The following is a 72,089-nucleotide window of genomic DNA, read 5'->3' on the forward strand; positions in this document are numbered from 1 at the left end:
AAAGCCAACAATCCATGCCAACAACTTTAAACTTAAACCACAGCTCATCACCCTTGTTCAGAACAACTGTTCGTTTGGAGGAGGTGTTCAAGAAGACCCCAATCAACATTTGACCACCTTTCTGAGAATATGTGACACAGTGAAGTCTAATGGTGTTCACCCTGACGCCTATAGACTTATCCTATTTCCATTCTCACTTAGGAATAAAGCAGCCAAGTGGCTAGAATCCTTCCCAAGGGAAAGCTTGACAACTTGGGAAGACGTGGTAAACAAATTTTTAGTAAGATTTTACCCTCCTCAATGAATCAATAGGCTGAGAGCTGAGGTCCAAACTTTCAAGCAACAAGATGGTGAGACTCTATATGAAGCATGGGAGAGGTTCAAGGACTTAACAAGGAGGTGTCCACCTGACATGTTCAACGAATGGGTGCAGCTGCACATTTTCTATGAAGGACTCTCTTATGAGTCAAAGAAGGCCGTAGACCATTCATCCGGAGGATCTTTGAACAAGAAGAAGACTATTGAGGAAGTCATAGATGTTATTGAAACAGTAGCAGAGAAAGACTACTTCTATGCTTCCGAAAGAGGGAACACAAGAGGAGTAATGGAGCTAAACAATGTAGATGCTCTGTTGGCCCAAAACAAGCTCATTACCCAGTAGCTGGCTAACCTCACCAAGAAGATGGAGATGAACCAAGTAGCAGCAATCTCCACTTCATCAACAACCCAAGAAGGAGTGAATGAAGAAGCAGAGGGGAGTCAGGAGCAAGCTAACTACATTGGGAATTCATCAAGGAAAAACTATGATCCATACTCCAAGACCTACAACCCTGGATGGAGAAACCACCCAAACTTTGGGTGGGGAAGTGAGCAAGATCAAAACCAAGACCAGAGACGTTACAACTCCAACGACAACACTTCTCCACACACCTATCAAAACCAAAATAGCATATCTGCTCTGAATCACCCATCAATTGATGACAAGCTTTCTAAGATCGAAACCTTAATTGAAGGAGTATGCAAAGATATTCGAAATAGTAAAGCATTCAGAGAGGAAGTGCAGTCAAACATGCAGAATTAAAATGCTGCCATCAAGAAACTGGAGACACAAATCAGCTATCTGTTTAAGCAGCTTCCTAACCACAACTTTTGCTATGATGACCATTCAAGCAAAAGGGAGGAGTGTCAAGCTATCATACTTAGGAGTGGGAAGGAACTGAAGGAACGTCCCCAAAAACCACAAGAAGAAGGCTCAAATAAAAAGGGAGAAGAGCAAGATGGAGTTCAACCTCCCACGCCAAGTCTACAGAAAGAAAAAGGGATACCACAACTGAACATCTCAAGAGCTCCATATCCCTAGCTATTGAAGAAAAGAGAAGATGACAACCAGTTCTTGATATTTTTTGAAATCTTCAAGAAGCTACAAATCAACATACCCTTTGCTGAAGCCATAGAACAAATGCCACTCTATGCCAAGTTTTTGAAGGAGCTAATGACTAAGAAGAGAAGCTGGAAGAACAATGAGACTGTGATACTAACCGAAGAGTGTAGTGCTATCATTCAACATAAATTACCGCAGAAACTGAAGGATCCTGGGAGTTTTCAGATCCCTTGTATTATAGGAGAAATCACAGTGGAGAAGGCTCTTTGTGACTTAGGGGCCAGCATCAATTTGATGTCAGTAGCTATGATGAGAAAGATGAAAATTGAGGAGGCTAAACTAACAAAAATGGCCCTACAACTGGCAGACCGATCGTTCAAACTCCCTCATGGGATAGTAGAGGATTTGCTGGTAAAAGTGGAAGATTTCATATTTCCAACAGATTTTGTGGTGCTGGACATGCAGGAGGACGCCAAGACCTCCATCATCTTGGGAAGGCCATTCTTGGCCACTGCTGGAGCTGTCATTGATGTTCAGAAGGGTGACCTCACCCTGAGATTACACAATAAAAAGATGACATTCAATGTGTTCAAGGCCATGAGTTACCTACCCGAACAATTGGGGGAATGCATGAGGTTAGATGCACTTGAGGATGAAGTGCAGGAGAATTTTGAAGAAGAAGAACCTGAAGAGGACGAGAGATTGGTGGAGGAAGAATCTGAATCAAGTGAAGAGGTGGCCACAGCAGAAATACCTATACCAGATGCACCAAAAGAAGGGAACGAAAAGTCAGAAGCACCCAAACTTGAACTCAAAGCATTGCCACCCACTCTCAAATATGCATATCTAGGAGAAAATAAAAACTACCCAGTGAACATAAATTCATCCCTCAGTCAAGATCAAGAGGACGAGCTACTCAAGGTGCTGCGGGAGCATAAGGATGCCATTGGATGGACCCTTGCTGACTTGAAGGGAATCAGTTCAGCCATATGCATGCATAAAATACTGTTGGAAGATGATGCCAAGCCATCCATTCAATCCCAAAGAAGGCTGAACCCAATCATGAAGGAAGTTGTACAAAAAGCGGTTATGAAGCTTTGGCAAGGAGGGGTCATATACCCAATTTCGGACAGCCCTTGGGTTAGCCCCATACATGTTATGCCTAAGAAGGGAGAAATCACTGTGGTTACCAATGAGAAGAACGAGCTCATACCTACAAGGACTGTCACAGGATGGCGGATGTGCATAGACTACAGAAAACTCAATGAGGCTACACGAAAGGACCATTTTCCCCTTCCATTCATGGATCAGATGTTGGAAAGACTTGCAGGACACGCATATTATTGTTTTCTCGATGGTTATTCAGGATATAACCAAATAGTGGTTGATCATAGAGACCAAGAGAAAACCTCATTTACTTGTCCGTATGGAGTGTTTGCCTATAGGCGCATGCCATTTGGATTATGTAATGCTCCTGCAACTTTCCAACGCTGCATGCTTTCTATCTTTTCAGATATGATAGAAAAATTCATTGAAGTTTTTATGGATGATTTCTCGATATTCGGAGATTCCTTTCCTAGTTGCCTACATCACCTCGCCTTGGTATTGAAAAGATGCCAAGAGACCAATTTGGTCTTGAACTGGGAAAAATGCCACTTCATGGTGACAGGAGGAATATTCCTTGGTCACAAGGTCTCTCACCAAGGCATTGAGGTTGATAGAGCTAAAGTAGAACTTATTGAAAAATTACCCCCACCCAGTGATGTCAAGGCAATTAGGAGTTTTTTAGGGCATGCTGGTTTTTACAGAAGGTTCATTAAAGATTTTTCAAAGATAGCCAAGCCCTTAAGCAATCTCCTTGTATCTGATACACCATTTATCTTTGATGAAACATGCATGCTAGCATTTGCACATTTGAAAATGAGGTTATCCTCTGCTCCTATCATCTCCCCACCTGATTGGAACTTACCATTTGAATTGATGTGTGATGCATCTGATTTTGCAGTTGGGGCAGTGTTAGGACAAAGGAAAGATAACTTAGTTCGTGTGATATACTATGCTAGCAAAGTCCTTAATGAAACTCAAAGAAATTATACCACAACTGAAAAGGAGTTGCTAGCAATAGTTTTTGCATTTGACAAATTTAGATCATACCTCATTGGTGCTAAAGTGATTGTCTTTACAGATCACACAGAACTTAAATATTTGTTTGCCAAGCAAGAATCAAAGCCAAGACTAATAAGGTGGATCTTACTGTTGCAGGAATTTCATATTGAAATCAGAGACAAAAAGGAGTGGAGAACAAGGTGGCAGATCACCTATCCAGAATCCCTCATGATCAAGGTGGAGGAAATGATACAAATGTGAACGAGCTCTTCCCAGATGAGCAGTTGATGACAGTTCAAAAAGCACCATGGTTTGCAGATATTGCAAATTTCAAGGCAACTAGGGCATTACCTCCAGGGATCAATAAACATCAAAAAAGGAAGCTCATGAATGATGCAAAATACTTTGTCTGGGACGAGCCATATCTCTTCAAGAAATGTTCAGATGGAATCCTTAGAAGATGTGTTTCAGAAGAAGAAGGAAGAGAAGTCCTATGGAATTGCCACGGTTCATGTTATGGCGGGCACTTTGGAGGGGACAGAACTGCCGCAAAGGTGTTACAAAGCGGATTCTTTTGGCCCACCCTTTTCAAGGATGCCAAAGAACTAGTAAAAAGCTGCAATGAATGCCAAAGATCTGGAAACCTGCCCAAAAAAATGCCATGCCACAAAATTTCATCTTGGAACTGGAACTGTTTGATGTGTGGGGAATAGATTTCATGGGACCATTCCCAACCTCATATGCAAACAAGTACATCCTGGTAGCAGTGGATTATGTTTCCAAGTGGGTAGAGGCTATTGCAACCCCAACTAATGATAACAAGGTAGTCATGAACTTCCTCAGGAAAAATATCTTTAGCTGGTTTGGAGTCCCAAGATGCCTCATCAGTGACGGAGGGAGCCACTTTTGTAACAAACCACTAGAAGCTCTCCTCCTACAATATGGGGTAAAACACAAAGTAGGCACACCTTACCATCCTCAAACAAGTGGGCAAACTGAGATATCCAACAGAGAGCTGAAGAGGATCCTGGAAAAGACTGTGGGTGCATCTAGAAAGGATTGGTCGAAGAAGTTGGATGATGCTCTTTGGGCATACAGAACAGCATTCAAAACTCCACTTGGAATGTCTCCATATCAACTGGTCTATGGGAAGGCTTGTCATTTACCACTGGAGCTGGAGCACAAAGCTCTCTGGGCTATCAAGATACTAAATTTTGACAGCATTGCTGCTGGTGCAAAAAGGATCTTGCAGCTACAAGAGATGGAGGAATTCAGGTCACAAGCCTATGAAAACACTAAGATGTATAAAGAAAAGGCAAAGAGAAAACATGACATGCATCTTGCGCCCAGAAGTTTTGAAAAGGGGCAGCGAGTACTCCTTTACAATTCTAAATTAAGGCTGTTCCCAGGAAAACTCAAGTCAAGGTGGTCCAGACCTTTCATGGTTACGAAAGTATCACCATATGGCCACATCGAAATCACGGATGAAGGTTCCGAGAGGACTTTTACAGTGAATGGACAAAGACTCAAGCATTATCTGGGCAATATGGGGGAAAACCCCAGAGTAAAGTACCATCTCAAGTAATTAAGGACTCGTCGAGCTAGCGACGATAAAAAAAGTGCTCTGTTGGGAGGCAACCCAACCTCAGGTAGTTTCACTTTCATCTTTATTTCAATAAAAAATTTCACAAGTCGTTTCTCTTGTATTGTAAGGAGCTAAGTTTGGTGTTCCACACCAGAACAATCCAAGAGTGATGGTGTAATTCTAAGTTTGGTGTTCCACCAAAGGACATTGGTTAGAATTACACTGCACTCCAGAGGAACATTGCTAGCTCCATCCAATCAAGAGAAACCACTTAGATGTAGTTAGACTATAGGTTATCATTGCTTTGTTGACAACAAGATATGGGGTTCTCTGCATATGTGCAATGTTTGGACTGGGCAAGGAACTAAGTTTGGTGTTCACACACCAAATTGAGTTCAAAAAAGCACCAGCATACATGCAAGCTAACTATGTCTCAAGTGCTTTGGGAACAAGCAACTTCCAGTAACCTTGCAGGAACCTTATGAGGAAATGGTGCACCTCAACCCAAAGAAGCTAGGCAGCAAAAACTAGGATGATTACAAAGGGAGAGGGCAACCAGAAATCATCACCGAAAGGTTGTATTGTTACTTAATTCTATTGTACTCAGAATTGTTGAAAGTTGGAAGTCCGAATGCACTTTTGATTTGTAGTTACTCGTAGTTGAACCCTTTTTAAATTCTGTCTTTTAAGTTCTGAATAGGTCTATGTGTGCTAGTCTTTATGTCATTGCATCCTCCTTAACTTACTTGTATGCTTGTCCTTTCTTTTTAAATCAAATGAAGAAGAAAATGTTTATGTTTTTAAAAGACCAGAGTAGAGTTCATAATGTGGAAGTGCATTCATGAATCTTTGGGGTAGTCATAAGTTAGCTAAGTTGGTTCAACCACAAGGCTAGGAGGACAACTATCTATCCTGAATACTTTACTTTGGATATACCCATGAGACTAAGTTAATAACAAGATCCTAATAAGAAAAAAAGGAAAGAACAATGGAAGTGAAAAATAAAAGAAAAAGAGTAAGCAATAAGGCTAGGCACCAATGGTTTGGACCTTGAGACAAGTGTCTGTGGTGCTCCTGTGTGAGGGATCTACTTGGATGAATAAGCTCTCAGGGGTACTTTATCACTTGGCAACTTGGGTTAACTAACCCAGGATTATCAGCTGAAAATCCACTATCAAGAGTAACCCTCACTACAGAGCATTTAGTAACCCAAAGAGGTGCTGGATACCAAGGTCTCAAGAAAAGAAAATAAATAAACTATATGCCTGTGGTGTGTATGTATGGGGGAGAGACTTGAGGTAGTAAGTCCTTAGGGGTGCTTCAACACCTAGCACCTTGAACCAACTGGTTCGGGAGTGTTGGCTGAAAACTTATCTTAAATAGTTGCCCCCTTACAGAGCACTTAGCCTAAATAACATAAATAACCCTTGAAATAATAATAAAAGGATCAATGAATAAAAGTCTCATGGGATATAAACAAAGTAAGTGTTTGGGGACATGATAAAAGTCTGAAAGCCAGTAATGGAATGAACCTAAGTTGCTATGTATGAAACCACCATAAAATCAGTAACATGACTTCCACAAGAATGACTCATTCCTCTGGATATTCCATTCATCATTCTCTTGTTCCAGTACTTGCTTAGGGACAAGCAAGCTTTAAGTTTGGTGTTGTGATGCCAGGGCATCTTGGCCAGTTTCACTGACCTTTTCTTTACTGTTTTTAGGGTAGTTTCATACATTTCTTTAGGAAATAAGCTAGTTTTGGGTAGATATTTACCTACACCTTGATTCAAGCATACATTGTGCATTTTACATTATTTCATGAGGATTTTGCATGAATTTAGTGACAAATTGTATGCTGCATTACCCATGACTTGGACTAGAACTTTGATGCACTCTGTTGCTTGATTTCAGGACCAAAGGAAGCAAGGAAAGGGAGGTAACTTGCAAGGTTAATGAGAAAAGTGATTGCCAATAACACTCTCAAAGCCATCATTGCCCACGTTAAGAGTCACGTTAACTAAGTTAACGTGCACTCTAACGTGGAGAAGGGAAGTTGAGCCAACGTTAGTGACACTTAACATTGTCACTAAAGTTGGCAAACACTCATGACTGGCCACGTTAGAGCCCACGTTAACCTAGTTAACGTGGCCTCTAACGTTAAAGGGGGAAGAGAAGCCAACGTTAGTGACATTCAACATTGTCACTAACGATGGCCTAAGGATGCAACACACCACATTAACTCCCACGTTAACTTGGTTAACGTGGGAGCTAACGTAAGAAGTGAGAGTTGTCGACAACGTTAGTGACACTCAACATTGTCACTAACGTTGGAAGCAACCACACAAACCCCCAAGGAGCCACGTTAACTTCCACGTTAACTTAGTTAACGTGGAAGCTAACGATGAGGAATGAATGATGAGCCAACGTTAGTGACAATTAACATTGTCACTAACGTTGGGATGGCTAAGAATGGCCACGTTAGAAGCCACATTAACCTAGTTAACGTGGACTCTAACGTGAGATCTAGGGGCACATTGGAACGTTAGTGACAATGTTGAGTGTCACTAACGTTCTCAAATTTTGGCAAAGCCACGTTAGAAGTCACGTTAACCTAGTTAACGTGGGCTTTAACGTGAAGCACAAAGGGGCACACTGGAACGTTAGTGACAATGTTGAGTGTCACTAACGTTCTCGAAGGTTGGAAAAGCCACATTAGAAGCCACGTTAACCTAGTTAACGTGGGCTCTAACATGAGGCAAAGGGGTATATTGGAACGTTAGTGAAAATGTTAAGTGTCACTAACGTTCTCGAACTTATACTTTCACTAAATGTTAACACCTTAACGCCCTGAGCTAAAGTCTCTGCCCACTTAGCACTTTCTCTCTGCAAGTAAAGCCAAGCCCAAATAAAGAAAAGAACTGCTTCAAACTCAAGATCCAAAGAGCCCAAGACTTTAAGAGCAAACTAGAAGCTGAGAAGAGTAGTATATATAGGAGTAGCTTTGAATTGTTAAAAGGGTACTGGAGGATGGAAAAAGAGAACTACTCTCTGTATTTTATCTTCTCTGCATTTTCTAGTTTTATGATGTATTCTCCATCTTTGTTTTCATTTTCAAGAGCTATGAACAACTAAACCCCTTTCATTGGGTTAGGGAGCTTTGTTGTAATTTGATGGATCAATACTAATTTTCATTATTCTTCTTCTATCTTTTCTCTTTATTTTACTTGAAAGCTTTCGATCTTCATCCCATTGAGTAGTTATCTTGGAAGAGAATCTATTCAAACTTGGATCTCTTTTGAACCTTGAAAGAGGAATGAAGAGATCAAGCTAGAAATGCTTTCTCATGCTGGACCAAATTGGGTTTGGATGGGTATGTGACTATAACCCTCTCAATAATTAATTTGGGAAATGCATGTGGTATAATCAGTGACCATACTTCATCTCTTCTCATGAGCAATTGACCAAGGAATTGGCTATTGATCAAGATTTGAGAGATTGAATTGCAAGAAATTGTAATTCAATCACTTAAGATTGCCAAGGAGATCAATGAATGCATTGATTGAGGAAGAGATGAAAATGAACTTGATCCGGAAAATTGCAACATCTCCTAAGCCCAATGAACTCCCCATCTCTGATCTTACCCATTCTCTTTAATTTCTGCCATTTACTTTTATGAGCAAATCCCCCATTCCCATTCACAATTCTGCAATTTATTTTCAGTCATTTACTTCCATTCCTTTAATTCTAGTATTTACTTTTCTGTTATTTACATTCCCGCCATTTTATTTTCTGCAACTCTCAACCCAAATTCTGGATTCGCTCAACTAGAACATTCTTCTAATTAAAGTTGCTTGATCAATCAATACCTGTGGGATTCGACCTCACTCTATTGTGAGTTTTTACTTGACGACGAATTCGGTACACTTGCCGAAGGGAGATTTGTTGAGAGACAAGTTTTCCCCGCATAAAGTTTATGGCACCATTGCCGGGGATTGATTGTGCATCAACAATGATTAAATTGGAAGATCACTAGATTGAGCATTTTTATTTTATGAATTTCATCTTCTGTTTGAGTGATTTACTTTTTGTTTTAGTTAAACTTCTTCCCTTCCCCCTCTACTCTTTTGTTTTTCTTTGTTATTTTGAATTCTGTTTGCTAACCCACTAACTGTTTGATATATTGCATCACCCACAACTAACAGTAATTCTGACACAAATACTTTCTGCACCTATCTTTTCTTGCTTGCACTTGATGGTTGTATGACAGGGAGAAGAAGCGGGGCTTCAACTTCCTTCGATTCTGAACCTGAGAGGACCTTCCTTAGATTAAGGAGGGAGGCAAGAGGAAAGAAAGTGGTTGGTGCTGAGGAAGAAGAGGAATTCTTTGAAACAAACATAGAAGACAACATGGAAAACCATCATGAAGAAGAGGATCACAACCATGGGGGAGGAGGTAGAGCAAATCATGCTGGGGAGGATAGAAGAGTTTTGGGCTCTTACATCAATCCAAACCCAGGCAATTGTGGAAGTAGTATCCAAAAGCCAACAATCCATGCCAACAACTTTAAACTTAAACCACAGCTCATCACCCTTGTTCAGAACAACTGTTCGTTTGGAGGAGGTGTTCAAGAAGACTCCAATCAACATTTGACCACCTTCCTGAGAATATGTGACACAGTGAAGTCTAATGGTGTTCACCCTGACGCCTATAGACTGCTCCTATTTCCATTCTCACTTAGGGATAAAGCAGCCAAGTGGCTAGAATCCTTCCCAAGGGAAAGCTTGACAACTTGGGAAGACGTGGTGAACAAATTTTTAGCAAGATTTTACCCTCCTCAACGAATCAATAGGCTGAGAGCTGAGGTCCAAACTTTCAGGCAACAAGATGGTGAGACTCTATATGAGCAAATCCCCCATTCCCATTTACAATTCTGCAATTTATTTTCAGTCATTTACTTCCAGTCCTTTAATTCTAGCATTTACTTTTCTGTTATTTACATTCCCGCCATTTTATTTTCTGCAACTCTCAACCCAAATTCTAGATTCGCTCAACTAGAACATTCTTCTAATTAAAGTTGCTTAATCAATCAATCCCTGTGGGATTTGACCTCACTCTATTATGAGTTTTTAATTGACGACAAATTCGGTACACTTGCCGAAGGGAGATTTGTTGAGAGACAAGTTTTCCCCACATCAAACAGTCTCAATTTGGAATTGTAAAGGAGTACTCGCTGCCCCTTTTCGAAACTCCTGGGTGCAAGATGCAGGTCATGTCTTCTCTTTGCCTTCTCTTTATACATCTTGGTATTTTCATAGGCTTGTGACCTGAATTCCTCCATCTCTTGCAGCTGTAAGATCCTCTTTGCACCAGTAGCAATGCTGTCAAAATTTAGTATCTTGATAGCCTAGAGAGCTTTGTGTTCCAGCTCCAGTGGTAAATGACAAGCTTTCCCATACACTAGTTGATATGGGGACATTCTGAGTGGTGTTTTGAATGCTGTTCTGTATGCCCAAAGAGCATCATCCAGCTTCTTCGATCAATCCTTTCTTGATGCACCCACAGTCTTTTCCAGAATCCTCTTTAGCTCTCTCTTGGATATCTCAGTTTGTCCACTTGTTTGGGGATGGTAAGACGTGGCTACCTTGTGTTTTACCCCATGTCGTAGGAGAAGAGCTTCTAGTGGTCTGTTACAAAAATGGCTCCCTCCATCACTGATGAGTGCTCGTGGGACTGTTGAGCGGATAATTTATACGCTTTTTGACATTGTTTTTAGTATATTTTTAGTAGCATCTAGTTACTTTTAGGGATGTTTTCATTAGTTTTTATGTTAAATTCACATTTCTGGACTTTACTATGAGTTTGTGTGTTTTTCTGTGATTTCAGGTATTTTCTGGCTGAAATTGAGGGACTTGAGTAAAAATCAGATTCAGAGGTTAAAGAAGGACTGCTGATGCTGTTGGATTCTGACCTCCCTGCACTCAAAGTGGATTTTCTGGAGCTACAGAACTCGACATGGCGCTCTTCTAATTGCGTTGGAAAGTAGACATCCAGGGCTTTCCAGCAATGTATAATAGTCCATACTTTGCCCAAGTTTAGATGACACAAACTGGCGTTCAACGCCAGCTCTATGCTCAATTCTGGCGTCCAGCGCCAGAAACAAGTTGCAAAGTGGAGTTCAACGCCCAAAATGGCACAAAAGCTGGCATTCAACTCCAGAAAGAGCCTTTGCACGTGTAACATTCAAGCTCAGCCCAAGCACACACCAAGTGGGCCCCGGATGTGGATTTATGCATCAATTACTTACTTCTGTAAACCCTAGTGGCTAGTTTATTATAAATAGGACTTTTTACTATTGTATTAGACATCTTTGGATCTTTGGAACCATCTTTTGATCATTTTTAGATCTCTAGACTTCCATGGGAGGCTGGCCATTCGGCCATGCTTACCCTCTATTCACTTATGTATTTTCAACGGTAGAGTTTCTACACTCCATAGATTAAGGTGTGGAGCTCTACTGTTCCTCAAAGATTAATGCAAAGTACTACTGTTTTCTATTCAATTCACTTGTTCCACTTCTAAGATATTCATTCGCACTTCAACCTGAATGTGATGAACGTGACAATCATCATCATTCCCTATGAACGCGTGCCTGACAACCACGTCCGTTCTACATTAGATTGAATGAGTATCTCTTAGATCTCTTAATCAGAATCTTCGTGGCATAAGCTAGATTGATGGCGGCATTCATGAGAGTCCGGAAAGTCTAAACCTTGTCCGTGGTATTCCGAGTAGGACCCTGGGATTGAATGACTGTGATGCACTCAAAACTCGTGAGTGCTGGGCGTAGTGACAGACGCAAAAGGATAGTAAATTCTATTCCAGTACGATCGAGAACCTCCAAGATGATTAGCCATGCAGTGACAGCGCATCGGACCATTTTCACAGAGAGGAATAGGATGCAACCAACGACAAGGGTGATGCCTCCAGACGATTAGCCGTGCTGTGACAAAGCATTTGGACCATTTTCCCGAGAGAGATCGAAAGTAGCGATTGGCACCGGTGACATCCTTACATAAAGCCAGCCATAGAAAGGAGTAAGATTGATTGGATGAAGACAGCAGGAAAGCAGAGGTTTAGAGGAACGAATGCATCTCCATACGCTTATCTGAAATTCTCACCAATGAGTTACATAAGTATTTCCATCCTTATTTTATTAATTAATTTCGAAAACCCCATTACTATTTTATATCCGCCTGACTGAGATTTACAAGGTGACCATAGCTTGCTTCATACCAACAATCTCCGTGGGATTCGACCCTTACTCACGTAAGGTATTACTTGGACGACCCAGTGCACTTGCTGGTTAGTTGTGCGAAGTTGTGAACCATGGTATTGGCATCGTGTTTTTGGTGCCATTGCTAGGGAAAGAAAGAGCAATGAATTTTACATAATCAAAGTGTAATCACAATTTCGTCCACCAAGTTTTTGGCGCCGTTACCGGGGATTGTTCGAGTTTGGACAACTGACGGTTCATCTTGTTGCTCAGATTAGGTAACTTTCTTTTCATTTTCTTTTCAAAAGGTTTTCAAAAAAAAAATTATTCAAAAAAATCTTTCAAAAAAAATTTTCTCCTTTGTTTTCAAAAAAAAAAATTTAAAAAAAAAAAATAAAAACGTTTTCAAAAAAATATATTTTTCTTCAGAATTTTTAAGAATGAATTCTAGTGTTTCATGAAGCATGTAAAGCCATGTCTAAATTCATTTGGACTGAGGCTTCCAATTTGTTATCAAGAGCAAGCTAGTTGTTGCTAATCCACCTGCTGCTCTTCCTGATTTACATACTAAAGCTTGGCTGGCTATTAAGCCATGCCTGACCCTTTGATTGGAGCTTTAGACTAAAAAGCATAAGATTCCTGGAATTCATATTAAAAATTTTGGAATCCTTATTTTTCTTTTTCACACTAATTTTCGAAGAAAAAAATACAAAAAAAAATTAGAAAATCATAAAAAAATCAAATAAAATATTTATGTGTTTCTTGTTTGAGTCATGTGTCATGTTATAAGTTTGGTGTCAATTGCATACTCATCTTGCATTTTTTTTCAAAAATTCTCATGCATTCATAGTGTTCTTCATGATCTTCAAGTTGTTCTTGGTAAGTCTTCTTGTTTGATCTTTGCATTTGCATGGTTTGTGTCTTTTCTTGTTTTTCATATGCATTCTTGGATTCTTAGTGTCTAAGCATTAAAGAATTCTAAGTTTGGTGTCTTGCATGTTTTCTTTGCATTAAAAATTTTTCAAAAATATGTTCTTGATGTTCATCATGATCTTCATAGTGTTCTTGGTGTTCATCTTGACATTCATAGCATTCTTGCATGCATCACATGTTTTGATCTAAAATTCTCATGCATTGCATAATTTTCATGTTTTTCCCTCTCATCATTAAAATTCAAAAATCAAAAAAAATATCTTTCCCTTTTTCTCTCTTAAAAGTTTCGAAAATTAGATTTGACTTTTCCAAAAAATTTTAAAATCTAGTTGTTTCTTATGAGTCAAATCAAATTTTCAATTTAAAAATCTCATCTTTTTCAAAATCTTTTTCAAAAATCAAATCTTTTTCATTTTTCTTAGTTATTTTCGAAAATTGTAAAAATGTTTTTTCAAAAATCTTTTTCTTAATTTTACATCATATTTTCGAAAATAACATCATCAATTAATGTTTTGATTCAAAAATTTCAAGTTTGTTACTTACTTGTTAAGAAAGATTCAAACTTTAAGTTCTAGAATCATATCTTGTGATTTCTTGTGAATCAAGTCATTAATTGTGATTTTAAAAATCAAATCTTTTTTCAAAAAAAAAAAAACTAATTTTTATCATATCTATTCAAAAATATCGTCTCATCTTATCTTTTTCAAAAATTTGATTTCAAAATATCTTTTCTAACTTCCTAACTTCTTATCTTTTCAAAATTTGTTTTAACTAACTAACTAACTTTTTGTTTGTTTCTTATCTTTTTTCAAAACCACCTAACTAACTCTCTCTCTCTAATTTTCGAAAATATCTTCCCTCTTTTTCAAAATTTCTTTTTAATTAACTAATTATTTCAATTTTTAAGATTTTAATTTTCGAAAACTACTAACCTTTTTCAAAAAACTATTTTCGAAAATCACTAACCCTTTTTCAAAAAAATTATTTTCGAAAATTCACTTCCCTCTCTCATCTTATTCTATTTATTTATTCATCTACTAAACTCACCAAATTTGAACCCCCTCTTCTATCTGTGTTCGAATTTTTTTCTTCTTTTCTTCTTCTACTAACAATAAGGAACCTCTTTACTGTGACATAGAGAATTCCTCTTCTTTTCTTTTTCTCTTCTCTTTCTTATGAGCAGGGACAAAGAAAAAGGCATTCTTGTTGAAGCTGATCCAAACCCTGAAAGGACTCTGAAAAAAAAACTAAGAGAAGCTAAATTACAACAATCCAGAGACAACCTTATTGAAAATTTCGAACAAGTAAAGGAGATGGCAGCCGAACCCAACAACAATAATGCAAGGAGAATGCTTGGTGACTTTACTGCACCTAATTCCAATTTACATGGAAGAAGCATCTCCATTCCTACCATTGGAGCAAACAATTTTGAGCTGAAACCTCAGCTAGTTTCTCTGATGCAGCAAAACTGCAAGTTTCATGGACTTCCATCTGAAGATCCTTTTCAGTTCTTAACTGAATTCTTGTAGATCTGTGATACTGTTAAGACTAATGGAGTAGATCCTGAAGTCTATAGGCTCATGTTTTTCCCTTTTGCTGTAAGAGACAGAGCTAGAGTGTGGTTGGACTCTCAACCCAAAGACAGCCTGAACTCTTGGGATAAGCTGGTCACGGCTTTCTTAGCCAAGTTCTTTCCTCCTCAAAAGCTGAGCAAGCTTAGAGCTGATGTTCAAACCTTCAGACAGAAAGAAGGTGAATCCCTCTATGAAGCTTGGGAAAGATACAAGCAGTTGACAAAAAAGTGTCCTTCTGACATGCTTTCAGAATGGACCATCCTGGATATCTTCTATGATGGTTTATCTGAGCTATCAAAGATGTCATTGGATACTTCTGCAGGTGGATCCATTCACCTAAAGAAAACGCCTGCAGAAGCTCAAGAACTCATTGACATGGTTGCTAATAACCAGTTCATGTACACTTCTGAGAGGAATCCTGTGAGTAATGGGACGCCTATGAAGAAGGGAGTTCTTGAAGTTGATACTCTGAATGCCATATTGGCTCAGAACAAAATATTGACTCAGCAAGTCAATATGATTTCTCAGAGTCTGAATGGAATGCAAGCTGCATCCAACAGTACTCAAGAGGCTTCTTATGCAGAAGAAGCTTATGACCCTAAAAACCCTGCAATAGCAGAGGTGAATTACTTAGGTGAACCTTATGGAAACACCTATAACCCATCATGGAGAAATCATCCAAATCTCTCATGGAAGGATCAAAGGCCTCAACAAGGCTTTAATAATGGTGGAAGAAACAGGTTTAACAATAATAAACCTTTTCCATCATCCACTCAGCAACAGACAGAGAACTCTGAACAAAATACTTCTAATTTAACAAACTTAGTTTCTGATCTATCCAAGGCCACTGTAACTTTCATGAATGAAACAAGGTCTTCCATTAGAAATTTGGAAGCACAAGTGGGCCAGCTGAGTAAAAGGATCACTGAAATCCCTCATAGTACTCTCCCAAGCAATACAGAAGAGAATCCAAAAGGAGAGTGCAAGGCCATTGACATAAGCACCATGGCCGAACCTGTAAGGGAAGGAGAGGACATGAATCCCAAGGGGGAAGACCTCCTGGGACGTCCAGTGATCAATAAGGAGTTTCCCTCTGAGGAACCAAAGGAATCTGAGACTCATCTAGAGACCATAGAGATTCTATTGAACCTCCTTATGCCATTCATGAGCTCTGATGAGTATTTCTCTTCTGAAGAGAATGAGGATGTTACTGAAGAGCAAACTGCCAAGTTTCCTGGTGCAATCATGAAGCTGAATGCCAAATTATTTGGTATTAAAACTTGGGAAGATGAACCTCCCTTGTTCACCAATGAACTAAGTGATCTGGATCAACTAATATTGCCTCAGAAGAGACAGGATCCTGGAAAGTTCATAATACCTTGTACCATAGGCACCATGATCTTTAAGGCTCTGTGTGACCTTGGTTCAGGGATAAACCTCATGCCCCTCTTTGTAATAGAAAAACTGGGAATCTATGGGGTGCATGCTGCTAAAATCTCATTAGAGATGGCAGATAATTCAAGAAAACAGGCTTATGGACAAGTAGAGGACGTGTTAGTAAAGGTTGAAGGCCTTTACATCCCTGCTGATTTCATAGTCTTAGATACTGGAAAGGAAGAGGATGAATCCATCATCCTAGGAAGACCTTTCCTAGCCACAGCAAGAGTTGTGATTGATGTGGACAGAGGAGAATTGATCCTTCAATTAAATAAGGACAACCTTGTGTTTACAACTCAAGGATCTCTCTCTGCATCCATAGAGAGGAGGCAGAAAAAGCTTCTCTCAAAGCAGAGTCAAACAAAGCCCCCACAGTCAAACTCTAAGTTTGGTGTTGGGAGGCCACAACCAAACTCTAAGTTTGGTGTTGAACTCCCATATCCAAACTCTAAGTTTGGTGTTGGAGAGCCTCAACAATGCTCTGAACATCTGTAAGGATCCATGAGAGCCCACTGTCAAGCTATTGACATTAAAGAAGCGCTTGTTGGGAGGCAACCCAATTTTTATTTATCTAACTATATTTTTTCTTAGTTATATGTCTTTGTAGGTTCATGATCATGAGGAGTCACAAAATAAATATAAAAATTGAAAACGGAATCAAAAACAGCAGAAGAAAAATCACACCCTGGAGGAAGCATCTGCCTAGCGTTCAACGCCAGAACAGAGCATGGTTCTGGCGCTGAACGCCCAAAATGGGCAGTATCTGGGCGCTGAACGCCCAAAATGAGCATCATCTGGGCGCTGAACGCCAGAATTGCACCCTGGAGAGGAGCTGGCGCTGAACGCCCAGAACAAGCATGGTTCTGGCGTTCAACGCCAGAAATGGGCAACAAATGGGCGTTGAACGCCCAAAATGGGCACCAACCTGGCGCTGAACGCCCAGAGTTGTGTGCAAGGGCATTTTACATGCCTAATTTGGTGCAAGGTTGTAAATCCTTGAACACCTCAGGATCTGTGGATCCCACAGGATCACCTCAGGATCTGTGGACCCCACAGGATCCCCACCTACCTCCACTCACTTCTTCTCACCCCTTACCACTCTCTTTCACAAAATCCCATAAACACTCTTCCCCAAAACCCTTCACCAATCACCTCAATCTCTCTTCCCCATCACCTCCTCACCACTCACATCCATCCACTCTTCCCCATAAACCTACCTCATAAACTCCACCTACCTTCAAAATTCAAAAGCAATTTCCCACCCAAACCCACCCTAAATGGCCGAACCTCCACCCCCCCTCCAATCCCTATATATAACCCTCCATTCTTCCTCATTTTCACACAACACAACCCTCTCTTCTCTTCTTGGCCGAAACACAACCCCTTCTCCCTCTCCTCCATTTCTTCTTCTTCTTCATCTATTCTTTCTTCTCTTGCTCGAGGGCGAGCAAAATTCTAAGTTTGGTGTGGTAAAAGCATAAGCTTTTTGTTTTTCCATTACCATTGATGGCACCTAAGACCGGAGAATCCTCTAGAAAAGGAAAAGGGAAGACAAAAGCTTCCACGTCCGAGTCATGGGAGATGGAAAGGTTCATCTCCAAAGCCCATCAAGACCACTTCTATGATGTTGTGGCCAAGAAGAAGGTGATCCCCGAGGTCCCTTTCAAACTCAAAAGAAATGAGTATCCGGAGATCCGACATGAAATTCAAAGAAGAGGTTGGGAAGTTCTAACAAATCCCATCCAACAAGTCGGCATCCTAATGGTTCAAGAGTTCTATGCCAATGCATGGATCACCAAGAACCATGATCAAAGTAAGAACCCGGATCCAAAGAACTATGTTACAATGGTTCGGGGGAAATACTTAGATTTTAGTCCGGAAAATGTGAGGTTGGCGTTCAACTTGCCAAACATGGAAGAGAACGCACGCCCCTATACAAGGAGAGTCAACTTTGATCAAAGGTTGGACCAAGTCCTTATGGACATATGTGTAGAAGGAGCTCAATAAAAAATTGACTCAAAAGGCAAACCGGTTCAACTAAGAAGACTGGACTTTAAGCCTGTAGCTAGAGGGTGGTTGGAGTTCATTCAATGCTCAATCATTCCCACTAGCAATCGGTCTGAAGTTACTATAGACCGGGCCATCATGATCCATAGCATCATGATTGGAGAAGAGGTGGAAGTTCATGAGATTATACCTCAAGAACTCTACAAGGTGGCTGACAAGTCCCCCACTATGGCAAGGTTAGCGTTTCCTCACCTCATTTGCCACCTATGCAATTCGGCTGGGATTGACATAGAGGGAGATATCCTCATTAAAGAGGACAAGCCCATCACTAAGAAAAAGATGGAGCAAGCAAGAGAGCCCATTCATGGAGCTCAAGAGGCGTATGAAGCTCATCACCATGAGATCCCGGAGATGCCTCAAATGCATTTTCCTCCACAAAACTATTGGGAGCAAATCAACATCTCCCTAGGAGAATTGAGTTCCAATATGGGACAACTAAGGGTGGAACATCAAGAGCACTCCATCATCCTTCATGAAATAAGAGAAGATCAAAAAGCAATGAGGGAGGAGCAACAAAGACAAGGAAGAGACATAGAAGATCTCAAGGACATCATTGGTTCCTCAAGAAGGAAATGCCACCATCACTAAGGTGGATTCATTCCTTGTTCTTATTTCTTCTGTTTTTCGTTTTATATGTTATGTGCTTATCTATGTTTGTGTCTTCATTATATGATCATTAGTAGTTAGTAACTATGTCTTAAAGTTATGAATGTCCTATGAATCCATCACCTCTCTTAAATGAAAAATGCTTTAATTCAAAAGAACAAGAAGTACATGAGTTTCGAATTTATCCTTGAACTTAGCTTAATTATATTGGTGTGGTGACAATGCTTCTTGTTTTCTGAATGTATGCTTGAACAGTGCACATGTCTTTTGAAGTTGTTGTTTAAGAATGTTAAATATGTTGGCTCTTGAAAGAATGATGACTAGGAGACATGTTATTTGATAATCTGAAAAATCATAAAAATGATTCTTGAAGCAAGAAAAAGGAGCAAAGAACAAAGCTTGCAGAAAAAAAAAAAATAGGCGAAAAAAAATATATATATAGAGAAAAAAAGAAAAAAAGAAAAAAGCAAGCAGAAAAAGCCAAAAGCTCTTAAAACCAAGAGGCAAGAGCAAAAAGCCAATAACCCTTAAAACCAAAAGGCAAGGGCAAATAAAAAGGATCCCAAGGCTTTGAGCATCAGTGGATAGGAGGGCCTAAAGGAATAAAATCCTGGTCTAAGCGGCTAAACCAAGCTGTCCCTAACCATGTGCTTGTGGCGTGTAGGTGTCAAGTGAAAACTTGAGACTGAGCGGTTAAAGTCAAGGTCCAAAGCAAGAAAAGAGTGTGCTTAAGAACCCTGGACACCTCTAATTGGGGACTTTAGCAAAGCTGAGTCACAATCTGAAAAGGTTCACCCAATTATGTGTCTGTGGCATTTATGTATCTGGTGGTAATACTGGAAAACAAAGTGCTTAGGGCCACGGCCAAGACTCATAAAATAGCTGTGTTCAAGAATCATCATACTGAACTAGGAGAATCAATAACACTATCTGAACTCTGAGTTCCTATAGATGCCAATCATTCTGAACTTCAATGCATAAAGTGAGATGCCAAAATTATTCAAGAGGCAAAAAGCTATAAGTCCCGCTCATATGATTGAAGCTATGTTTCATTGATAGTTTGGAATTTATAGTATATTTTCTTCTTTTTATCCTATTTGATTTTCAGTTGCTTGGGGACAAGCAACAAATTAAGTTTGGTGTTGTGATGAGCGGATAATTTATACGCTTTTTGACATTATTTTTAGTATGTTTTTAGTAGGATCTAGTTAATTTTAGGGATTTTTTCATTAGTTTTTATGTTAAATTCACATTTCTGGACTTTACTATGAGTTTGTGTGTTTTTCTATGATTTCGGGTCTTTTCTGGCTAAAATTGAGGGACTTGAGCAAAAATCAGATTCAGAGGTTGAAGAAGGACTGCTGATGCTGTTGGATTCTGACCTCCCTGCACTCAAAGTAGATTTTCTGGAGCTACAGAACTCGAAATGGCGCGCTTCCAATTGCGTTGGAAAGTAGACATCCAGGGCTTTGCAGAAATGTATAATAGTCCATACCTTTTCTAAGTTTAGACGACGCAAACTGGCATTCAACTCCAGCTCTCTGCCCAATTCTGGCGTCCAACGCCAGAAACAAGTTGCAATGTGGAGTTCAACACCCAAAATGGCTCAAAAGCTGGCATTCAACTCCAGAAAGAGCCTCTGCACGTGTAACATTCAAGCTCAGCCCAAGCACACACCAAGTGGGCCCCGGAAGTGGATTGATGCATCAATTACTTACTTCTGTAAACCCTTGTGGCTAGTTTATTATAAATAGGACTTTTTACTATTGTATTAGACATCTTTGGATCTTTGGAACCATCTTTTGATCATTTTTAGATCTCTAGACCTCCATGGGAGGTTGGCCATTCGGCCATGCTTACCCTCTATTCACTTATGTATTTTCAACGATAGAGTTTCTACACTCCATAGATTAAGGTGTGGAGCTCTGCTGTTCCTCAAAGATTAATGCAAAGTACTACTGTTTTCTATTCAATTCACTTGTTCCGCTTCTAAGATATTCATTCGCACTTCAACCTGAATGTGATGAACGTGACAATCATCATCATTCCCTATGAACACGTGCCTGACAACCACGTCCGTTCTACATTAGATTGAATGAGTATCTCTTAGATCTCTTAATCAGAATCTTCGTGGCATAAGCTAGATTGATGGCGGCATTCATGAGAGTCCGGAAAGTCTAAACCTTGTCCGTGGTATTTCGAGTAGGACTCTGGATTGAATGAATGTGACGCACTCAAAACTCGTGAGTGCTGGGCATAGTGACAGACGCAAAAGGATAGTAAATCCTATTCCAGTACGATCGAGAACCTCCAAGATGATTAGCCATGCAGTGACAGCGCATCGGACCATTTTCACAGAGAGGAATAGGATGCAACCAACGACAAGGGTGATGCTTCCAGACGATTAGCCGTGCTGTGACAGAGCATTTGGACCATTTTCCCAAGAGAGATCGAAAGTAGCCATTGGCACCGGTGACATCCTTACATAAAGCCCGCCATAGAAAGGTGTAAGCTTGATTGGATGAAGACAGCAGGAAAGCAGAGGTTCAGAGGAACGAATGCATCTCCATACGCTTATCTGAAATTCTCACCAATGAGTTACATAGGTATTTCTATCCTTATTTTATTAATTAATTTCGAAAACCCCATTACTATTTTATATCCGCCTGACTGAGATTTACAAGGTGACCATAGCTTGCTTCATACCAACAATCTCCGTGGGATTCGACCCTTACTCACGTAAGGTATTACTTGGACGACCCAGTGCACCTGCTGGTTAGTTGTGCGAAGTTGTGAACCATGGTATTGGCATCGTGTTTTTGGTGCCATTGCCAGGGAAAGAAAGAGCAATGAATTTTACATAATCAAAGTGTAATCACAATTTCGTCCACCAGGGACTCCAAACCAGCTAAGGATATTCTTCCTGAGGAAGTTCATGACCACCCTGTTATCATTCGTTGGGGTTGCAATAGCCTCTACCCACTTGGAAACGTAATCCACTGCTACCAAGATGTACTTATTTGCACATGAGGTTGGGAATGGTCCCATGAAATCGATTCCCCACACATCAAACAATTCCAGTTCCAAGATGAAATTTTGTGGCATCTCATTTCTTTTGGGCAAGTTTCCAGATCTTTGGCATTCATTGCAGCTCTTTACTAGTTCTTTGGCATCCTTGAAAAGGGTGGGCCAAAAGAATCCGCTTTGTAACACCTTTGCTGCAGTTCTGTCCCCTCCAAAGTGGCCTCCATAGCATGAGCCGTGGCAATTCCATAGGACCTCTCGTCCTTCTTCTTCTGAAACACATCTCCTAAGGATTCCATCTGAACACTTCTTGAAGAGATATGGCTTATTCCAGACAAAGTATTTTGCATCATTCATGAGCTTCCTTTTTTGATGTTTATTGATCTCTGGAGGTAAGGCCCCAATTGCCTTGAAGTTGGCAATGTCTGCGAACCATGGTGCTTTGTGAACTGTCATCAACTGCTCATCAGGGAAGAGCTCGTTCACACTTGTATCATGTGCTCCACCTTTATCATGAGGAATCCTGGATAGGTGATCTGCTACCTTGTTCTCTACTCCTTTCTTGTCTCTGATTTCAATATTGAATTCCTGCAGCAATAAGATCCATCTTATTAGTCTTGGTTTTGATTCTTGCTTGGCAAACAAATATTTAAGTGCTGTGTGATATGTAAAAATAATCACTTTAGCACCAATGAGGTATGATCTAAACTTGTCAAATGCAAAAACTATTGCTAGTAACTCCTTTTCAGTAGTGGTATAATTTCTTTGAGTATCATTAAGGACTTTGCTAGCATAGTATATCACATGGACTAAGTTGTCTTTCCTCTGTCCTAACACTGCCCCAACTGCAAAATCAGATGCATCACACATCAATTCAAATGGTAAATTCCAATCAGGTGGGGAAATGATAGGAGCAGAGGACAACCTCATTTTCAAATTTTCAAAGGCTAACATGCATGTTTCATCAAAGATAAATGGTGTATCAGATACAAGGAGATTGCTTAAGGGCTTGGCTATCTTTGAAAAATCTTTAATAAACCTTCAGTAAAAACCAGCATGCCCCAAAAAGCTCCTAATTGCCCTGACATCACTGGGTGGAGGCAGTTTTTCAATAAGTTCTACTTTAGCTCTGTCAACCTCAATGCCTTGGTTAGAAACTTTGTGACCAAGGACTATTCCTCCTGTCACCATAAAGTGACATTTCTCCCAGTTCAAGACCAGATTGGTCTCTTGGCATCTTTTCAATACCAAGGCGAGGTGATGTAGGCAACTAGGGAAGGAATCTCCGAATACCGAGAAATCATCCATAAAAATTTCAATGAATTTTTCTATCATATCTGAAAAGATAGAAAGCATGCAGCGTTGGAAAGTCGCAGGTGCATTAAATAGCCTAAATGGCATGCGCCTGTAGGCAACCACTCCATATGGGCAAGTGAATGAGGTTTTCTCTTGATCCCTGGGAGCAACCACTATTTGGTTATATCCTGAATAACCGTCGAGAAAACAATAATATGCGTGCCCTGCAAGTCTTTCCAACATCTGATCCATGAATGGAAGGGGGAAATGATCTTTTCGTGTAGCCTCATTGAGCTTCCTGTAATCTATGCACATCCGCCATCCTATTACTGTCCTTGTAGGAATTAGTTCATTTTTCTCATTGGGAACCACGGTAATTCCTCCCTTTTTTGGGACGACATGCACGGGGCTAACCCAAGGGCTGTCTGAGATTGGGTAGATTACCCCCCCTTGCCATAACTTCATAACTTCCTTCTGTACCACTTCCTTCATGATTGGGTTCAACCTCCTTTGGGATTGAATGGATGGTTTAGCATCATCTTCCAGCAGTATCTTGTGCATGCATATAGCCGAACTTATCCCCTTCAGGTCAGCAAGTGTCCAACCAATGGCATCCTTGTGCTGTCGCAGTACTTTGATCAGTTCATCCTCTTGATCTTTGCTGAGGCATGAGCTTATGATCACTGGGTAATTTTGATTTTCTCCTAAGTATGCATATTTGAGAGTGGGTGGCAGTGCTTTGAGTTCAAGTTTAGGTGCTTCTGACTTTTTGTTCTCTTCCTTTGGTGCACCTGGTATGCCAATTTCTGTTGTTGCAACCTCTTCACTTGATGTACACTCTTCCTCTATTATTCTTTCGGGCTCTTCAGACTCTTCTTCTTCAAAACTCTCCTGCACTTCCTCTTCAAGTGAGTCCAACCTCATACATTCCCCCAGTTGTTCTTGTGGGTAACTCATGGCCTTGAACACATTGATTGTCATCTTTTCATTGTGTAATCTCAAGGTGGGATCACCTTTTTAGACATCAATGACAGCTCTAGTAGTGGCCAAGAACGGCCTTCTCAGGATAATGGAGGTCTTGGCTTCCTCCTGCATGTCCAGCACTACGAAGTCTGCCGGGAATATGAAGTCTCCCACTTTCACCAGCAAATTCTCTACTACGCCATGAGGGAACTTGAACGATCTGTCTGCCAACTGTAAGGCCATTTTTGTTAGTTTAGCCTCCTCTATCTTCATCTTCCTCATCATAGCTACTGACATCAAATTGATGCTGTCTCCTAAGTCACAAAGAGCTTTCTCCACTGTGATTTCCCCTATAATGCAAGGGATATGAAAACTCCCAGGATCCTTTAATATTTGGGGCAGTTTGTGCTGAATGATAGCACTACATTCTTCGGTTAGTATCACAGTCTCGTTGTTCTTCCAGCTTCTCTTCTTAGTCATGAGCTCCTTCAAGAACTTGGCGTAGAGTGGCATTTGTTCTATTGCTTCAGCAAAGGGTATGTTGATTTGCAATTTCTTGAAGATTTCCAAAAATCTCAAAAACTGATTGTCATCTCCCTTCTTCTTTAATTGCTGAGGGTATGGGACTCTTGGGACGTCTGGCTTCAGCACTCCTTCCCCTTTTTGTGAACTCAAAGTGGGAACTCGAGCTTCGTCCTGCTCTTCTTCCTCTTTATTTGAGTCCTCTTCTTGTGGTTTCTAGGGGATCTCCTTCAGTTCCTTCCCACTCCGAAGGGTGATAGCCTGACACTCCTCCCTTTTGGTTGAGTTAGTATTACTGCGAAGGTTGTGGCTGCGGATTTGCTTGAATAAGTAGCCAATTTGTGTCTCAAGTTTCTTGATAGCAGCATCCTGGTTCTGCATATTGGACATCACTTCTTCTCGGAACGCTTTACTGTCTTGAATCTCTTTGCCTATGCCTTCAAGTAGATTCTCAATCCTTGAGAGTCTGTCATCAAATGATGGTAGATTGGGATTAAAGGTGGAAGGATGAGGTAAGTTATTTTGGTTTTGATATGAATGTGGAGAGGTGTTGTTATGGGGGTGTTGATATGGTCTAGATGTGAAATATTGATGGGCTGCATTGTTGGGATTTGGGCGTCTTTGATCAGGGCCTTGGTCTTGTTGATTTCCCCACCCAAAGTTTGGGTGATTCCTCCAGCCAGGGTTGTAGGTCTTGGAGTATGGATCATGGTTTTGCCTAGCAAAATTTCCAATGTAGTTGACTTGCTCAAGACTTCCCTCTGCTTCTTCATTCACTCCTTCTTAGGTTGTTGATGAAGTGGTGATTGCTGCTACTTGGTTCCTCTCCATCTTCTTGGTTAGGTCAGCCAGCTGCTTGGCAATGAGCTTGTTCTGAGCCAGCAGAGCATCTACATTGTTTAGCTCCATCACTCCTCTAGTATTCCCCCTTTCGGAAGCATAGAAGTAGTCATTCTCTGCTACAGTTTCAATGACATCTATGGCCTCCTCAATGGTCTTCTTCTTGTTCAAAGATCCTCCGGATGAATGGTCTACGGCCTTCTTTGACTCATAAGAGAGCCCTTCAAACATTGAACATATCTGGTGGGCATCTCCTTGTTAGGTCTTTAAACCTCTCCCATGCTTCATACAGAGTCTTACCATCTTGTTGCCTGAAAGTTTGGACCTTAGCTCTCAGCCTATTAATTCGTTGAGGGGGGTAAAATCTTGCTATGAATTTGTTCACCACATCTTCCCAAGTTGTCAAGCTCTCCTTTGGGAAAGACTCCAGCCACTTGGCTGCCTTATCCTTGAGTGAGAATGGAAATAAGAGCAGTCTATAGGCGTCAGGATGAACACCATTAGACTTCACTGTGTCACATATTCTCAGGAAGGTGGTTAGATGTTGATTGGGGTCTTCTTGGACACCTCCTCCAAACGAACAGTTGTTTTGAACAAGGGTGATGAGCTGTGGCTTTAGTTCAAAATTTATGGCATGGATGGTTGGCTTTTGAATGCTACTTCCACAGTTTCCTAGGTTTGGATTGATGTAAGAGCCTAAAACTCTTCTATCCTCCCCAGCATGATTTGCTCGACCTCCTCCGCCATGGTTGTGAGCCTCTTCTTCATGATGGTTCTCCATGTTTTCTTCCATGTTTGGTTCAAAGTATTCCTCCTCTTCCTCAGCACCAACTACTCTTTTTCCTTTTGCTTCCCTCCTTAATCTAAAGAAGGTCCTCTCAGGTTCAGAATTGAAGGAAGTTGAAGCCCCGCTTCTTCTCCCTGTCATACAACCCACAACTACAAGCAAGGAAAATAGATGCAGAAAGTATTTCTGTCAGAATGACTGTTAGTGTGAGTGATGTAATATACAAACAGTTAGTGGGTCAGTGGAATGAATGATAAATAACTAAAAATGAAAAAGTAGGGGGAAGGGAAGAAATTAACTAAAACTGAAAGTAAATTACTCAAACAGAAAATTAAATCAAACAAAAATAAAATGCTCAATCTAGTTACCCTCCAATTTAATCATTGTTGATGCACAATCAATCCCCGGAAACGGCGCCATAAACTTGATGCACGGAAAACTTATCTCATAACAAATTTCCTTCGGCAAGTGTACCGAATTTGTCGTCAAGTAAAAACTCACAATAGAGTGAGGTCGAATCCCACAGGGATTAATTGATCAAGCAACTTTAATTAGAGGAATGTTCTAGTTGAGCGAATCAAAATTTGAGTTGAGAATTGCAGAAAATTAAATGGCGGGAAAGTAAATAACAGAAAAGTAAATGCTAGAAATAAAGAGCTGAATATAGATGACGGAAATTAAATTGCAGAATCTTAAATGGGAATGGGGTAATTGCTCATAAACGTAAATGACAGAAATTAAAGAGAATGGGTAAGATTAGAAATGGGGAGTTCATTGGGCTCAGGAGATGTTGCATTCTCTGGATCAATTTCATTTTCATCTCTTCCTCAATCAATGCACTCATTGATCTCCTTGGCAATCTTAAGTGATCGAATTACAATTCCTTGTAATTCAATCTCTCAAATCTTGATCAATAGCCAATTCCTTGGTCAATTGCTCATGAGAAGAGATGAAGTATGGTCACTGATTATACCACATGCATTTCCCAAATCAAGTGTTGAGAGGATTATAGTCACATATCCATCCAAACCCAATTTGGTTCAGCATGAGAAAGCATTTCTAGCATGATCTCTTCATTCCTCTTTCAAGGTTCAGAAGAGATCCAAGTTTGAATAGCTTCTTTTCCAAGATAACTACCCAATTGGATGAAGATCGAAAGCTTTCAAGTAAAATCAAGAGAAAAGATAGAAGAAGAATAATGAAAACTAGTATTGATCCATCAAATTACAACAGAGCTCCCTAACCCAATGAAAGGGGTTTAGTTGTTCATATCTCTGGAAAATGAAAACAAAGATGGAGAATACATGATGAAACTAGAAGTTCAGAGAAAGTAAAATACAGAGAGTAGTTCTATGCCAAGAGGCTCCCTCTAATTTCTAACTCTCCTTTTAATTCAAAGCTACTCCTATATATACTACTCTTCTGATCTTCTAGTTGGCTCTTCAAGTCTTGGGTATGGGCCTTTGGATCTTGAGTTTGAAGCAGTTATCTTCTTCATTGGGCTTAGTTTTACTTGCAGAGAGAAAGTATGAAGTGGGCAGAGACTTTAGCTCAGGACGTTAGTGGTGTTAACGTTTAAGTGGAAATATGGGTTCGAGAACGTTAGTGACAATCACTTTTTTCACTAACGTTCCTCACCAAAGTAAGAGCCACGTTAACTCCAACGTTAGTGGCACAAACATTGCTACTAATGTTGCCTCTTTGTCCTTCGCACACGTTATTGGGACTTACCTTTCCCAATAACGTTGAGAAGTCTCCCCCTTTCCTATGTTAGAGTCCACATTAACTTAGTTAACGGGGCTCTTTTAACGTAGGCTTGCCAACCTTCGAGAACGTTAGTGACACTTACCTTTGTCACTAACGTTCCAATGTGCCCATATTTCTCACGTTAGAGTCTACGTTAACTAGGTTAACATGGCTTCTAACGTGGCCATGCTAGCCATCTCCAACGTTAGTGACAAAGTTGAGTGTCACTAACGTTGGCTCATCATTCCCTTATCCATGTTAGCTTCCACGTTAACTTAGTTAACGTGGGAGTTAACGTGGCTCATAGTGGCTTGTGTGGGTTCATTCCAACGTTAGTGACAATGTTAGGTGTCACTAACGTTGGCGATCACATTCTTGCTTCACGTTAACTTCCACGTTAACTAAGTTAACGTTAACTAAGTTAACGTGGGAGTTAACGTGGCTTATGGAGGCTTGGCCAACGTTAGTGACAAAGGTGAATGTCACTAATGTTGGCTTCTCTCTTGCTTCTTAATATTAGAGCCCACGTTAACTAAGTTAACGTGGCCACTTATGAGCTTGGTCCAACGTTAGTGACAAAGGTAAGTGTCACTAACGTTGGCTCCATTTCCTTTTCTCCACGTTAGAGTTCACGTTAACTTAGTTAACGTGACTCTTAACGTGGCAATGATGGCTTCGAGAGCGTTATTGGCGATTACTTTTCTCATTAACTTTGCAAGTTACTCCCATTCCACGTTAGGAGTTATGTTAATTAGATTAACGTGGCTGCTAACGTGGTTCTTCCTTGCTTCCTTTGTCCTGAAATAAAGCAATAGAGTGCATCAAAGTTTTAGTCTAAGTCATGGGAAGTACAACATCCAATTTGTCATTAAATTCATGCAAAATCCTCATGAAATCATGTAAAGTGCACAATGTATGCTTGAATCAAGATGTAAGTGAATATCTACCCAAAACTAGCTTATTTTCTAAGGAAATGCATGAAACTACCCTAAAAACAGTAAAGAAAAGGTTAGTAAAACTGGCCAAAATGCCCTGGCATCAATTACGGCTTCCTCCAATTGTCCCAATACAAAGTCACGTTCCCCATTGTCCACTGAAGTTTCTAGTGTCTCCTTCATGCTACGTTCTTCATTAGATTCTCTACATGAAGCTATGGGAGTTCCTTGAGTGTCCAACCGTTAAGAGGCTAATCGATTTATGACCTCGGTCAGGGCAGTCGTGAATTCTATTACCTTCTTAGTCATCCTTTCTTGCCCTTTGATGGGATATTTTTGCGGAGAAACGAATTTCTCCAAGACACCCAAATCCAACCGGCAAGTGCACTGGGTCGCATCAAGTAATAATAACACACGGGAGTGAGGTCGATCCCACAGGGATTGAAGGATTGAGCAATTTTAGTTTGGTGGTTGATTTAGTCAAGCGAATCAAGATTTGGTTGAGAAATTTGTGATTTGCAGAATTTAAATTGCATAGAAAGTAAAGGGAATGTGCAATTGGCATGAAATTAAAGAGAGCTGAAATTTAAAGTGCTGAATCTTAAAGAACAAGAAATTAAATGGTAGAAACTTAGAACGCAAGAAATGTAAATTGCAGAATCTTAAAGTGCAAGAAATGTAAATGGCTTGAATTGTAAAGGGAATTGGGAGTTGGATTTGCAGGAATTAAACAAGGGAAATTAAAATTCAACAAGCAGAGGAATAGAAGAACACTTGGATTGAATCAGATCTAGAAACAGAATTGTAAATGAGCATGAAAACGGTAAACAGGGAATGGGATCCGGATCTCAGGACCCAAGAGACTAGAAAACCAAGTCCAGATCTCAATGCCTTCCTAGATCCAACAAGAACAATTGCAAAGGAAATTGTAAATTGCAAAGAAAGTAGATGAAGAACAATTAACCGAAACTGAAATTCAATTAATCAGAAAATTAAACAAGATTCCAAGGTGAAAAGTAAAGAGTGTTGGGCAAGAACAAGGAAGAAGAGAGATCAATTCTCCTCCCAAATTCTCTTGAATTAAAACAACAATGCTCAGAAAAATAAAAGTGAGCTCTCAATCAAACCAGAAAAGAAAAGCTCTCTGAAAACTCAAAGGGAAGCTCCCTTAAAACTTAAATTCTAATCTATTTATACACTTTCTTCAAATGGTCTTCAAGCCTTTAATTGGGCCTTTGCTCTTGGTGGAATTGGGTTGAGAGAGGCCTTGGTTGATTGCTCTTGGAGTTTGGAGAAGAACCGAATTGAACCGGGTTGGAATCATGAAAGCTTGAGTAAAAGTTGGAGTAAAAGTTAGGGTCTAACTTTTGCTCCAACTTTTCACATCAGCACCCTTGTTTTGCTGATACCAACGTTGGGGCAAAAGTTAGGGGTCTAACTTTTGCTCCAACGTTGGCCTCCCCTTAGTTATTCATGGCGCCAACATTAGCCAGAAAGTTAGGGGCTAACGTTGGCGCAAACTTTTGCTAGCCCAGGGAGTTTTTCAAGCGCCAACGTTAGCCAAAAAGTTAGGGGCTAACGTTGGCGCAAACTTTTGGTGCATCCAGGGAGTGTTTTTCATGCCAAAAGTTAGCGAAAAAGTTAGGGGCTAACTTTTGCTCCAACTTTTGCCCAAAAGTTAGCCAAAAAGTTAGGGGCTAACTTTTGCTCCAGCTTTTGCTTCCTGGCTCATAATTAATTCAAGACTCAAGTCATTCCTCCTAGCCATTCCTTCTTGCATCAACCTTTCTCTAAGCTTTCTTCACCTATCATCAATCAACCAAACACATCAAAGCTATGCTCAAAATCATGAGATATTCATTCTTTCATAATATATGACAATTATAGCATAAAACCTCATGAAATAGCATGAATTCATACATGGTTGATTAAATCAAAGGAAACATGAAAATCTACCCAATTGGCTTGCTTTTGGCTCAAGAAAGTGCATAATTCAATTGAAAACAAAAGAAAAAGGCTAGTGAAACTAGGCTAAGATGACTTGTCATCACAACACCAAACTTAAAGCTTGCTTGTCCCCAAGCAAGAAATGAATTATGCTCATAGGTTCTTTCACTTAAGACGGATTGAAGAATAAATTGTAAGGTCCTGTGAGTGAAGTGATTAAGTGTCAATGGGGTGAACTCTAAATCATATGCTCTTGCAAGGGCTTCAGTGCTCACTAGTCCTCACATATTGGGAGTCTTAGGTCTTAGGATTTTCATCCAAATGGTATCATGGAGATCTCTTTATATGTAGTCACCTTGAAGCAGCTTATAGTTTCTTTGCTTTGGCCTTAACTCTAAGTGTCATGTCTCAAAGCGGCTCTTTAAATAAGCTTTCAATCAATACTCCTAAACCAGTTGGTTTTAAGGTATTAGGTGTTAAAGCACCCCTAAGGATTTACTTGCTCAAGCCTCTTTCTTTGACACAACTCAACCACAAGCATTTACTAGGCTAACAACTCTTTGAGTCATTATTTCTTCTTTCTTTTCTGCCTAGTAATTGATGCTCAGAGCCTTGAGCCATGTTCTTTTTGTTTTTGTATTTTCTTTCTTTTCTTTTGTTTTGTTTGCTGCTTCTTGGATCAATAGATTTTTGAGAATCTCCACAATACTTCTTTGAACTTCATGTCCTGCCTATGAGCTCCCATGCAAGTTTTCACAAGCATGCAACCTCAATACATAATCATACAACTAGAACCGCCACTTCTCCTAATCTTTTGCTTGCCTCAAAATTGTTTAATTCTTCAATCCTTCTTTTCAAAGAACTTTCATGTGATGAAAAATTTTTTTGAACATTGAGTGCAAACAAGTTTTGAAGAGAAAAATGTTGTGAATGATCAAGCATCTTGCTTATTGAATTACAGAAAAAAAACCATGCTAAACAGACAGATAATCAGGGAAACTAAACCACTCTCAATCATAGCAGTGTTTGATGTAAGATAATCACTTAACAATACAACCTTTTGGAGTTTGCTTGCTTTACTCCTCCTCATCATCATCACTGATCCACACATTCCTCTTTCATTTCTTTGGTTGATGATGCTTAATCCTTCCAAAAGCTTGTATGGACCTCTGCAATGATATTGAAAGTTGCTTGTTTCCCAAGCACTTGGAAACAATGGTTAGTCTGGCTGATTTATTTATGGGCTTTTGAACTTACTTTGGTGTGAGAACACCAAACTTAGTACCTTGCCAATGGGTTTCATGCATCAAATTAACCATGTGTGATAACTTTTTTTTTCTTTTCTTCTTCTTTTTCAAAAGCAATAAAACTGAAAACTAGGAAACAGCAGAATAGTTAACTAGTTCATCCAACATGCTTGAAGCCAGCATTATGCAGAAAGTGAGAATGTGTTTTATAATGGGATTTTGGTGAAACACCAAACTTAGAATCCTGCATTCTCCTTTAGATTGTTTTGGTGTGCAACACCAAACTTAGCTTCTTGCATTATAGATAAAACTACTTAACCTTTTTATTAAAATAGTTATGAACAGAAAACTACCTCAGGTTGGGTTGCCTCCCAACAAGCGCTCTTTTATTGTCACTAGCTTGACATCCTTCATCCTCTGATCATGGAAGTTAAGGCTTCTGTTGCCTTAGGTTTCCTTCTCTTGCTATGGGCTTCCTTCTTTCTGTTTCTCTTTCCATAGCCTTCTTACTTTCCTCCATGACTCCCTTCTCTTTTAATCCAGCATCCTTTTCATGGCTCTTTGGGTTCAGAGTCCCCTTCTTCTCTCTCAATTCAGCAAGGTTTTGAACCAGTTGTTCTATCTGCCTTTCAAGTCTTCTGAGTGAAGCCTCTTAGTTCTTGCTTATCATCTCTTGATGTTTCTTTATTTCTTCCTGCTCTATTGCCATCATTTCTTGAATTTTTATGGACCTCTCCATCAGCATTTCTAGAATATAGATTCTTTGAAAGGTTGGGAGTGGTTGCGGCTGTGTCAATTGTGGTGGTCGATGAAGGTCATTTTGGGCGAATGGTGAGGTAGGACGGGGTTAGAAGTGCGTGTGATTGTTGTTGTGGGGGTGTGTTTTAAGTTGATTTTTGAAGCTGGGATTGTTGCTGTTGAAGTCCCTTGGTCTTTGGTTTTGGTTCTCAACCCCCCTCCTATTAGAATGAGTTCTCCAAGGTGGATTGTACACATCATTCTGAGGCCTGTGTTGGAGCATGCTAGAGTGATTGCTTGGAGACTGTAGTTGCTCATAACTTTGTTGCTCATGGTTAATGGCCCCAAAACTGTGTTCAGCTTGATTACACCCATATGAGCTTTGAGTCAGGTTGTATGTATGTACTACAGCATGTCTCAACTCAGTGATTTTTCTAGCCATCATGTCTAGTTGATGCATCTGCTTGTTTTGGTTTATGACTGCACGAGCACCTTCAATTTCTTTCTCTTGTGTGAATGGATGCACTTCTACCTCTGGCTTAACAACTCTCTGTGATGGGTTCAACTTGACTAGGAGTCCACTCATCAGTTCTTCCCATCCGATAATGCTTCCTTGTGGAAAAGCTTCAAACCATTGGGCAACATCATTCATGGCTATGGATAGTTGCTTCGAACTATGGGTTACATTATCATCCAAGGTGGGGATATTACTCTCATGATTGCTAGAATTTGTTGAGTTCCCCTCCATGATCTGCACAGTTACAAACAATTCAAGTGATGATTGAATATTTTCAAGCTCAGAATGTGATTCAGAAGGTTAGCTGGCACAAAGTATCAAACAGTTGATGGACTTGGGAGATTAGTGGCAGAAATTGCGTCTCTTGTGTAAGCAAGAGCATTGCATAGAGCCAGAAATTTCCCGGAAAACTTCACTTTGTTGCTAAAGCGAAGTTTCAGTCATCTCAGGAAAAAATTCAAACAGTTAGTGGGTTAATTGAAAATTAGAGAAACAGAAAATAAAAATGCTAGATCTAGATCACCACCTCACTTAGTCATTGTCAATCTAATCAATCCCCGGCAACGGCGCCAAAAACTTGATGGGATATTTTGCGGAGAAACGAATTTCTCCAAGACACCCAAATCTAACCGGCAAGTGCACCGGGTCGCATCAAGTAATAATAACTCACGGGAGTGAGGTCGATCCCACAGGGATTGAAGGATTGAGCAATTTTAGTTTGGTAGTTGATTTAGTCAAGCGAATCAAGATTTGGTTGAGAAATTTGTGATTTGCAGAATTTAAATTGCATAGAAAGTAAAGGGAAAGGGCAATTGGCATGAAATTAAAGAGAGCTGAAATTTAAAGTGCTAAATCTTAAAGAACAAGAAATTAAATGGCAGAAACTTAGAACGCAAGAAATGTAAATTGCAGAATCTTAAAGTACAAGAAATGTAAATGGCTTGAATTGTAAAGGGAATTGGGAGTTGGATTTGCAGGAATTAAACAAGGGAAATTAAAATTCAACAAGCAGAGGAATAGAAGAACACTTGGATTGAATCAGATCTAGAAACAGAATTGTAAATGAGCATGAAAACGGTAAACAGGGAATGGGATCCGGATCTCAGGACCCAAGAGACTAGAAAACCAAGTCTAGATCTCAATGCCTTCCTAGATCCAACAAGAACAATTGCAAAGGAAATTGTAAATTGCAAAGAAAGTAGATGAAGAACAATTAACCGAAACTGAAATTCAATTAATCAGAAAATTAAACAAGATTCCAAGGTGAGATTGAAACAGAATTTCTTCAATTCTCCACCCAAAATCCAAGACAAGAAAAGTAAAGAGTGCTGGGCAAGAACAAGGAAGAAGAGAGATCAATTCTCCTCCCAAATTCTCTTGAATTAAAACAACAATACTCAGAAAAATAAAAGTGAGCTCTCAATCAAACCAGAAAAGAAAAGCTCTCTGAAAACTCAAAGGGAAGCTCCCTTAAAACTTAAATTCTAATCTATTTATACACTTTCTTCAAATGGTCTTCAAGCCTTCAATTGGGCCTTTGCTCTTGGTGGAATTGGGTTGAGAGAGGCCTTGGTTGATTGCTCTTGGAGTTTGGAGAAGAACCGAATTGAACCGGGTTGGAATCATGAAAGCTTGAGTAAAAGTTGGAGTAAAAGTTAGGGTCTAACTTTTGCTCCAACTTTTCACATCAGCACCCTTGTTTTGCTGATACCAACGTTGGGGCAAAAGTTAGGGGTCTAACTTTTGCTCCAACGTTGGCCTCCCCTTAGTTATTCATGGCGCCAACGTTAGCCAGAAAGTTAGGGGCTAACGTTGGCGCAAACTTTTGCTAGCCCAGGGAGTTTTTCAAGCGCCAACGTTAGCCAAAAAGTTAGGGGCTAACGTTGGCGCAAACTTTTGGTGCATCCAGGGAGTGTTTTTCATGCCAAAAGTTAGCCAAAAAGTTAGGGGCTAACTTTTGCTCCAACTTTTGCCCAAAAGTTAGGGGCTAACTTTTGCTCCAGCTTTTGCTTCCTGGTTCATAATTAATTCAAGACTCAAGTCATTCCTCCTAGCCATTCTTTCTTGCATCAACCTTTCTCCAAGCTTTCTTCACCTATCATCAATCAACCAAACACATCAAAGCTATGCTCAAAATCATGAGATATTCATTCTTTCATAATATATGACAATTATAGCATAAAACCTCATGAAATAGCATGAATTCATACATGGTTGATTAAATCAAAGGAAACATGAAAATCTACCCAATTGGCTTGCTTTTGGCTCAAGAAAGTGCATAATTCAATTGAAAACAAAAGAAAAAGGCTAGTGAAACTAGGCTAAGATGACTTGTCATCACCCTTGAAGAAGTATACCAAGGGTTTCATTCATTGAGGATTGGGGTGGTTGGAAGGGTTCACTGCATAGTGGTTCTTCTTGATAAGGATAAGGAGATGGTGTATATTGAGGTGGTGGTTCTTGGGAGTAATTGTGTTGAAATGGGGGTGTTTGGTGGTAAGGTGCTTGTGAGTATGGTGTTTCAAAGCTATGTTGAGGAGGGGGTTCATAAGCATAGGGTGGGGCTTGTTGGTAACTACAAGGGGGTCCACCATATCTATCATCTTGGTATGCTCCTCGGAATGGCTCTTGACCATAGTAATTTGGTGGAGGTTGGTTATAGCGCATTGGAGGGGGTTATTACCAAGAAGGTTGATCAAATCCTTGTGGCTCCTCCCATCTTTGATTGTTCCACCCTTGATGAGTATTCTCAATGTAGCTTCCATTCCTTACAACAACATTGGAACCAAACTCAAAGCGACAGGGGTGAGAATTCGTAGTAGCTAATAAAAATTAAAAATAAAAACAAAAAATAAATAAACAAGCAAAAACAAATATTTACAATAACCAATAATAAAGCACATGAATGCAATTCCCCGGCAACGACGCCATTTTTTTTTTTACGAACGGATTTCTGCTAGTAAAGAATTCACAATAAATTCCCGTTGTAAGTATAGTTTCTAAACCAACAGAGAATTCTTTCGTACAAAAGTTTTGGTTGTCACTAAGGCAACCCCAATAAAATTGATACCGAAGTATTTAAACCTCGAGTCGTCTCTCAAGGAATTACAGGGAAGTATGATTTATTATAGGTTATGGACAAGTATCTTTTTGGGTTTTTGAAATAGGGAACAAGGAAATAAATTGGCAAGAAAGTAAATTAATGATCATGAAAACCCTTGCAAGGTATAAGAACTGGATATCCCATCCTAGTTATCCTTATCAATTGTGATGAGGATTGTTTATTGCTCCCACTTAGTTAACCCTTACTAAATAAAGGAAAGTCAAGTGGACTAATCAATTTTATTCCTCAAATCCTAGTCAACACCTGAGGAAAGACTAGCTTTAGAGGGATCCAAATCAACCAGCAAATTCCAATTATCAATCAACAAAGGAGTTTGATAACTCAAGTGCCACCAATTACTCAACCAAAGCTATGAATTTAAAAAGCTAGATTAAAATCATAAATGTGAAATACCTCAAATTGCATTAAATAAAGAAATCAAATTAAACATGAGAATCCATAAACCAAATAGCAACATAAAATAATCAATAGGGGAAACAGATAAAGTAGAATACTAAGATAAATAAAAGTAGAAAAGAAACTAAATTAAAGGAACATTGAACCTGGAATTGAGAAGAAGAAGAAATCCTAATCCTAAAACCTAAGAGAGAATAGAGAGCCTCCCTCTCTAGAAAACTACATCTAAAACCTCAAATTGTGAATGTAAGTTGTGTCCATGATTCCCCCATTCTGCAACCTCTATTCTGTGTTCCCAGGCTTGGAATTGGGCCGAAAAGGAGCCCAAAAATTGCCCCCAGCGCTTTCTGCAACTTTCTGCATGTGGCGTCTGTCATGCGTACGCGCAGGTCACGCGTGGGCGTCATTTGGCGATTTTCTTGTCACGCGTGCGCATCAGTCACGCGTACGCGTCGCTCGTCTTCTGCGCTAGGCACGCGTATGCGTCACCCATGCGTCCGCGTCACTGCCCGTTTCTCAAATTCTTCATTTTTCTCGTTCCTTCCACTTTTGCATGTTTCCTTTCCATCCTCTAAGTCATTCCTGCCCTATAAAGCCTGAAAATACTTAACACATAGATCACGGTATCGAATGGTAATAAAGGATAATTAAAATTAACAGTTTTAAGGCCTAGGAAACATGTTTTCACCTATATCACAGAGCTAGTAAGGAATTGTAAAATCATACAAATTATATGAATAAGTGAGCAAAAGATTGATAAAAACCACTCAAATGAGCACAAGATAAACCATAAAATAGTGGTTTATCAGCCACATCAAAGAATGTGCCTCAAAACAAGGGGGATAAACAACCCTCCAACCCAAACACAGAAATCTTGGAAGCCATCCGAGAACAACAAGAACGCCTCAAACAGCTCGAACAAGAGGCTGAACATCAGCGAGAAGCTGAAAGAGACCTCCGCAGAGAAACCAGGCGACAATGAGATCTAGAGGATAAGCTCCTAAAGCTCGAAGCCGACCTCAAGACCAGAACTACTCACTCCAACCATGAGGATAACTCCCACAAGGACCAAGACCCCTTAAGCAAAGAAATCATGAAAGCTAAAGTTCCAAAAGATTTTAAAGCTCCCAACATGACGTCATATGACGGTACCTCAGATCCCAACCATCATCTCAGCAATTTCAGGAGCAGAATGTACCTCACTGACGCCTCAGATGCCGTTCGATGCAAAGCCTTCCCGATAACCCTAACAAAAACAGCCATAAAATGGTTTGACAGTTTGCCTTCTAGGTCCATCACAAGTTTTGACGACCTAGCCAAAAAGTTCCTTGCCAGATTCTCCATTCAAAAAGATAAAGCCAAACACGCCCTAAGCCTGTTATGGATCAAGCAGGGAGAACGGGAAAGTCTCCACAACTACATGGAAAGATTCAACAAAGCATGTCTGGACATACAAAGTCTGCCAATAGAAGCAGCAATCATGGGTTTCATCAATGGCCTAAGAGAAGGACCCTTTAGCCACTCCATATCAAAAAAGCATCCAACATCCTTGAACGAGGTACAAGAATGAGCAGAAAAATACATTGACATGGAGAAAAATTCACGACTAGGAGATACTTCTAAATATGGATTCTCCTACCCATCTAGGGACAAGGACAAAGAGTCCAGGAAGTGAGAAGATCAACCCAGTAGGAAACCGAGAAAATACCACAATTACAAACCTCTTCGGGTGTCCTTCGTAGATGTTTACCGTGAAATATGCAACACTGAGAAGATCCCACCACCTCGCCCAATCAAAAGTAGAAAAGGAAGAGGAAATCGGACAGAGTACTGTGAGTACCACTGAATTTACGGATATCCCACCAATGAATGCTTCGACCTGAAGAATGTCATAGAAAAATTGGCCAGAGAAGGTCAACTAGATCGGTACTTAGCTAACAAGACGGAGGAACCAAGGAAACGAAGACGGGAAGAAGAGGTCGGATGAACTAAACGACCACCTCACACTCCCGAGAGACATGTCCACATGATAAATGAAGGATTCGCAAGAGGAGGAATCTCTAAATCATTTCAGAAATGACACCTTAATGAAGTATATCATGTTGGGGAAGGAGAGAGGTCAATCGACTCCCCACAATTACCTTTACTAAAGAGGATGCAATAGGTGTCATCCCGGGACACAATGATCCCATGGTCATTACCATCGTATTGGCCAATGCTAATCTTCACAGAACATTAGTAGATCAAAGAAGCTCCGCGGATATCTTGTTTAAATCTGCCTTCGACAAACTTGGCCTACAAGAAAAAGAGCTCAGAGCATATCCGAATAGCTTATTCGGGCTAGGAGATACCCCAATCCAACCACTTGGATACATCTAGATACATACTACCTTCAGAAAGGGAACCCGGTCAAGGACACTCAACATAGATTACATAGTAGTCGACGTGAGCTCGGCCTACAATGCTCTAATAGGCCGGACAACATAAAACCAGCTCGCTGTAGTAGTTTTAACTCCACATTTGTGTATGAAGTTCCCAACTTCAGCAGGGATCGCAACAATAAAAGAGACCAAAAAATTGCGCGACGCTGTTATAATGAAAGTTTGAACCTCAGAGGCAACCCCAATGGAGAGGAAGTCAACACCATTGAACTCGGGGGGGTTCGAGCTCGCGAGGAATTAGGCAAATCAGTAATGATCAGGACAAAACAACAAATATTGGGGGAGCCTTGAAAAGAGACCTAAAGGAGTCTCTGATACAATTCCTAAAGGAGAACATTGATCTCTTTGCATGGAAGGCCGCAGACATATCCGGTATAGACCCCCAACTAATGTGCCATAAACTGGCGGTATACCCAGGATCTCGGCCAGTACAGCAGAAGCGTAAGAAGCTCGGACCAGAATAGTCCCAAGCTGTGGAAGAGCAGGTGCAAGCCTTACTAGAGGCAGGATTCATAAGAGAAGTCAAATACCCACTATGGCTAGCCAATGTTGTTTTGGTAAAGAAGTCAAATGAGAAGTGGCGAATGTGCACTGACTACACCGACCTCAATAAAGCTTGTCCAAAAGATCCCTACCCACTACCAATCATAGACGCTCTCGTAGATGCATCTTTAGGATACAAGTACCTCTCCTTTATGGATGCTTATTCAGGATACAACCAAATCCCGATGTATCCTCCCGACCAGGAAAAGACTTCATTCCTAACTCCCAAAGCAAATTACTATTACATCGTCATGCCATTCGAACTCAAGAACGCAGGAGCTACCTACCAAAGATTAATGAATAAAGTCTTTACAGAACACATCGGGAAGCTGATGGAGGTCTACGTCGACGATATGCTGGTTAAAACACAAAGTGAGAAATCATTGTTAATCGACCTCGCACAAGTATTCGACACCATCAGAAAGCATGGTATGCGGCTTAACCCTGCAAAATGTACCTTCGCGGTAGAAGCTGGCAAATTCCTGGGTTTCATGCTCACACAGAGAGGAATTGAGGCGAACCCAGACAAATGTCGGGCTATACTCAACCTGAAAAGTTTGAAATGTGTTAAGGAGGTACAACAGCTCAACAGAAGACTGGCAGCTTTGTCCAGATTCTTAGCCAGTTCGGCCATCAGATCCCTCCCTTTTTATGCAACATTAAGGAATGGAAAGAAGTTTGAATGGATGGAAGAATGTAAAAAAGCCTTCCAAGATTTCAAAAATTTCTTGGGGCAACCGCCCATTCTTACCCGGCCAAGAGAGAGAGAAGCACTCGTGCTATACCTGGCAGTGGGAAATCGGGCAACAGCCTCAGCACTAGTTAGAGAGGACAAAAGCGGATAACAACCCATCTACTTCATCAGCAAAGCCCTACAAGGGGCCGAGTTAAACTATCAAAAGATAGAGAAGTTCGCCTACGCCTTCATACTCGCTTCCCGACGGCTTCGCCCATACTTTCAAGCACACACTATCAAAGTTCAGACTAGCCAACCCATAAAAAGCATCCTACAGAAGACAGCAATCAAGTCACAGTATCTGGCCGACTTCATTGCCGAGTATACTGATACCCCGGGAACTCCCATAATGTGGAATCTGTACGTGGACGGATCCTCAAACAAAACCGGGAGTGGGGCAGGCGTAATAATAGAAAGTGATCAGGGAACTCAAATCAAACTCTCACTAAAGTTCGAATTCCCTGCTTCAAATAATCAGGCTAAATACAAAGCATTACTGGCTAAGGAGGTAGGAGTTCAAAAACTCACCATCTTTAGTGATTCTCAGATAGTTATGATGCGCAGGAATTTGGCTCTCAACAAATTTCCTTCCGGCAAGTGCACCGGATTGTCGTCAAGTAAAAACTCACTGTAGAATGAGGTCAAATCCCACAGGGATTGGTAGATCGAGCAATTATAATTAGAGAATTATGCTAGTTGAGCGGAATCGGAATTGAAATTGGAATTGCAGAAAGTAAAATTGGCGGGAAACTTAAATTGAAAGAAATTAAATGCAGAAATTAAATTGCATTGAACTAAATAACAGAATCTTAAATTGCTGGAAATTAAATGGGAATGGGGAATTAAGCATAAAATTAAAGAACATAATGTAAATAGAATGGGTAGATTAGAGATGGGGGATTCATTGGATTTTGGGAGATATTGCATTCTCTGGATCAAATCATTTTCAACTCTTCCTCAATCAATGCATTCATTGACATTGCTTGGCAATCTTAGATGATTGGATCCCAATGTCTTGGCTCACCAATCTCTCTAAGCATGAACAATTACCCAATGTCTTGATTTAATTGCTCATGGGAAGAGTTTAAGTTCGGTCACTGACTATACCACAGAGATTCATAGATCAAAATGTTGGTAGGATTACATGTCACGATATCCATCCAAACCCCAATCTAATCCATTGTGAGAAAGCAACTCTAGCATGAATTCTTCATTCCTCTCTCAAGGCTCCGAAGAATTCCAATTATGGATAGCTTCTCTATCAAGACAACTATCCAATTGAATTAAGACCGAAAGCTTTCTAACGAAAATCAAGAGAAAAGAAAGAAAAAGAAGATGAATACTACTATTGATCCATTGAATTACAATAGAGCTCTGTAACCCAGTGAAAGGGGTTAGTTGTTCATAGCTCAATTCAATTTACAAAGAAAAGAAAAGTGCAGAAAGAAATAAAGAAAATACAAAAGAAAGAAAGAAAAAGTACAGAAAGTGAAAATCAGGGTCTGACCCCCAGAGCCCCTTCAGGGCTTTCCGGGAGCTTCTTTCAATCTTCAACAATTCTTCTCTTTTTAACCTTCTTCTCATCTTCAATTGGATCAAGTATTTGGATGAGGGCCTTGGCCTTGATTGAAGCAATGAGGAATGATTCTTAGTGATGAGCATTGGCAACTAACTTTCATATTGGGCATAGGTGCAATTTGGAATTGAATTGGCTTTAATGTTGGTGATCACGTTTGAGGGCAAACGTTGAGCCAAACGTCCTTTGAAAAGTGGTTTTTGGTTTGCTGTCATTGACGTTTGACTCAACGTTGGAGGGCCAACGTTAGATGATCAGCGCGTACGCGTACCGCGCGCTTCCGCGCAAAAGGCCAAAAATGCTCATCCACGCATACGCGCACTGTGCGCGTGCGCGTGGATGCAATATTTTCAGTTTCCAGATTTAAAACAAGGCAGGGGACGTTGGAGGCAGTGTTAAACCTCCAACGTTCCCTCCAACATTGGCTTTTTGGCGCGTATGCGCACTGTGCGCTTAGGAGCCCATTGCTATTTTCTTTATGCGCACTGCGTCGATTCAAAATTTTCAACTCCCAGCTCTGAAATTTTATCGCAGACGATGGAGGCTAACGTTTGAGGTAACGTTGGACCTCTAATGTTCGCACATCCACGCGTGCGCGTACTGTACGCGTGTGCGTGGATGCCAAATTTCCAAGTTCCAAACATGAATATTGCAAATCAAGCTTTGGGACATCATTTTGTCCTCTTGTCAATGTTGCAAATTTCATGCCCACTATAAACTATTATATATGGTTGGAAAGCTCTGAAAGTCTACTTTCCACTGCCATTATAAGCGCACCATTTGGAGCTCCACAGCTCGAGTTATACTACATCGAAGGTGCAGAGGTCAGCGGACCTTACTACAGGTTGGTACCATGTTCGTTTATGCACATTTCAAAGCAGTTTTCTCCCTTAATTTTAGTGTCAACCATGTAGTGCCATAAATGCTTGGAAAGCTCTTGATTCCTACTTTCCACTTCCGTTATAATCACCTCATTTGGAGCTCTGTAGCTCAAGTTATTCTTGTTGGAAGTATACCTCTTCAGGCTGTAGGAGTGACGTTTCCAGCAACGTTGGAGCACGAACTTTGGCTCCAACGTTGCCTCCCTTTGCCTTTTTTCATGGCCTTCTTGTTGCCTCTTTGCCTTTCTTTTTCTTAGCTTCCTTTCCACCTATCATCGACCAAACAAATTGCATGAAAGCATTGCAAATCTCATAAGAAATTGCATCATTCATAATCAACAAGTAAACATAGCAAAATTCTTATGAAAATGTATCAAAATAACAATGTTTGATTAAATCAAGGCATGCATGATTTTCTCATCCCAATACTTACTTATTACCTAATAAATGCATGAAACTACTCTAAAACCAACTAAAAATGGCTTGTGAAACTAGCCAAGATGCCCTGGCATCACAACACTAAACTTAAATCTTGCCTGTCCTCAAGCAAGTGAAAAAACATGAAAATACAAGAGATACAAGTCCTTATTCAGAGAATTCAAATCCTTGGTTCATGGAGTTTCATGCATGGCAACTTAGGTTCATGTTCATGCTGGTTTCTAGGCTCTCATATGCTCTTGAACTCTCACTCTATTGCCTTCTATGAGACTCTTGTGTTGAGACAACTCTTTAGGATAGGTTTTTAGCCAACACTCCCGAACCAGTTGGTTCAAGGTGCTAGGTGTTGAAACCCCTCTAAGGACTTAATCACCCAAGTCTCTCCTCAGCACATACATACCACAGGCACATGGTTTGTTATTCATTCCTTAGACCTTGGTGTCCAGCACCTCTTTGGGTTGCTAAATGCCTTGTGACAAGGTTGCTCTTGATAGTAGATTTTTAGTTGACAATCCCAGGTTAGTTAACCCAAGTTGTCAAGTGATGAAGCACTCCTAAGAACTTACTCATCCAAGCATATCCTTGCACAAAAACACCATAGATACATGCCTCAAGGTTCAAACTATTGGTGCCCAGCTTTAATTTGTGCTCTTTTCTTTCTTTTTCATTCTCTTTTTTTCTCTTTTTAGGATCTTTATTACTTCATTTAAGTCTCATAGAATGCACTTCAAGCTCATAATTCAAGAAATATCTTAGCCTTTTTACCTTATTGATGAACCAACTTAGCTAACAAATACCACCACAACACTAGGACTTTATTCTGCACATTCGATTTCACTCTTGTTTTTCACAGCAAATTCTCATAAACTCTTTTATTGAGCTCAAGGACACAGCATACAATTCAGGCAGGATGACAATGAAGTAGGCACTTAGACTAGTAGCCCATAATGACAATAAACAAGAAAACAACAAAATGTAAAGGTTCATGAAATCAGGATACAGTCATACTTCCAAATTAAGCACTACAAATCAGAGACAGTTAAGTACAATACAACCTTATGGTGTCTTCTTGTTTCTCTCTTGTCATCATCATCATAAATTTTGCATCTTTCTTTGTCTCCTTGGATGATGGTGCATAGTTTTTCCAAGAGATTGCTTGACTTCCTATAAAGTGATTGGAAGTTGCTTGTTCTCCAAGCACTTGAAAGATGGTTAGAATGCATGTATACTTGTGATTTTCTGGTGTGTGAACACCAAACTTAGTTCCTTGTCTAATGTAGTAGATTGAATACACGCAGAGAACCTCCTGTGCTTTTATTAAGAAAACAACAATAAACTAGCAAAACAAAATATGAACTAGAAATTAAACTATTGTTAAGCAGTTTCCCTGATTAGTTAGAGCTAGTGACTACTAATACTGAGGGTTGAAGTGTGCTTTTAATGAAATCTTTGGTGGAACACCAAACTTAGAATTACACATTCATCCCTGGATTATTTTGGTGTAGAACACCAAACTTAGCTCCTTGCAATACAGAGAATCTACTTAACTCTTTTATTGAATTAACTAGGAAAAGATAACTACCTTTGGTTGGGTTGCCTCCCAACAAGTGCTCTTTTATTGTCATTAGTTTGACATTTTGGTCATGAATTTCTTCCTCTTCTTCCAGTTTATTAAGAGGAATGACCTCAAGTGGAAAAAGGAGTCATTTAATGCTCCTTGTTGTGAGTCCCTCCTTCCAGCAAACTTTCTTTTGTGGTTTGCTTGAGTAAACTTGCTTGCTGAATCAGCAGTTGGACTGTCCTTTGACCTTCTCTTTTTCATGGATATAATCCTTTGTTTCTCGGTCTCAATCCTCATTTGGGTGCTTGTTTCTATTGCCTTTACCTCTTTAATTTCAGCATTTAAGTGTTGTTGGACAGTTGGAGCATCTTCATCATCAAGAGCTTCTTGAATAGGTGGTTCAATGAACTCACCCTCTATGCAACTCTCTGTTTCATTGGAGTGTGAACTCCCTTGATTGACTTCCTCCCCTTCCTCTACATGATGTTGCATTGAGTCTTTTAGGAGTGAGTTTGCATGTTCTTTTGTCACCACTAATAGCCTCTGTGGGTATGGAGCCTTAGGCTTATATACTCTCACAACCTCCTCCTTCTTCATAGGAATCTCACTTGGTATGGGTGCCTCTTTTTCTTGTTCCTCTGATTCCTCCCCGGTACTTGTCTTGGTGGTATTACGTGAACTGTGACTAAGAGCTTGCTTGGACAAGTATCCAATTTATGCTTCAAGTTTCTGAGTGGCAGCATCTTGATTTTACAGATTGGATCTTACTTCTTCCCAGAATTTTTTTATGTCTTCGCACTCCTTACAAAGGTTTACAAGCATAGCTTCTATTCTGGCCATTCTGTCATCATCATGTGGTGATGGTTGGTTGGAAGTGGGGTATTGAGGCTGATTGGCTTGGGAATAGAGTTGGTTATTTTGTGGTTGTGTGTTCTAAAAGTGGTATGGCTGTTGTGGGTAATGGAATGAGTTTTGTAGATTGTGAAATGAATTTTATGAATCTGGGAAGGAATTTTCTGTTTAGGTATACTCAAATGGTGAAGAATTTGGATATGTGAAACTAGGAAGTGAGGTTGGATAATTGAGAGGTGATGGCTCTTGATGAATGGGGTATGAATGAGTGAAATTCCTTTGATTTTGATCTTCCCAGCCACAACTTGAGTAGTGATCAATTTCACCAAAATATGGACTATTTTGTGGCTCTGGGAAGTACACCATTTCAGCTTCTTAATGCTCCCACCCACCATGAACATAATAGCATGAATCATTCTGTGGTGGTGGAGAGTTTCTCATGAATTTTAGTTGATCGAAACATGATAGATACTCCCTTCCTTCATGTAAAAGGCTCTGTCTCAAATAATAATCATCAAAAGACATTGAAATTTCCATAGTGAGGCAATATCACAAACAGCTAGCGGTTAGTGTGCTAAAAAGTAAATGAATCAAAGAAAAATAACTAAAAATGCAGAAAATAGCAGTAACAAACTCAAACAAAAACTATTAACAAAAGAAAAGAAAAATTGCTCAATCTAGTTATCCTTCAATTTGGTAATTGTCAATACAAAACCAATCCCCTGCAAAGGCGCCATAAACTTGATGCGCGGGAATTTGCCTCTCAGCAAATTTTCTTCCGGCAAGTGCACCGAATTGTCGTCAAGTAAAAACTCACTGTAGAGTGAGGTCGAATCCCACAGGGATTGGTAGATCGAGCAATTATAATTGGAAAATTATGCTAGTTGAGCGGAATCGGAATTGAAATTGGAATTGTAGAAAGTAAAATTGGCGGGAAACTTAAATTGCAAAAAATTAAATGCAAAAATTAAATTGCATTAAACTAAATGACAGAGTCTTACATTGCTGGAAATTAAATGAGAATGGGGAATTAAGCATGAAATTAAAGAACAGAATGTAAATAGAATGGGTAGATCAGAGATGGGGGATTTATTGGGTTTTGGGAGATATTGCATTCTCTGGATCAAATCATTTTCAACTCTTCCTCAATCAATGCTTTCATTGACATTGCTTGGCAATCTTAGATGACTGGATCCCAATGTCTTGGCTCACCAATCTCTCTAAGCATGAACGATTGCCCAATGTCTTGATTTAATTGCTCATGGGAAGAGTTTAAGTTCGCTCACTGACTATACCACACAGATTCATAGATCAAAATGTTAGTAGGATTACATGTCATGATATCCATCCAAACCCCAATCTAATCCACTGTGAGAAAGTAATTCTAGAATGAATTCTTCATTCCTCTCTCAAGGCTCCGAAGAATTCCAATTATGGATAGCTTCTCTCTCTAGACAACTATCCAATTGAATTAAGACCGAAAGCTTTCTAACAAAAATCAAGAGAAAAGAAAGAAGAAGAAGATGAAAACTACTATTGATCCATTGAATTACAATAGAGCTCCCTAACCCAATGAAAGGGGTTAGTTGTTCATAGCTTAATTCAATTTACAAAGAAAAGAAAAGTGTAGAAAGAAATAAAGAAAATACAAAAGAAAGAAAGAAAAAGTACCGAAAATGAAAATCAGGGTCTGACCCCCAGAGCCCCTTCAGGGCTTTCCGAGAGCTTCTTTCAATCTTCAACAATTCTTCTATTTATAACCCCCTTCTCATCTTCAATTGGATCGAGTATTTGGATGTGGGCCTTGGCCTTGATTGAAGCAATGAGGAATGATTCTTAGTGATGAGCATTGGCAACTAACTTTCATATTGGGCATAGGTGCAATTTAGAATTGAATTGGCTTTAACGTTGGTGATCACGTTTGATTGCAAACGTTGAGCTAAACGTCCTTTGAAAAGTGGTTTCTGGTTTGCTGTTATTGACGTTTGACTCAACGTTGGAGGGCCAACGTTAGTTGATCAGCAGGTACGCGTACCGTGCGCTTCTGCGCAAAAGGCCAAAAATGCTCATCCACGTGTACGCGCACTGTGCATGTGCACGTGGATACAAGATTTTTAGTTTCTAGATTTAAAACAAGGCAGGGGACGTTGGAGGCAGCGTTGAACCTCCAATTTTCCCTCCAACGTTGGCTTTTTGGCATGTACGTGCACTGTGCGCTTAGGCGCCCATTGCTATTTTCTTTATGCGCGCGTACGCGTCACTGACTGACGCGTACGCGTCGATTCAAAATTTTCAACTCCCATCTCTGAAATTTTATCACGGATGTTGGAGGCTAACATTTGAGATAACGTTGGACCTCCAATGTTCGCACATCCACGCGTGCGCGTACTGTACGCGTGCGCGTGGATGCCAAATTTCCATGTTCCAAACATGAATGTTGCAAATCAAGCTTTGGGACGTCACTTTGTCCTCTAGTCAACGTTGCAACTTTCATTCCCACTATAGACTATTATATATGGTTGGAAAGCTCTGAATGTCTACTTTCTACTGCCATTAGAAGCGCACCATTTGGAGCTCCACAGCTCGAGTTATACTTCATCGAAGGTGCAGAGGTCAGATGGCCTTACTACAGGTTGGTACCATGTTCATTTATGCACATTTTGGAGTAGTTTTCTCCCTCAATTTTAGTGTCAACCATATAGTGCCATATATGCTTGGAAAGCTCTTGATTCCTACTTTCTACTGCCATTAGAATCACCTCATTTGGAGCTCTGTAGCTCAAGTTATTCTTGTTGGAAGTATACCCCTTCAGGCTGTGAGAGTGACGTTTCCAGCAATGTTGGAGCACCAACTTTGGCTCCAACGTTGCTTCCCTTTGCCTCCTTTCATGGCCTTCTAGTTGCTTCTTTGCCTTTCCTTTTCTTAGCTTCCTTTCCACCTATCATCAACCAAACAAATTGCATGAAAGCTTCGCAAATCTCACAAGAAATTGCATCATTCATAATCAACAAGTAAACATAGCAAAATTCTTATGAAAATGCATCAGAATAACAATGTCTGATTAAATCAAGGCATGAATGATTTTCTCATCCCAATACTTACTTATTACCTAAGAAATCATGAAACTACTCTAAAACAAACTAAAAATGGCTTGTGAAACTAGCCAAGATGCCCTGGTAATCAAAACAACAAACTTAAATCTTGCTTGTCCTCAAGAAAGTGATAAAACATGAAAATACAAGAGATACAAGTCCTTATTCAAAGAATTCAAATCCTTGGTTCATGAAGTTTCATGTATGGTAACTTAGGTTCATGTTCATGCTGGTTTCTAGGCTCTCATATGCTCTTGAACTCTCACTCTATTGCCTTCTATGAGACTCTTATTCTTGATCCTTAACTTTTATGTTTTTTTTTTGTTTTCTTTTCTTCTTTAGAGCTTATTGCTTTTTGTAGCTAAGTGTTTTGTGTTGAGACAACCCGTTAGGATAGGTTTTCAGCCAACACTCCCGAACCAGTTGGTTCAAGGTGCTAGGTGTTGAAACACCCCTAAGGACTTAATCACCCAAGTCTCTCCTCAGCACATACAAACCACAGGCACATGGTTTGTTATTCATTCCTTAGACCTTGGTGTCCAGCACCTCTTTGGGTTGCTAAATGCCTTGTGACAAGGTTTCTCTTTGATGAGCGGATAATTTATACGCTTTTTGGCATTGTTTTTACATAGTTTTCAGTATGATTTAGTTAGTTTTTAATATATTTTTATTAGTTTTTAAATAAAAATCACATTTTTGGACTTTACTATGAGTTTGTGTGTTTTTCTATGATTTCAGGTACTTTCTGGCTGAAATTGAGGGACTTGAGCAAAAATCAGATTCAAAGGCTGAAGAAGGACTGCAGATGTTGTTGGATTCTGACCTCCCTGCACTCAAAGTGGATTTTCTAGAGCTACTGGAGCCCAAATGGCGCGCTCGCAATTGCGTTGGAAATTAGACATCCAGGACTTTCCAGCAATATATAATAGTCCATACTTTGCCTGAGTTTAGATGACGCAAATTGGCGTTCAACGCCAGATTCCTGCCCTATTCTAGAGTTAAACGCCAGAAATAGGTTGCAAAGCAGAGTTAAATGCCAGAAACAAGTTATAAACTGGCGTTCAACTCCAAGGAAGACCTCTACATGTGAAAGCTTCAAGGCTCAGCCCAAGAACAAACTAAGTGGGCCCAGAAGTGGATTTCTGCATCATTTACTCATTTCTATAAAACCTAATAACTAGTCTGATATAAATAGGACCTTTTACTATTGTATTAGAGATCTTTTGATCATTTTTGAGACTATCTTTTGTTCATCTTTATATCATTGATCATGTTTAAGGGGGCTGGCCATTCGGCCATGCCTGGACCTTTTTCTTATGTATTTTCAACGGTAGAGTTTCTACACACCATAGATTAAGGTGTGGAGCTCTGCTGTTCCTCAAGAATTAATGCAAAGTACTATTGTTTTTCTATTCAATTCAATCCTATTTCTTCTCTAAGATATTCATTCGCACACAAGAACATGATGAATGTGATGATTATATGATGCTCATCACCATTCTCACTTATGAACGCGTGCCTAACAATCACTTCCGTTCTACATGAAAATAAGCTTGAATGCATATCTCTTAGCCTTTTGATTCACGATCAGAGTCTTCGTGGTATAGGCTAGAATTATTGGCGGCCATTCTTGAGATTTGGAAAGTCTAAACCTTGTCTGTGGTATTCCGAGTAGGATCTGGAAAGGGATGGTTGTGATGAGCTTCAAACTCGCGAGTGCTGGGCATAGTGACAGACGCAAAAGGATTACTGAATCCTATTCCAGTATGATCGAGATCCGACAGATGATTAGCCGTGCGGTGACAGCGCATTTTGGACCATTTTCACTGAGAGGACGGGATGTAGCCATTAACAACGGTGATGCCCTACATAAAGCTTGCCATGGAAAGGAGTAGGAATGATTGGATGAAGACAGGAGGAAGCAGAGGTTCAGAAGGAACAAAAGCATCTCTATACGCTTATCTAAAATTCTCACCAATAAATCACATAAGTATCTCTATCCTATTTATATTTTAATTATATTTTAATTATCAAATATCCATAACCATATGAATCTGCCTAACTGAGATTTGCAAGATGACCATAGCTTGCTTCAAGCGGACAATCTCCGTGGGATCGACCCTTACTCACGTAAGGTTTATTACTTGGACGACCCAGTGTACTTGCTGGTTAGTTGTGCGAAGTTGTGACAAAGAACTAAGATTATGAACGTGCGTATTAAGTTTTTAGCGCCATTACCAAGGAATGAATGATCACGATTTTGTGCACCAAGTTTTTGGCGCCATTGCCAGGGATTGTTCGAGTTTGGACAACTGACAGTTCATCTTATTGCATGGTTTTACATTTGCCTTCCTAATTATGTGCTTTGATTGAAAACATGCTTCTTTGGCCTTTATATTGCTAATATTAATCCTCTCTTATCACCATTAGATGCCTTGATATGTGTGTTAAGTGATTTCAGAGATTACAGGGCAGGAATGGCTCAGAGGATGGAAAGGAAGCATGCAAAAGTGGAAGGAATACAAGAAGTTAGAGAAATTGCTAAGCTGTCTAGCTTGACCTCTTCACACTCAAACGACTATAACTTTAGCTATAGAAGTCCAAACGACGCAGTTTCAGTTGCATTGGAAAGCTAACGTCCAGGGCTTCGATTTGATATATAATATGCCATAGTTGCTCTGACGCTACGTGACGCGACCGCGTGACCCATGCGGCCGCGTCGCAGTGACGGAAATCAGCGTGTTTGAATTCTTCTCCAGCAAATTCTGGGCTGTTTCTGACCCAATTTGCGGCCCAGGAAACACAGATTAGAGGCTATAAAGTGGGGGAATGCATCCATACGTAGGAGGCTCATATAATTCACTTCTCATGATTTAGATTAGTTTTGAGAGAGGTTCTCTCCTCTCTCTCTTAGGATTTAGGACTTCTCTTAGTTTTAGGAGTGACTCTCAATCCCAGGTTCTTTATTTCTATTTAATTTATGAACTCTTCCATGTTACATATAATTTTCTTAATTAATGTTATTTGAGGTATTTCAATTCATGATTGCTTTCTTTTATTTACATGATTACTGCTTCCCATCTGAAGACATTTTTATTCCAGTAGATTTACTCTTTTCCTTTTGGTTTTGGTTAACAAATCAGTAACTCAGGAGTTATCCAATTCAATAGCATAATTGTTAATTGTTATCTTGCCAACTGAGTTGAACTTCAACAATCCCAATCTTTTCTTAGGAAATAAATAGGATTCGAAGATCAAACCAATTTGTCCATTGACTTTTCTTTGCTTTAGTAAAGGTTAACTAAGTGGAATTAAGATTCAACTTTCATTGTTGTTGATAAGAATAACTAAGTCTGGACTTTCAAATTCTCATACCTTGCCAAAAGTTTGCCTTGCAGCTATTTATTTATTTTTAATTGCCATTTAAATTATTTGTCATATAACATATTCCCACCTTACTTCCAAAACCCCAATTTACAATCTTCATAACCAATAATAAGAACATACTTCCCTGCAATTCCTTGAGAAGACGACCCAAGGTTTAAATACTCGGTTATCAATTTTAAAAGGGGTTTGTTACTTGTGACAACCAAAACGTTTGTAAGAAAGGTTGATTGCTTGGTTTAGTAACTATACTCACAACGAGAGTTTACTATGACCTCTAAACCATCAATCTTCCGCTCTTTCAAAATGGCGCCGTTGCCGGGGAATTGCAAACGTGTGCCTTATTATTGGTTATTGTAAATATTTTCTTTTACCTGTTTATTTCTTTTTATTTTTGTTTTTATTTTTGCTTTTTCTTAAGTTAAGAGGTTATTGGTTTTTATTTTAAAATTTTTTATTTTATCTTATCTTATTTCAAAAATCAAATTTCAAAATTCAAATTTAAAATTTTTTCAAAATTCAAATTTTAAAAATTTTCAAATTTCAAATTTTAAAAATTTTCAAATTTCAAATTTCAAAAATTCAAAATTCAAAAATTTAAAATTCAAAATTTTAAAATTTAATTTTCGAATTCAAAATTTAAATAACATTTTAATTTAAATTTGTTTTTATTTTTGTTTACTACTATGAACTCTCACCCCTTTGGCTATGAGTCTGGTTACAATGATGTTGCAGGAAGAAGAAATTACAATGAGAACATGCATCAAGGTTGGAACAATCAAAGATGGGAGGAGCCACAAGGATTTGATCAACCCTCATGGCAACAACCACCTCCAATGGACTATCAACAACCGCCACCATATGCCTATAAACCCTTTCCTCAACATGACTTTGGACCACCATACTCACAAGCCCCTTTCCGCCATTTACCTCCATATGACCCTAACCCTCAACCACCATACCAACCACCTTATAAGCCATATGAACCATATATAGAACAACCCCAATTCCAACCCAATTACTCACAAGAACCACCACTTCAATATTCACCATCTCCATATCCATCAATCCAAGAGCACTATGATCCTATTTATGAAAGCCGAGTGCATCAAGAGACAAAGGATCATTTCAAGGAAATAGTGGATCGATTTCAGGCAACCATTCGTCAATTGGAACAAGCGATAAATCAATCAGCTTTCCGACGTTCGGACACTCAAGGAACCCTCATGGCTTCATGTGGGAAATCTAATGAAGAACGTAGCATGAAGGAGACATTAGAAACTCCAGTGGATAGTAAAGAGCATGAATTTGTACTGGAACAAGTGGAGGAAGCCGGAATTATTGAAGAAGAAGAAGTGGTTGAAGACTTAGGAGATGCAGAACCTCCATGGGAAAGTCCAGTCATAGAACCCCTTTTCAAGACGTTTGAAATTGATGCTGAGGAGGGTGTACAACCTCCAAGGAATATCACAGTTAAGGACTTGGAAGAGGTTGATCAAGAGATGGAGATTCAAGAAGAAGAAGCACAACCTCCCATGCCCTTGGAAAGCAATGAAGAGGTGATTGAATTGGAAGAAAGCTACCAAGAGGAAGAGGTTGAAATTGAAGAAGCTTGCAAAGAGGTGGTAATTATCAGAGAAGAGCACAAGGGAGTGGAGCTTGCAATTTCATTAAAAATACCTCCCCCTAAGTTGCCATCATCCTTCACAACATTCAAGTGGGTAAAATTCATATCCCTTAGCTTTCTAATTCCACTTGAATTTGGGCTACTGGAGACGGATGGTCAACTTCGAACTCTTTGTGGCATTAAGAGTAAGAGGAAGATGGTCAGCGGTAAGAACTGTCCTGCAAGGTTCATTATGGTTGGAAGCTTTAAGTTTAAACGCAAAGGTTGGTGTAGAGCTCAATTGAATGGGTCTAGGAAGTTGTTTGGACGCTTCAGTGAGAATTCTAAAGCTGAATCACCCGGATGGAATCATGATAATCAACTTGAAGACGGGTGCAAAAGCAAGATTTAGGACCCCAGAATTCATTTTGGCAATCAACACTCTTGGGGCCTTGTAACTTGCTTTAACTTACTTGAAGGTTTTTTGTGCCTAGTTTGGGACCTCGGAGGTTACTGGAATCACAAACATTTGTGGAGATTCCTGGATGAATACAAGCATAAGCCACCATAACAGGAAGGTCACCAAATGTCCAACTTAAGGACTTTAACTAAAAGTGCTAGGTGGGAGACAACCCACCATGGTATGATCGCTCTTTTTCTTTTTTTTTTTTTTAGTTTTATTTGTTTTCGAGTTTTATTATATTTTATTATATTGAACCTGGAGTGTTGCATCACATTCATATTAACACTGCATTCTGCATATTTTTTTAGATTATCAAAAAAAAAAACACATACGCGACGGGGCAGCGTCGCTGACGCGTCCGCGTCACTAGTGCGTTGAGGAGAAAAGAATTGAACAGAGAGTCACGCGAAAGCGTGGCTGGAGGCGCGCCTTTAGCATAATTTGACCCCACGCGACCGCGTCACCCACGCGGCCGCGTGCCCTAAAAATTGACGTAAAAAGGGTGCATGGCAGAGAGTTGAGCTGGAGTTGGGCTGGACTCGTGCTAGAAGTCCAAGCCCTCCCACGCGAACGCGTGCCTCATGCGTCTGCGTCATATTGAAGATAAGGCCATTCACGCGATCACGTCACCCTGGATTTTGGCAATACTGAGTTTTGAACAGAGAGTTGTGCGACCGCGAGGCTGCACTCGCGTCACTAGCACAAATCGAGTCACGCGATCGCGTGCCCCACGCGTTCGCGTCACCCAACCTTATCGCGCACCACACGACCACGTCACCCACGCGACCGCGTCGCCAGCGTTACACAATCTATCCAGATTAGTGCCAATTTTCTTATCTTTTCTTTTCTAATCCTAATTTCTTCCTTCTCTCTCCTTTCTCACTTTCTTTTTCTTCTACTCATCATTTTTCCCTCTCATTTTATTTTATTTTATTTATTTACATACTTTCATTCATTGCATATTTTTATTTTTCTAAATTTATTATTTTACCGTTGGAGTTCAAATGTTCTTATTCAACTGTTATTTCTTTTCTGGTATTATCTTGGTGCTTATGACTTATTTTATTCTGGTTAGGTAATATTATTTAAATCAATGCCAATCTTTTATACCTGTATTACTTTTGTATTGATTTTTAATTTATATTATCTTTCCTTCCCACTCTCTTCCCCATTGTTGCATATTCTGCACCACTGGTATGCCATGGCTTCTATTGTTTTCTCACTTACATGTTCTAGCTACCATGTAAATGAGACCCTTTTCATTTGGCATTAACCCAACCATACTTCATTTATTTTCTTATATCTATTATTGGGTTACCTTTCTTCCCTTTTTCTTTCAGGATGGCCACCAGGAAGAGAACCGGAAGACGTTTACATGGGGAGACAAACAAGTCCATCTACACAATCCTTAGAAAAAAGCAACAGTTGAAACAACCCGTCCACCTGCACAGCTCAGCATGCACCAAGGATGGTGCAATCTTTAAGTGTGGGGAGGTCGATACCGATCTCCGTGGGTTAGTACATCCCTGTCTCAACACCAATGTTTTAATTTTCTTCGTTAAATTAGTTGTTGCATTTGCATATTTATTTGATTTTATGCATTTAGTTACTGCTTGGTTAAAATAATAAGTTTCTTTTTAAGACCCTATCTTTGAAAAATTTCACTAGTTTAAATTGAAAAAAAAAATTTATATTAAAACTTGTTTGAAGTTGTATTTGGAACATGGTTTTTGAGTTAAAGAACACACAACCTGTGAGATTTGAGCTTATTTATATGGTTACATTATTTAACCATAAATATATTATTCCTGTGTGTTTTCTTCTTTATAATTGTAATCTATATTTTATTCCAATCTATATGTCCATTATTTAGTGTATTTACATGCTTGCATATGATTGAGGCCATTGTTTGATTTTAGCTCACTTATCCCAAATAAGCCTACCCTTTAAATCACCCTTGTTAGCCACTTTGAGCCTTTTAATCCCCATTTATTCTATACTTTACCACATCACTAGCCTTAAGCAGAAAAACAAATTAAAAACCCCAATTGAATCTTTGGTTAGCTTAAGATAGAGATTGTGCATCAACTAAGTATGGGGAAATTGTGGGAATATGGGTTAATAAGGGAATGTATCATGTTTCTAATTTAATTGAATATTGGGAATTTGGGAACCTACTCATGAAAAACCAAAATAGAAAAATAATAGAAAATCCATGTGCATTGATAAGTTATGTTTATTTCTCTACAAAAAAAAAGAGAAAAAGAAAAAATATATATAATATAAGTAAATAAATAAGGGGACAAAATTACCCCAATATTAAGTTTAATAAAAGATCAATGCACATGTGATAAAAATTAAAGAAAATTTGGTACATGAGTATGGGAATTATAAAAAAGTGGGAATTATGGGTAGCTAGGCATGAATTTAAAAGTATATAGAGTATATGTATATTAGGTGAGAGCTTAGGTTAATTAAAGATTCAATTTATAAAGCTCACTTAGCCATATATATACCTTTACCCTTACCATAGCCCCATTACAACCTTGAAAAAGACCTCATGATGTTTGCATTGGTATATTAATTATTGTTGATTGGTTAGATGAAGAACAAGGTTTAGAAAGCATGACTAGAGAAGAGTGGAGTGAATAACCCTATACACTTGAGAGATTAGAGTGATACACACTACCAGTGAGGGTTCAATGCTTGATTCTATGTTCCCTGCTTTCATGAGCTGTCTTCTTACAAGTTTACTTGCTTTTTATTGTATGATTTGAATTAGTGAAATCTGGTTTATGTTTGTCTTGAAGAGCTTATTTACTTCTAACCAAGTAGGTAGAAACATTTTTGCATGTAGTTACATTCATAGGTTGCATTTCATACATTCTATCATTTCTCTCCATCTTTATAGCTTCTCTTGAGCTTAGCATGAGGACATGCTAATGTTTAAGTGTGGGGAGGTTGATAAACCTCTATTTTATGGTTTATCTTGTGCTCATTTGAGTGGTTTTTATCTACTCTTTACCCACTTATTCATACTATTTGTATAGTTTTACATTTGCCTTCCTAATTATGTGCTTTGATTGAAAACATGCTTCTTTGGCCTTTATATTGCTAATATTAATCCTCTCTTATCACCATTAGATGCCTTGATATGTGTGTTAAGTGATTTCAGATATTACAGGGCAGGAATGGCTCAGAGGATGGAAAGGAAGCATGCAAAAGTGGAAGGAATACAAGAAGTTAGAGAAATTGCTAAGCTGTCCAGCTTGACCTCTTCGCACTCAAACGGCTATAACTTTAGCTACAGAGGTTCAAATGATGCGGTTCCAGTTGCATTGGAAAGCTAACGACTAGGGCTTCGATTTGATATATAATATACCATAGTTGCTCTGACGATAGACAACGCGACCGCGTGACCCATGCGGCCGCGTCGCAGTGACGGAAATCAGCGTGTTTGAATTCTTCTCCAGCAAATTCTGGGCTGTTTCTGACCCAGTTTGCGGCCCAGAAAACACATATTAGAGGCTATAAAGTGGGAGAATGCATCCATACATAGGAGGCTCATATAATTCACTTCCATGATTTAGATTAGTTTTGAGAGAGGTTCTCTCCTCTCTCTCTCTTAGGATTTAGGACTTCTCTTAGTTTTAGGAGTGACTCTCAATCCCAGGTTCTTTATTTTTATTTAATTTATGAACTCTTCCATGTTACATATAATTTTCTTAATTAATGTTATTTGAGGTATTTCAATTCACGATTGCTTTCTTTTATTTACATGATTACTGCTTCTAATCTGAAGACATTTTTATTCCAGTAGATTTACTCTTTTCCTTTTGGTTTTGGTTAACAAATCAGTAACTCAGGAGTTATCCAATTCAATAGCATAATTGTTAATTGTTATCTTGCCAACTGAGTTGAACTTCAACAATCCCAATCCTTTCTTAGGAAATAAATAGGATTCGAAGATCAAACCAATTTGTCCCTTGACTTTCCTTTGCTTTAGTAAAGGTTAACTAAGTAGAATTAAGATTCAACTTTCATTGTTTTTGATAAGAATAACTAAGTCTGGACTTCCAAATTCTCATACCATGCCAAAAGTTTGCCTTGCAGCTATTTATTTATTTTTAATTGCCATTTAAATTATTTGTCATATAACATATTCCCACCTTACTTCCAAAACCCCAATTTACAATCTTCATAACCAATAATAAGAACATACTTCCCTGCAATTCCTTGAGAAGACGACCCGAGGTTTAAATACTTGGTTATCAATTTTAAAAGGGGTTTGTTACTTGTGACAACCAAAACGTTTGTAAGAAAGGTTGATTGCTTGGTTTAGTAACTATACTCACAACGAGAGTTTACTATGACCTCTAAACCATCAATCTTCTGCTCTTTCATGAAGCTTGGCTGGCCATTGGCCATGTCTAGTGTTTTGGACTGGAGCTTTCACTGAAAGCTTGGCTGCCTAGTAAGCCATGTCTAATTCCTGGACTGGAGCTTTAGACTAACATTGCATGATTCCTGGAATTCTCATTAGAAATTTTGAAATCCTTTTTTCTTTTTCCAATTAATTTTCGAAAAATTACAAAAACAATTTAATAAAATCATAAAAACCAAAAAAATTTGATGTTTCTTGTTTGAGTCTTGTGTCAATTTTTATGTTTGGTGTCCATTGCATGTTTGTAATTTTTTCTTAATTTTCGAAAATTTATCATATGTTCTTCATGATCTTCAAGTTGTTCTTGATGATCTTCTTTGTTTGATCTTTGCATTTTCTTATTGTGCATCTTTTCTTGTTTTTCATATGCATTTTCAATTTGTTAGTGTCTAAAGTTTGAAAATTTCTAAGTTTGGTGTCTTGCATATTTTTCTTTTCTTAAAAATTTTCAAAAATAAGTTATTGATGTTCATCTTGACATTCAAAGTGTTCTTGGTGTTCATCTTAACATTCAAGGTGTTCTTGCATGCATTTTTATTTTGATCTTAAATTTTTATGTGTGTTTCAATTTTGTTGTTTAATAGAAAAAGAGAAAAACATAAAAATGATATCTTTCCTTTTTTATCTTTCATCATTAAAAATTCAAAAATCAAAAAAATATCTTTCCCTTCTTCTTCTCATAAAATTCGAATATTTGAGTTGACTTTTTAAAAAATTTTTAAAATCTAGTTGTTTCTTATGAGTCAAATCAAATTTTCAATTTAAAAATTCTATCTTTTTCAAATCTTTTTCAAAAATCAAATCTTTTTTATTTTTCTTTCATAATTTTTGAAAATTTCAAATTGATTTTCAAAAATCTTTTTCTTATTTTGTTTCATAATTTCAAAATCTTTACTAACAATTAATGTGATTGATTCAAAAATTTTAAGTTTGTTACTTGCCTAGTAAGAAAGGTTCAATCTTTAAAATTTAAAATCATATCTTTTTGTTTCTTGTTAGTCAAGTAATCAACTTTAATTTTTCAAAATCAAATCTTTTTAAATTTCTTTTTCATATCTTTTTCAAAATAAATTTCAATCAAATCTTTTTCAAAATCAATTTCAAAACCTTTTCTAACTTCCTATCCTTTCAAAATTGATTTTCAAATCATTTTCAACTAACTAATTGACTTTTTGTTTGTTTTAAAATTCTTATCTTTTTCAAAATCACCTAACTAATTATCTCTCTCTAATTTTCGAAAATCACCTTCCTCTTTTTCAAAATTCCTTTTTAATTAACTAATTGTTTTAAATTTTAATTTAATTTAATTTCATTTTTCTTGTTAAAATTTTCGAATTCTAACTAATTTTAAATTAAAAAACAAAAATATTTTTATTTTATTTTATTTAATCTTCGAATTCTTCCATCTCTCATCTCCTTCTAATTATTTATTTATTTACTAACACTTCTCTTCATCTCAAAATTCGAACTCTCTCTTCCTCTTGGTGTTCGAATTTCTCTTCTTCTATTCTTTTCTTCTTCTACTCACATAAAGGAATCTCTATACTGTGACATAGAGGATTCCTCTTCTTTTATGTTCTCCTCTCTTTCACATGAGCAGGAGCAAGGATAAGAACATTCTTGTTGAAGCTGATCTGGAACCTGAAAGGACTCTGAAGAGAAAGCTAAGAGAATCTAAAACACAACACTCTGAAGAGGACTTTACTGAAATTTTCGAAAAAGAAGATGAGATGGCCGAAACTAATAACAATGGTGGAGGTGCAAGGAAGATGCTTGGTGACTTTACTGCACCAAATTCCAACTTACATGGAAGAAGCATCTCAATCCCTGCAATTGGAGCAAACAATTTTGAGCTAAAGCCTCAATTAGTTTCTTTGATGCAACAGAACTGCAAGTTTCATGGACTTCCATCAGAAGATCCTTTTCAGTTCTTAACTGAATTCTTGCAGTTCTGTAATACTGTTAAGACCAATGGGGTTGATCCCGAGGTCTACAGGCTTATGCTTTTCCCGTTTGCTGTAAGAGACAGAGCTAGAATATGGTTGGACTCTCAACCTAAAGATAGCTTGAACTCTTGGAATAAACTGGTCACGGCTTTCTTAGCCAAGTTCTTTCCTCCTCAAAAGCTTATTAAACTTAGAGTGGATGTTCAAACCTTCAGACAAAAAGAAGTTGAATCCCTCTATGAAGCTTGGGAGAGATACAAACAACTGACCAAAAAGTGTCCTTCTGACATGCTTTCAGAATGGACCATCCTGGATATATTCTATGATGGTCTGTCTGAATTATCAAAGATGTCATTAGACCATTCTGCAGGTGGATCCATTCACCTAAAGAAAATGCCTGCAGAAGCTCAGGAACTCATTGACATAGTTACAAATAACCAGTTCATGTACACTTCTAAAAGGAATCCTGTGAGTAATGGGACGCTTCAGAGGAAGGGAGTTCTTGAAATTGATGCTCTGAATGCCATGTTAGCTCAGAACAAAATATTAACTCAGCAAGTCAATACGATTTCTCAGAGTCTGAATGGATTGCAAGCTGCATCCAACAGTACTAAAGAGGCATCTTCTGAAGAAGAAGCTTATGATCCTGAGAACCCTGCAATAGTAGAGGTGAATTACATGGCTGAACCCTATGGAAACACCTATAATCCCTCATGGAGAAATCATCCAAATTTCTCATGGAAGGATCAACAAAAGCCTCAACAAGGCTTTAATAATGGTGGAAGAAACAGGTTTAGCAATAGCAAGCCTTTTCCATCATCCACTTAGCAACAGACAGAGAATTATGAGCAGAATCCATCTAGCTTAGCAAATATAGTCTCTGATCTATCTAAGATTACTCTAAGTTTTATAAATGAAAAAAGGTCCTCCATCAAAAATTTGGAGGCTCAAGTGGGCCTGTTGAGTAAAAGAATCACTAAAACTCCTCCTAGTACTCTCCCAAGCAATACAGAAGAAAATCCAAAAAGAGAGTGCAAGGCCATAACCTTACTTGGTGTGGCCGAACCCAGAGAGGAGGAGGAGGACGTGAATCCTAGTGAGGAAGACCTCATGGGACGTCCTCTGAACACTAAGGGGTTCCTCAATGAGGACCTAAAGGAATCTCAGGCTCATACAGAGACCATAGAGATTCCATTCAACTTGCTTCTGCCCTTCATGAGCTCTGATGAGTATTCTTCCTCTGAAGAGGATGAAGACATAACTGAAGAGCAAGTTGCTAAGTACCTTGGTGAAATCATGAAGCTGAGTGCCAAAATATTTGGTAATGAGACTTGGGAAGATGAACCTTTCTTGCTCACCAATGAACTAAATGCATTGGATAGGCAGAAATTACCTCAAAAGAAACAGGATCCTGGTAAATTCCTAATTTCCTATAACATAGGCACCATGACCTTTGAGAAGGCTCTGTGTGACCTGGGGTCAGGCATAAACTTAATGCCACTCCCTGTAATGGAGAAACTAGGAATTTTTGAGGTGCAAGCTGCCAGAATCTCATTAGAGATGGCAGACAACTCAAGAAAACAGGCTTATGGACAAGTAGAGGATGTGTTAGTAAAGGTTGAAGGCCTTTACATCCCTGTTGATTTCATAATCCTAGACACTGGGAAGGATGAGGATGAATCCATCATCCTTGGAAGACCCTTCCTAGCCACAGCAAAAGCTGTGATTGATATGGATAGAGGAGAGTTGGTCCTTCAACTGAATGAGGACTACCTTTTGTTTAAGACTCAAGGTTCTCCTTCTGTAACCATGGAGAGGAAGCATGAAAAGCTTCTATCAATACAGAGTCAAACAAAAACCCACATTCAAACTCAAAGTTTAGTGTTGGGAGGCCACAACCAAACTCTAAGTTTGGTGTTGAGAGGCCCCAACCTTGCTCTGATTATCTGTGAGGCTCCATGAGAGCTCACTGTCAAGCTATTGACATTAAAAAAGTGCTTATTAGGAGGCAACCCAATGTTATTTAATTATATCTATTTATTTTTCATTGTTATTTTATATTTTCTGTAGGTTGATGATCATGTGAAGTCACAAAAACAACTGAAAAATCAAAAATAGAATGAAAAACAGAATGAAAAACAGCTCACCCTGGAGGAAGAGCTTACTGGCATTTAAACGCCAGTAAGAAGAATTAAACTAGCGTTTAACACCAGAAAGAAGCATCAAGCTGGCGTTAAACGCTAGAAACAAGCACCATACTGGCATTTAACGCCAGAACAAAGCATGGAATTGGCGTTAAATGCCAGAAACAAGCAGCAAACTGGCGTTTAATGCCAGACATGCATTCTAAGGGCATTTTGCACGCCTAATTGGAGCAGGGACGCTAAGTCCTTGACCCTACAGGATCTGTAGACCCCACAGGATCCCCACCTACCCCACCTCTTCTTCTCTCCTCTTCACACCTTTTCATACCTCTCTTCCCTAAAATAACCTCCACCAATCACCTCCATTACTCCTCTAAAACCATCATACAACCTACCTACACCCACCCACTCAAATTCAAACCATTCACACACCTACATCTTCTCCATTTACTTCTTCTTCTACTCACTTCTTTTTTCTTTTGCTCGAGGACGAGCAAACCTTCTAAGTTTGGTGTTGTAAAAGCATTGCTTTTTGTTTTTCCATAACCATTTATGGCACCTAAGGCTAGAGAAACCTCTAGAAAGAGGAAAGGGAAGACAAAAGCTTCCACCTCCGAGTCATGGGAGATGGAGAGATTCATCTCAAGGGTGCATAGCTCAGTAGTAGAGCATTTGACTGCACAACAAGAGAGCTCACTCATGGACCTCAACAAGAGCACGAGGAATTCCCTCACTAAGAAATCCCTGAGATGCCTCAAGGGATACATTTTCCTCCACACAACTATTGGGAGCAACTAAGGATAGGAGCACCAAAATCACTAGGAAGGAGCAACAAAGACAAGGAAGAGACATAGAGGAGCTCAAGAGCACCATTGGTTCTTCAAGAAGAGGAAGACTACACCCTCACTAAGGTGGACCCGTTCCTTAATCTCCTTGTCTATTTATTTTTCTCTATTTTTGTTTACTATGCTTTATGTTTATGTTTGTGTCTTATTACATGATCATTAGTATTTAAGTGTCTATGTCTTAAAGCTATGAATGTCCTATGAATCCATCACCTTTCTTAAATGAAAAATGCTTTAATTACAAAAGAACAAGAAGTACATGAATTTCGAATTCATCCTTGAAATTATTTTAATTATTTTGATGTGGTGACAATACTTTTTGTTTTCTGAATGAATGCTTGAACAGCGCATATGTCTTTTGATATTGTTGTTTATGAATGTTAAATATGTTGGCTCTTGAAAGAATGATGAAAAGGAGAAATGTTATTGATAATATGAAAAATCATAAAATTGATTCTTGAAGCAAGAAAAAGTAGTGAATACAAAAGCTTGCAAAAAAAAAAGAAAATAAAAATGGCAAAAAAAAAAGAAAAAAAAGAGAGAAAGAAAAAGAAAAAGCAAGCAGAAAAAGCCAAAAGCTCTTTAAACCAAACGGCAAGAGCAAAAAGCCAATAGCCCTTAAAACCAAAAGGCAAGGGTAAAAAGGATCCAAGGCTTTGAGCATTAATGGATAGGAGGGCCCAAAGGAATAACATCCTGGCCTAAACGGCTAAACCAAGCTGTCCCTAACCATGTGCTTGTGGCGTGAAGGTGTCAACTGAAAACTTGAGACTGAGCGGTTAAAGTAGAGGTCCAAAGCAAAAAGAAGAGTGTGCTTAAGAACCCTGGACACCTCTAATTGGGGACTCTAGCAAAGCTGAGTCACAATCTAAAAAGGTTCACCCAATTATGTGTCTGTGGCATTTATGTATCCAGTGGTAATACTGGAAAACAAAGTGCCTAGGGCCACGGCCAAGACTCATAAAGTAGCTGTGTTCAAGAATCAACATACTGAATTAGGAGAATCTGTAACAACCCTAGTTTTTGAAAATCAAATAATTAGTTATTTGTGATATATTATATTTGTTGATAACTTTATTTTAAGAAACTTAGTTTACTAAAGGTAATTAAATAGAGTTTCATGATAATTGAAGTTTAAATTAATTAGAATTTTTATATAATCCTTATTAGATATTTGGTATAATTGAAATTATAATTTTGATAATTGAAAAATAAGAAGATTTGTATAATTTAATTTAAATAAATTCTATTTTGAATGAATTATGTTATTAATTTGAACTCCTAGAAAATGATTTTATTAAAAATGATTAGATTGATATTTATAAATACTTTAAGTTTAAGTCAATTAATATTTTTGTACAATTTTTATTATTAGTTATTTTACAATTTGAAATTAATGTTCCGGTGATAGAAAAATAATGAAAAATTATACCATTTGATTTGAATAATTAATATTGAGTTTAAAACTATATTTTATAAAAATATGATTAATATGTTCATTTTATATTTTAAATTAGAAATAATTGATTGAACTTAGCAATATGTTGATAAATAATGTTCCTAAATATTTTTAATAAAGTATATTTGGTTTTAAAATTACTCTACCCTTCAATTTTATCAAAATATCTATTCATATCTTTCCATATTCTTTTATAAAATCCCTAATTCCTAAACCTAAATTCCCAGATTGGAAACCCTAATTCTTCCCAAACCTAGCCGTCGAAACCCTACTCCAATTGCCCTCTTCTCAGACCCAGTAGCCGTGATACCAACCTTTCCCTTTCTCAAATCAGTCGCAGCAGTAAAGGGGGAAGGGATGCAGAAAAAAAACGGACCGAGAGAGAGGAGGCGGAGCTGCGATCAGAAGCGGAGGTGAGCCATGTTGCTGCCTCCGTTCAGCCCGCCGCCACTACGCCGTCCTTGTCGCAGCCACTCCCGCCAGAACTCATGCCGCCGATTTGTCGCTCGAGGAGCCGCTGTTTTTGCTCGTCGTTTTCCCCCGGAGTTGTCGCCGTCGAGGGCCAGCAGATGAAGAGAGAACGACCACGAGCCAGGTTCACCAGCGAGGAGAGGGGCTGTGTGGCACGTCACCGTTGTGACCCATTTCATGACCATCACGGTGAGGGCTCTGTTGCCGTCGTCCCAACGTCGCTGTTCGTGCCCCTTTGTCACCGTCGCTGTTCCGCCCGGTGTCGCCAGTGTTGAGGTCAGCCACTCCACTACCACCGTCGAGCCTTGTTTGGGGCTGTTGCTTCTCTTGGAGGTTGGGAGGAAAGGAGGCAAAACCACAGAGTAGAGGGGCCACTGTGGTCTGCCGTCGATCTGCATGCCGCCTCTGCCGTCAGAGACCACCGTTAGAATCGCTGCCATTTTGGTAAGCTTGCCCTATTTCTGGTTCCTCCTAGTTCTGCCAATTCAATTTTACTTTGAAGCTTGTCCCTGAAACTGTTTGTATTGTATGAAGAGATTATTGTAAATTACCTTGTCGCCACTGTTACTGGAGGTAGCTGCCGACTCTATTTGGAGACTGCTGCTAAGTCACCACCGAAGCTAAGAACAGGTGCTGGGATTCGATGGAGCATCGCTGCTGCTGTGAATTCGTAATATTTGGTTTACCGCATTTAAATTCTTCAATTACGGCTAATTGAGGTAGGGGATTTAACGTTTTTAATTTAGAATGCCTACAAAGTTATTTGGATAATTGTAAATAGTTAATAATGTTTAAGAGTTGATTAATTGATGTGAATTGTTTGAAATATGTTTGAGAATAGTTAGTTGAAGTGATTATTTTGAATTATGATTAGAATTGAATGTGGTTGTGGTTACTTTGAATTATAATTGAAATTAGATGCGGTTGTAAAATGTGACTGAATTATTGATTCTGCGATGAATTGGTTGAGATTCTGATTTTGAGTGAATTATTGTCATGTTTGATGTTGAATTGGATATTTGATGTATGGGAATGGCTGTGAAGTTTACTTGTGACTAGTTGAGATTGGTTTTGGTGGTTATTGAAGGATTGGAACTAAGGGATTAAACTATTTTGAGAACCTGTGATTTTCTAAAATAATATAGTAAACTTTAAGAGTATATAAATAATTTATTAATGGTTAGACTAATTTTCTGTGTCATGATTTATTGATTCTGACTTGGCTGTGATTGTGACTGGTTTCATTGTTGTAAGCGATTAATTGATGAGGTTGATTTTGGTTTGAGGCTATGTTTGTTACCTAAATTTCGGGTTACATTGATTTCTTAATTTGGTTGTTATTGTTAATTTAAGGTTAACTAGAGTTGATTTTGAGAACGGTTAAAGCATTGGAGGATGATTACTGAAATATTTTCCTAAAGTGTGATCTTTAGAATAAAATGGTAACTTTGTTAATAACTAAAGAACTTTAAAAATAACTAGAAATATGAAAGGATGGTGTTTGGAATATTAGTTATGAATTCTGGAGGCTGGACTGATCTACCTTTAAAGGACGGTTTATGGAAACTCTGATTTTAATTATTGTTAGGATGTCGATTGTTAAACTGATTTATGATGAAATGATTACTGAGATTCTGTTGTTGTGAAAACTGTTGATAAAAGGGCTGGTGATTTGTTAAGAAAGAGGGAACCCGTAAGGGTGGCTATGTCCGAGTTTTAGGGGAGGTGCTGCCGAAATTTTATAAAATCTGAATTTTTATTTGAGAAGTTATTTTAGAAGATTTGGATTTGGAAAAAATGATTATTTAAGTTTTATTTAGTTAAGAAAAGAATAATTCTATTTTGAATTCGATTTACGAGAGAAAGGTTTATGTTTCAAAATTAAATTATTTAAGAAAGAAACTATGTTTTGAGATTGATTCAATATGAAAAGAATTATGTTTTAAGATTGAAATAAAGATTACTTTTTAGAAGTTTGACATATTTATAATATTTGAATTTGAATAGTAAAGAGAGAGATGATTTTTGAGTCTTTGGGAAGTTAGTAAACTTGAAAAAGAGTTTTATTTGGTTACTTTTAGTAAGAGGGTGATGTTTTGAAAAGTATTTAGAAAATTTAAAATAAATGATTTTCTTGAGTCTTTTTGAAAGAAAATTAAACTAGAAAATTGTTTTAAAATTGGTTCGAGTTAAGAAGTTGCAAAAGTGGAAGTCGTAAAGTTTGTACAACATGATTGAATAAAGAGAGAGAGAGATATTGTATAAGAATATGTAACTAGAGATGAATAACGAGAATGATAACTTATGATGATAATTACACTGATTCTTTTGAGGAAAGGTATTCAGTTTATGGAATTGTTGGCAAGGACGTGGGTTTTGTCCCGCTTGCGTATTTATGATTATAAAAGAGAATAAAAAAAGCAAAGGACCTGTTGAAAGGTCATTTGTTGCTTGAGGTAACCCAAGAGATGTGTTTATTCATTTGTTGCGTTAAGGCAACGCCGGATATACTTGTATGATGATCTACTGCGGGGGAAGGCAGTCAGATAGATAGTGGTGTGACCACTGAGAACGCTTTCCTGCGGTACAGATCCATATTTTATTTCTGTAAGGCAGAGGGGTTATTTCCTGCTACAGAAGTACGGTGACCACCTGTTCCATTTCTGTAGTGGCAGAGGGGTTATTTCTTGTATACAGAAGGTGTGTCAGCATACATCCCTGTAGTGGCAGATGTGTTATTTCCTGCGTGCAGTGGACCCTGTGGTGGCAGAGGGGTTATTTCCTGTACATAGGGGTATAGCCAACTGGAAAGCCATACCCGTTTCAGCTACTTCGGGTTACGTCGGGAGCGGCTAGAAACCGACAAATGAGCTCATTACCTGCACTAGGGCTAGACATGCATCATTCTTGTTTGCGCATTTGCATTTGATTGGGTTTGCTCATTGTACCACCCTGTGATTGTGCTGTTTGTCTTACTGTGACTTGTTTGTATGTTGAACTGAATCTCTTGCTTGTACTATTAGTTTGTGAATGTATTAAATTGATTAAGAATTGATGTTTTGATTGAGAATTAATTATGTGACTGATAAATGGTTAATGCGAATAGTTTCATATTTAGAATTTGTTTGAGTTTAGAGATTTTGAAGGAGGTAATTAATTAGCTAAAGTAAAACCAAAAGTATTTTCAAAAAGGTTTGATAAAAATATAGTTTCCTTGAGTATGTTAATTATTTGCATGTTAATCATTACTTTTACGGCATTCCCATTCCCTACTGAGAACGTGTGGTTTTTTCTCACCCCAAAAATCCTCCACCTTTTCAGTGACACAGATTCGAAGACTCAGTTTGAAGCTGCGGACGATTCTAGAATTTATTTATGAGTTAAGTTTTTGAGTTAAGGTATTTTCATAGAGTTCCCTCGCCCTTGTTGCTTAAGAATTTTATTTAATACAGAGGGATAGGAATTGTATTCGAGTTTCATATTGAATTTACTTGTATAGATTTATTATTATTAATAATTATGTGACTATTATCATATGGTGATCTTGATATATGTTTTTAATAAACAAAAACAAAATTTTCTCAAATTTTCTATAAAACTGAATTGCGATATCGAACTAAAGGCTCAATAGTAAATAGTTAATAAAGGAAAACAGGTTAGTAACGCCTTACTTTCGGTATGATCATGACGTACTGGAAGTTCGGTCGTTACATAATCAATAACACTATCTGAATTCTGAGTTCCTATAGATGCCAATCATTCTGAACTTCAATGGATAAAGTGAGATGCCAAAACTATTCAGAGGAAAAAAGCAACTAGTCCCGCTCATCTAATTGGAGCTAAGTTTCATTGATATTTTGGAATTTATAGTATATTCTCTTCTTTTTATCCTATTTGATTTTCAGTTGCTTGGGGACAAGCAACAATTTAAGTTTGGTGTTGTGATGAGTGGATAATTTATACGCTTTTTGGCATTATTTTTACATAGTTTTCAGTATGATTTAGTTAGTATTTAATATATTTTTATTATTTTTTAAATAAAAATCACATTTCTGGACTTTACTATGAGTTTGTGTGTTTTTCTGTGATTTCAGGTACTTTCTAGCTAAAATTGAGGGACTTGAGCAAAAATCAGATTCAGAGGCTGAAGAAGGACTGCAGATGCTATTGGATTCTGACCTCCCTGCACTCAAAGTAGATTTTCTGGAGCTACTAGAGTCGAAATGGCGTGTTCTCAATTGCGTTAGAAAGTAGATATCCAGGGCTTTTCAGCAATATATAATAGTCCATACTTTTCCCGAGTTTAGATGACGTAAACTGGCGTTCAACGCCAGCTTCTTGCCCTATTCTAGAGTTAAACGCCAGAAACAGGTTGTAAAGTAGAGTTAAACGCCAGAAACAAGTTATAAACTGCTGTTCAACTCCAAGGAAGACCTCTACACGTGAAAGTTTCAATGCTCAGCCCAAGCACACACCAAGTGGGCCCGGAAGTGGATTTCTGCATCATTTACTCATTTCTATAAACCCTAGTAACTAGTCTGATATAAATAGGACCTTTTACTATTGTATTAGAGATCTTTTGATCATTTTTGAGACTATCTTTTGTTAATCTTTAGATCATTGATCACGTTTAAGGGGGCTGGCCATTCGGCCATGCCTGGACCTTGTTCTCATGTATTTTCAACGGTAGAGTTTCTACACACCATAGATTAAGGTGTGGAGCTCTACTGTTCCTCATGAATTAATGCAAAGTACTATTGTTTTTCTATTCAATTAAAGCCTATTTCTTCTTTAAGATATTCATTTGCACACAAGAACATGATGAATGTGATGATTATGTGATGCTCATCACCATTCTTACTTATGAACACGTGCCTGACAACCACTTCCGCTCTACATGAAAACAAGCTTGAATGCATATCTCTTAGCCTTATGATTCACGATCGGAGTCTTCGTGGTATAGGCTAGAATTATTGGCGGCCATTCTTGTGATCCGAAAAGTCTAAACCTTGTCTGTGGTATTCCGAGTAGGATCTGGGAAGGGATGGCTGTGACGAGCTTCAAACTCGCGAGTGTTGGGCGTAGTGACAGACGCAAAAGGATTACTGAATCCTATTACAGTATGATCGAGAACCGACAGATCATTAGCTGTACGGTGACGGGCATTTTGGACCATTTTCACTGAGAGGACGGGATGTAGCCATTAACAACGGTGATGCCCTACATAAAGCTTGCCATGGAAAGGAGTAGGAATGATTGGATGAAGACAGAAAGAAGCAGAGGTTCAGGAGGGACAAAAGCATCTCTATACACTTATCTGAAATTCTCACCAATGAATCACATAAGTATCTTTATCCTATTTATATTTTAATTATATTTTAATTATCAAATATCCATAACCATATGAATCTGCCTGACTGAGATTTGCAAGATGACCATAGCTTACTTCAAGCCGACAATCTTCGTGGGATCAACCCTTACTCATGTAAGGTTTATTACTTGGACGACCAAGTGCACTTGCTGGTTAGTTGTGCGAAGTTGTGACAAAGAACTAAGATTATGAACGTGCGCATTAAGTTTTTAGCGCCATTACCAAGGAATGAACGATCACGATTTCGTGCACCACTCTTGATAGTGGATTTTCAGTTGACAATCCCAGGTTAGTTAACCCAAGTTGTCAAGTGATGAAGAACTCCTAAGAACTTACTCATCCAAGCATATCCTTGAACAAAAACACCATAGACACATGCCTCAAGGTTCAAACTATTAGTGCCCAGCTTTAATTTGTGGTCTTTTCTTTCTTTTTCATTCTCTTTTTTTCTCTTTTTAGGATTTTTATTACTTCATTTAAGTCTCATATAATGCACTTCAAGCTCATAATTCAAGAAATATCTTAGCCCTTTTACCTTATTGATGAACCAACTTAGCTAATTTATCATTCCTAAAAAGGCTAGAGGCTTAGCTACTAGTCCGAAACTCTCACATTATTTTAGAAAGAAGGGATGGTTGATGGTTGTTTTGATTTGATTCAGTTTGAATTTAAGAAGGGATGGGGAATTTGTTTGACTTGTAATCCTTCTATGTGTCTCATGTGTTTTGGCTACAGAGCTAGTCCCCGAATACCACCACAACACTAGGACTTTATTCTGCAAATTAGAT

General features: G+C 38.8%; 3 non-coding genes across 3 annotated transcripts; 1 reads left to right on the top strand and 2 right to left on the bottom strand.

Annotated features, from left to right (window-relative positions):
- Window positions 1-310: 310 nt before the first annotated feature.
- LOC112759971 (small nucleolar RNA R71) lies at window positions 311-414 on the bottom strand. Its single transcript, XR_003180431.1, has one exon. It is a non-coding gene; the product is annotated as a small nucleolar RNA R71 (small nucleolar RNA).
- A 14,580-nt stretch (window positions 415-14,994) lies between these two features.
- LOC112760680 (small nucleolar RNA R71) lies at window positions 14,995-15,102 on the bottom strand. The gene has a single exon (XR_003181110.1). It is a non-coding gene; the product is annotated as a small nucleolar RNA R71 (small nucleolar RNA).
- Window positions 15,103-25,844: 10,742 nt separating this feature from the next.
- LOC112761825 (small nucleolar RNA R71) lies at window positions 25,845-25,951 on the top strand. The gene has a single exon (XR_003182200.1). It is a non-coding gene; the product is annotated as a small nucleolar RNA R71 (small nucleolar RNA).
- Window positions 25,952-72,089: the final 46,138 nt, after the last annotated feature.

This window comes from Arachis hypogaea, chromosome 16, assembly GCF_003086295.3.
Source record: "Arachis hypogaea cultivar Tifrunner chromosome 16, arahy.Tifrunner.gnm2.J5K5, whole genome shotgun sequence".
NCBI classification, from domain to species: domain Eukaryota; kingdom Viridiplantae; phylum Streptophyta; class Magnoliopsida; order Fabales; family Fabaceae; genus Arachis; species Arachis hypogaea.